This window comes from Lygodium microphyllum, chromosome 10 (assembly GCF_053477565.2).
Source record: "Lygodium microphyllum isolate KBCC chromosome 10, Lygodium_microphyllum_v1.1.10, whole genome shotgun sequence".
Classification (NCBI taxonomy): domain Eukaryota; kingdom Viridiplantae; phylum Streptophyta; class Polypodiopsida; order Schizaeales; family Lygodiaceae; genus Lygodium; species Lygodium microphyllum.
In genome coordinates, this window is record NC_141144.1 from 2,875,089 (window position 1) to 2,947,177 (window position 72,089).

General features: G+C 41.3%; 1 protein-coding gene across 3 annotated transcripts; it reads left to right on the forward strand.

Annotated features, from left to right (window-relative positions):
- The first annotated feature begins 7,693 nt into the window (after positions 1-7,693).
- POP1 (ribonuclease Ps) lies at positions 7,694-58,740 on the forward strand. Of its 3 annotated transcripts, none has more exons than XR_015692068.1 (11): positions 7,694-8,588; positions 8,977-9,073; positions 55,494-55,595; positions 55,708-55,896; positions 55,995-56,116; positions 56,215-56,772; positions 56,847-56,955; positions 57,136-57,674; positions 57,759-57,860; positions 57,945-58,301; positions 58,509-58,740. XR_015692068.1 is itself a non-coding variant. In XM_087685880.1 (11 exons), the coding sequence occupies exons 1-11, from the start codon at positions 7,969-7,971 to the stop codon at positions 58,123-58,125; spliced, it is 2,535 nt and encodes an 844-aa protein (XP_087542006.1). In that variant the 5' UTR covers positions 7,694-7,968; the 3' UTR covers positions 58,126-58,437. The 3 variants fall into 3 exon arrangements, 2 of the variants coding, with proteins under 2 accessions (XP_087542006.1, XP_087542005.1); XM_087685880.1 differs by lacking the exon at positions 58,509-58,740 and having other exon boundaries at positions 57,136-57,244; positions 57,329-57,674; positions 57,945-58,437; XM_087685879.1 differs by lacking the exon at positions 58,509-58,740 and having other exon boundaries at positions 57,945-58,437.
- Positions 58,741-72,089: the final 13,349 nt, after the last annotated feature.

The following is a 72,089-nucleotide window of genomic DNA, read 5'->3' on the forward strand; positions in this document are numbered from 1 at the left end:
TCAAACAAAAGGCAAAAGATGGAGGTGAGGGGCTAACAGAATGGTACCACCCTGTCAGACTAAGAATGATGGATATCAATGGTGATATAGGAGTAGGAAAGAATGACACCTCAAAGGGAGAGAAACCGTTGGCTATGATTGTCAAGGATCCCCAAGGAGGGAAGTACTTATTTGGACGATAGCCATTGATTAGGAAGGGATCTTCAAAGGCATCCACGGCATGTATCTGAACAGAACCGTTAGGGTTGACAGTAAGTACCTTGTAGGGGCCTATCAAGCGTTGTTGAAGCTTTCCTAGAAAATTGCCAAATCTCAAATCATAGACAAGGACTAGGTTGCCCTCCTTGAATTCTTTATGCTTGATGAAGCTATCGTGGTAACCCTTTCATCGAGCGTATGTAGCTTTCATACATTGCAAGGCCATTTAGCATATTTTGTTCAAACATTCCAAGTGTAGGAGACAGTGTTGCAATGATTCATTATCTCCCATGCACTCAGTGATAGCCACTCACAAGAAGGTAGCTCTAACTCGACAAGGAAGATCACCTCCGTGCCGTACACTAGGTGAAAAGGTGTCTATCCTATAGTAGTCTTATGAGAGGGTATGTATGCCCAAAGGTCTTCTGTAAGTCGATCGTCTCAATCATAGTGATGTGCAACAATCATCTTGTCTGGATCGAGTAGAGGATGTGATTGGTAACTTTAACTTAGCCGTTGGCTTTGGGATAGTAGAATGTGGACTTGCGATGGTGTATCTTGTAAAGCTTTGTCATTTCTTCTATAATCTTGTTGAGAAAGTGAGTACCTCTATCACTTACTAGCTCTAAAGGATGCTTTGGTAGCCGAATCTATTAGAACAATTGTATGTGCTTTGCTTAATCTAATTGTAGTTATGTTAGTTGTAGTGACATTTGTTAGTGTTTGTGATATTTATGATGGTTTGTAAAAAAAAATGTGCTTGTAAAATATTTGTTTATTTTTGTTATTCATCAAGCATTGTTTGCTAACAGGATCATAAGCTAATCAATATCGCTTTTAGGTTACAATGGCCAAAAATCAATTTTCCTTGTTATGTTGTTATCCTAGCCAAGCAAACCAAAGTGGGCGATGATATTCTCATATAGAAACATGGCGACATTGTTACCACATAGTCCATACAAACCAAAATGTATCTATTTAACTTTCTTCTAGTTGGTGGATTGATGGGGCTGACGAAGTTGGTGCCCCACTTCTCGAACAGCTTTAAGGGGAGGATGGGAATCTATGCTTTAAGGGGTGGATGACACTTTGCAAGAGAAGCAATAGCGAGAAAGGCTTTGCTCTCGTAGGATACTAGTGGCCTACACTACACAAAGATGCCTATGACTACTACAAACATATGATTTTGAATATACGGCCATTATCACTCTTTGAAAGGTAGCAAGGGTGTTATAAAGCCCAAAACAACATCACTTCATAAGCATAGGTCCCCCATTCTGTTGTGAAGTTTGTTTTGGATTGATCTTCTTTTGCTATCTGGACTTGATTGTACCCACTAAATCCATCCAAGAGGGAATAGAGCTCATGTCCAGCCATCACTGCATCCAATAGTTGGTCTGTGAAAAGAGATGGAAAAATGATCCTTCTTTATATTGGAATTCAGCTTTCAGAAGTCCACACATATTCGCAACTTTCCATTCTTATTGGGTACTACCACAATGGGTGAAACCCATTCACTATTGGCCACTAGATAAATAAAATCAGATTTAAGGAGATTCAACAATTTGGCTTTCACCAAGACTAAGTAATTTGGATTCATGCACCTTTGTTGTTGCCTTACAGGTTTGGCCTCAAGTTTGAGGTCGATGTAATGTTGATATACCATGGGATCAATCCCCTTTAGATCTTTATACAACCATGCAAGTACGTCTAAGTTTTCCTTCAATAAGTCATACAGGATTGATATCTCCTCTTCTATAAGACTGATACCCACCTTTAGGTGACGTTCAATACTATCGGTATCCATGAAAGTTAATTGCTTTTCACCTTCCACTTCATGGATGAATATCCCATTTCTTCTAGGTATAGATCCGACTCCTTCAAGGGAGTGGCCTCCTCGTCTGATGCTCCAGTGGAAGCAAATTTTTCGTTCCATGGAGACTCGACTGACTCTTTGGGATATTGAAATGGTATCATGGCTGTTTTTGATTTTATGGAAGGATTACTTATCTCTTGACTCGAGGACTCGTCTTTTGAGGATGCCTCCAAGAACATCACATAACACGAACCATTTGAGGTATGCTTAGGCTCTGTAGGACTAGTATATCGTAATCATCCTTTCTTGAGAAGGGGAGATTGGAACGACAAGAGCCACTACTAAAGAAAGTCTTATTCTGCTGAATCCATTTCTTATGGAGGTTTTGCATACGTTTTGACTCATTAACCAATCCAAAGGATACTAGAGTCATTCTATCTAATAGCATGGAATCTTCAGCTTCCACCACTTCTAGGACTTCATCCTCATTAGTATTCTCCTCTAGTTGTATACCCTTCTTCCATGTCGCTTCCATTATCTTCATCTTGACTTCCATCCTCGTCTTCTATAGATTTTGCTTCGGCCTTTGTAGGGGCTATGTATAAGGAAAATAGACTCTCTGTTATATCCTCTACTTCTGCTTCTGCCTCTAGCTCTACTCTTGTATTTAGCTTTGCTATGGCCATCTAACAAGGAGAACAATACATGCATGTCTCTATCTCACTGCCAAAGGTAATCAGAGTCTACCTCTGTTTTCTTAAGAAATATCTATTTGATAGCTTCTTTGTCTCTGTTGATGTACCATCCGTAACTTCATTGGAGGAGTTTGTTAAAACTTCAATGGAGGTGGATCCATTACCTTATACAACTTGACTACCACCTTATTGGGTCCTCTGCCTAGGGTTAGGATTCCATTGAACCAATCTATTCATGCTCTTGCTTCAAAAAGCCATGGTCTTTCCAAATGCAAAGAGTATGTGGTCCCGAAGGAATTTGGTTTTACCACCAAATAGGTCAACCAATAGTCTCGTCCTACAAGAGTTGCCTTCATATATGGGAGAATACGTAGAGGCTTAATTCTGCTTTGGTCTACGAGTCTAATAAGGCATTTAGGCTACATACCTTGCAAGCGTAGATCCTTCATTTTCCATTTATCATTATGTTCACTGATGAACCTCCATCAATCAATAAGTATCCTTCAATCGAAATGCCAATCTTGAGGGCACCAGGATCCAAAAGGCGTTAGCCACATCCACTTCTTGCACATGCTCTACAACTTTATTAGACTTAGTGGTAGCTGTAAGAGCAATCCTTAGTCCACATCTTCTTGTCAGTATGCTTTTAAATTTCTTTTGACATAGGAGATATCATCAACAACTATTAGAATTGTTAGGTTTGGTTTTAAGGTGTCTAGGTCTTTGACCAAGTCATACTCTTTAATGGAATCTATGATCTTCTCTAGTCAGCTTTAGGGAATGGGGCAACACCCACTTTTATCCTTCATTTTTCTTCTAGAAGCGATAACATCTGCACTTCTTCTATCACTAGGGATACTTCTACATCCTCTATCTCTTAGACCTCTAGTCTTGTCTCTATATCCTTCTGTGGTACTGGATTGCTATATACCGTACCATTCTGTTTCTCTTTTGGAATATGAAACTTCACCATTTTGGGAAAGAAAATGTTATCTTTTGGAAATGTGGGTTCTCTTTTCTTGGTAAGCATTATTGTGACAACTTCCAATTCCACCAAGTTGAAGGCATATTCTTGAGTCTTTTGTTGATTATTAGTGGTGTTAGTTTTCTAAAGAGCTAGATGAGTGGGATATCTTTTGCAGTGTGGCCTTCTCCTTTGCATTGACTACATAAAGATTTGTAGTCCATGGACTTTCAAGGGTTTGGACAATTTGGTGAGATATGTCCATTTTCTCCACATTTGTAATACTCCACTTCTAATATATAGACATCGCCATACTATCGTCCTCTGTAACTCTAAGAGGGAAACCTCCTTGGGCCGAAATTAGGACTGAACTCTCTAGGCTTTGGTTCTATATCCTGGGTGGTCATCTTGGATTCCAACAAGTTGAATCTTGCTTCCTTTGCTCATGCATCTCCTTTAGAGAGCAAATATATTTTCTATGGTTCTTCCTTGAACAATACGAACAAAAGGCTCCACAAATAATTAGTTTTTGTGTACATTCAGTAGCTAAATGTCCTATTTGATGGTACTTTTCGCACCATGTATTAAATCACATCACATCTCTTCCACCTCGTGTAGGACTTGATATGTTGGTGGTATTCATCTTCAACATTTGCAGCTATTTTGTAATCACATCCATCCACTCTTTCTTGATGCTTGTGACTGAATTGGACAAATAGTCCTTCAAATTTTCTCCTCATGGAGTACTTGCAATGGGGTTTTGTGAAGCCTCTGTAATCACTACATAGATCGGTTGGGTTGATCTAGAGGGCCCTTTGTTTTGATCCTGATTTAGAGTTCTTGTTGAGACTGGTGGGGTTGTTGGTTCGAGTTGGTAGGGTTCCACTATTGTTATTGAGTCGCCATTGGGGGAACTATTTGAGACCATTGTTGTTGTGGTTAAACCATACTTTGAGGTACTGTTGTCTGCGGCCACTATGGATTCAATGCACTATACTGCGACACTATTTGCATCTAAGGGTAGGGGTAGGGAACGATCCCTGAGACTGCATTTGGTGGGTATACCATTCCTAGCATGGAAGGAGGTAAGACTCCTCTTCCTCAAGCCATCGATAGTCTTGCTTCAACTTCATCATATAGTCTTGCACCTTCCACTGCAGCTTACAGGTTGACTGATCTTCTCAATTCCATAAACTTACGAACTTTTGAATGTAGGTCTTTAAGAAAAACTCTCTTCTGAATGCCTTCATCCAAGTGATGGTTGGTCCATCTCTTTAGTATGGATTCCATACTAGAGACATATGCTTCCACCTATTCACCTTAGGACTAACTTAAGTTCATGAACTCCTCTTGCATCTAGTTTTCAAACCCTTCGCGCTTGAATTTAGTGAGGAAGGCCAACTTCAGGTCATCCCATGTGCCAAAAGTTCTTGTTGCTTATCTCTCATACCATTGAAATGCCATACCTTTGAAAGTGGTAAGGAATATCGCCAATCAATGCTCGGGGGTTTTGGCATTATTGACTACATATGCTACCATGATAAGCACTCCCACACAATTAGCAAAGGCCTTGCCCCTTGGTAGGGATCGGTAGATCTTGAATACTATATTGATGTGTGTACCTATAGTTGATCATCTAGATTCCACTGCTTATAGTCATCATTGCTACATGTCCTTAACGTTTGCAACTACACGTATGCTAGAAGCAACAATAGGTGTGTGTGCCTATAGTTGATCGTCTAGCTTCCACTACTTATATAATCATAACCACTACATGTCCTTAAGGTTTGCAACTACATGTATGCTAGAAGCAACAACAGGTTACTATATAAATCATCAATAAATAATGTTCAATAATTGAGATCCCATGAATAGTATGGTGTATGAATCTAATGCTAGAGTCTAAGACCAAGTGCAGGGGTGTGTGGGCACCATATCCTCCTTAAGGAGGCTAGTGCGGGGGGAGGCAGGGTGGGTCCTCTTCACTAAAGCAATTGGGGAGCTACATGACCACAATAACATAGCTAATAATACACAAATCAGTGGTGAATTACACTGCATGGGCATTTGCAACCAATAAGATTGATGCTCGGGCGGTGGGCATTAGTAGCTCATGGGCAACCCTTCCTGCCTATTCATATTATTGATGCATTTAGCATCAACCAAAACAAGACCTGATAAGTTGGTTTGGGACGGTGCATCCATGGCATAGGTGTGGCCAACATAAGGATCTTCTTCTTCAGTAGTTGCTTACTCTCATGTTTGAGGTGACCTCCCTTATGCCATCTAGGTCATCACCTCCTATGACCTATGCATCCTCAACCACTTAGACTTTGATGATGATCCCTTCTCCAATGAGCTATTTCCCCTCAGCTATGGCATCCTGAAATAGCCCAATCAAACTAACAACACCACCATTGCTTCCTCCATGAGAACTAGTGCCTAGATTGTGCCACATGCACGGGCCTTTAGGGAGAAGTGCGTGGGGCCTTAGAGGCATACACCCACCTCTTTGTCTCTAAGATAAAGTTGCAAATTAGTAAACCATTGCATGAGTCTTTGGTCCCGCATTGTAGCTTTGAGTCCCACCATGGCATGCAACTTGACTTCTTAGCATACTATCATCTTTTGGTATCACTAATGAAGCATGGCAATGGCAAATCATTGTGTATAATTTTACTTATGTATGCCATTGATGTTTTGATGTTATGCTTGATACATTTTGTTTCTTATTTCCAAGATGTATCTTTCAATGAATCCAACTTATGATTAAGATTATAGATTTGAGGTCAACAACACAACATAAAGTAAAATGAAAATTGAGTATTTATGAAGGTCATTTACATACCTTTAATAGATTTAAAATCCATTGGTAGATGGATGTGGATGTGTGCATGAGGGTGTAGATATAAGCAATCCATGTGCACATGCATGTGTGGATGTATTATATGGCATGCTTACTTCATAATGAAAAATATTTTATACTTAAATGAGAACATGATTTTGGTTTCCATCTTTTTGCTATATCCACGAAGGCTCTTGCAATTGGGAGGCCACGTGTCTGCATTGCTAACAACCTAGCCACTCAAGCTCCAGCTCCTACTCTCGCAAATACTACGTAAGCACAAGGAGTTTTGCGATGTTGTTGGGGGGGGGGGGGGGGTGGAGGGGCAAGAGAAAAGTGTTAACCAATAATAACATTAGTGCTTCAAAGTTTGGTGCGAAGTGCTAACCTTGGCGCGGAATGCCAGGAGGAAACTAGGGGGGAAGCACCTAGTAATATACTAAAGAGGGTTTAGATTGGTTGCACATTGCCCTGGATGAATTGGGCGATGGCAAAAAAATAGGAGCATTATATGACGTGTCTAAGGTATGATTGGACTTGCTTTTTACCAATCACCGCTTAGATTTGATCCACACCAAAGTCATGAGCTCACAAATTTGCAATTGTAAAAGTGAGAATCTCAGGTGACAACATTTAAAACCCCCACTACTTGCCCACACCTTGAGCTCTAACTAGTAGGCCAACCGGCTATTGATGATGCAAGTGTAAAAGAAAGTGATTTTTAGGATGCTAAGACAGGGCCCATATAGACTATTGATCCATTTCTTTAGGATTCAAATAGAGTTAGAACATCCACACAAAGTACTGAAGTGTTCATAAATCATGTGTAATGCACGATGTCGACAATTTTGACACAGTCTCGACTGTTTGAGGCAATGTATAACCACCCTTAGTCATGGAAAGGAGTGAGAGGATGGACACCATACCGCATCATACGACCCTTACACATATAGTGGACCTTTGCAAAGCAGATGTCCACTAAACACATGTGCAAGAATCATCAGGGGAAGCAGGCCGCCCGGCGCCCCGCGGCGCCCAAAGTCAATTCCGATGGGCATGTGCCCTATATTTTTAACCCTCTAAGGGACACGTGTGTCACATCTTTTAAACATGCGCCACTGCGATGAATTTGAATTGCAAAAACATATCAGCATATAAGTGGCGATGAGAATGTATAGGAGCATACTAGTATGTGTGTAAAAGTATCAGACTTCTTCGTCCGAGTCCCAGGCCTGCCAGCCCAGTGAGTCAGTAAGGACCCTCAGCAGATGCTACTGTCTTTCCAAATCGTTTCTGCCAGCGAGATCTCTCATAGGGATCAGAATTGACGAGAAGGCATGATGGAGTCCGTCCTCTGATGACGACTAAAATCTATTACCAGGTATGGCACAGGTAAGAGGGGAAAATGAAAGACGCGCACACAGCTCGCTATTCTACCTAGCAAGGCTTCATGGAAGAAGGGGCTCTGGAGGCAGCTCCCCGGACCTTGGACGTGCAACAGTTTGCCAAGGCTAGGGCATCGGAGCTTCTCTCCTTGCATCAAGCCCTCAAAGCCGCCGCCGCCTCCTCATCAGCAGGCGTCGCCTCCTTGCCCCGCCACCTCCGACGGCGAACTTCTAGCTACACACGCCACCGTGCGCTTGCAGGCCTTTTCAAGAAGCAGCAGGAGAAGCAGAAGCAGAAGCAGACGCGGGCCCAGAAGAAGAACGGCAACAATAAGAGGAAAACTCCTGCTGCTGAACTCTCGGCTGGGAGCAGGAAGCAGGCTAAGGTTGATGATGACACGAGGTCTTCTTTCACTGTTGCTCGTCATCATGATGTCGCTGGTAAGGCTGATGATACAGGGCCATCCTCCACCGCTACTCATCAACATAAAGATGTTGCCGGTGCTCCTCACCAGGAGAAGAAGCGGCTCTGTCGGCGGCTGCGAAGGAGACTGGAGTTCAGGTCCGGTGGTCCTTTGATCTCAAGCGATGGCACCAGACGGCTTGCCACGCACCTTTGGCACGCTAAACGCTTCACCATGACTAAACTGTGGGATCATTATATTCCAGTTGGTCGGCCTGGAAGGTAAATGTGGTCAAGGAAATTTATTTTTTCACAGGAAAGATGCTTTATTGTCTTGAGCACCATAGACTTACACAAGAAGTTTTAGATGAATTCCCATGATAATTCCCACTCTCTGAATGATGACAAGATCGGGAGCTTCTGTGAGGGAGGCACTGCATACCTAGCTAGGTGTGGTTGGGGACAAGGTGTGGGTCAGCAGCCCCCTGCCCCCAGTGGTATGTAGCTAGGTATGCGGTGCCTCGTGAGGAGAAGCTCATGACATTGAACACTGTAGAGAAAACCAAGGGAAAAGAGCCCTTTTCCGACATGAAAAAATGCCAAAAGCTTCTTGTGTTAAGAAACTAAGAAAGTTTTTTTCCAAATGCTAGCTAACACATCCCTTGCACAGGGGTCATGGCTCAAGAGCTGTGCTAAACTGGGCAAAAGAAGCTGCTGTACTCCAAGATGCAAGCTTTTACGTTGTGTTACATCTCCATGGAAGTCAGGTGAGGTTCTAAATACAAGTCAACAGATTGAAAAAAGTTAAGATGCAACGCACATTATTGTCTTCATCCCAGCTGACCTTCTTATAAGTGTGGCTCCTTATGTGAGGGGCGTCACACTCCTGTTGCCTTTATACAGCTGGTCAGTCTCACAGAGATTGTAGGGAGTTGCTTGTGCATCACCAGCTTGAGCATATTATTCCATAGTTGAGAGAGAGAGAGAGAGAGAGAGAGAGAGAGAGAGAGAGAGAGAGAGAGAGGCTGGATGTAAATATACCAACATTAATACATTCTTATTCATGAAAAAAGAGAGAGAGAGCAAACTGATGCAGCTCAGTTGGTTAAGTTGAACATGTGGTGACTAGAAGGCTTGGTTTCAACTTCTACATTCCACATGGTCATTTAGTATAGGTGTAGAAAAAAGGAGATTTGAACTTGGGTCAATGGGTTAATAAAATAAGTGGCTTACCACTAGGGTAGCCACTTTAGAGAGAGAGAGAGAGAGAGAGAGGTTTTTTCACCTTTTACAAAAAAGAGAGAGGTTTTTTCACACAAGGACAATGAAGCAAAAATGGCAGGACATTGCTTTACTTGTGGAAATTGAAGATTTCTCACCAAGCTAAAGTCTTTGTTTGGAGGGTCTTGATTTTTGTTCTCTCTATCAAGCAATGAAATATCTGATCAAAATTGTTGCCAAATACTTATGTACTTGACTCTCGAAACTCATGGGACTTAGTGCAAGGGTTGGAACCCCAAATAGACCCTTACTATGCTCCTTCTAAGGTTGTCTACTCTTGGAAAGCTAGAAATGCTTCTATTATAGTTGAGTTGATGTAAGGGCTTCTACTAGAATTTCACTCATCATTATAACATTTTGACTTGACATTTGAGCATTGGGAGCACTTGATTGATCACTATGTGACTTGGGATAGGATCCGTTGTATCAATCTTGACCATGAACTCCCAGAGTTTAAATTTGCAGATAAGAATGATCTTAAGGTTAAGTTAGTGGAATATTGGCGTTTACTGATCGAGTTTGCTACAACGAAGCTTTTTAAGTCCCTTGATAACTAGGTCACATTGTTTTTGAATGAGCTACCACAGAAATATTTTAATTCTATTTAACAATTGATAGTGACTAGTATAGTAAATAAGGATCCCAATGCAGCAGAAATATTGTCAGCATATAGTGCCCTAGATGCCAACTAAGTACATCTGAGATCCACTATATGGCTAAGTTGTCCATCACTAGGGGAGCAGAGATGCAACCTACCCTCTTGAGCATTAAGCAATATTGTGGATCATCTATACTTTGTCGAGCTTAAAAAAGCTAGATCCAATATTGACTCTAGTTGAAATACATTAAGATAAAGTGCATCACTGAGGATGATTTGCCAGATGGCTTCCTCCATCCATTTGCTTGCTTCCATAGGTGAATCAATATTGAAACTTCACCAAGAAGCACACGAAAACTTTACCTCTAACTTCACTCGCCTCGAAACCTCCACTAGGTTCTAGGCATCTCTTTGGACCACATAGATCCTTGGAACTTTCACTTTGTTGCCAAAAAGGATCCATTGCTGCGTTTTCCCTAGCACTATATGGAGGATTTGCATGACCAACATTAACACCATGCGTCTCAAATATAGTGGGATGGATATATGCATTGCCAAACTTGCCACTTTGTGCCCTAGCATCATGCTAACATTGCAATACACAATACATTGGGTTTTTCATTCCACTTGCCATACCTAGATACATTGGGCCTTGTATACCATGCATAGGTGGTTGTATACCAGATACATTTAATCAACCATGGCTTGGAAAATTGAACCACCATCAAAGTATCCTGAGTGATCCACTTTAGCATGCATGCCTTTCTATCCAAAAACCATTGGATTGGCATTGCCAAGTTGGTCTTGCATTTGCATCAGTTGCTCCCATGGCATAATTTGCTTTTGCTCATTATTCACATTTGGAACATTATGCTATTGCATTGGCTCTTCCTTTGGTACATTGTGCTATAGCTAAGCTCTTAAAGACAATTTACTTGCTTTTGTTGCCCTTCTTTGGGGTGTTCAAAAAGCACATGAATCGAAGATCATTTGCCAATTGCACAAACATTTCAGCTACTATAAGCCAATTATTAAATTGGTCATTAAATTCCTCTTGCTTTTGTAGATCATCAGCTTCAAGAGGCCTAGAAGCATCCATCTCTTGTCCAATTTCTAAATTCTCAGCTTGCAACCTGTATTGATGTCAGAGTGCAGTGATGCGGAAGCGTAGGACAAAGACTGAGAGAGAGAGAGAACACAGAGAGGGGAGAGAGAAGGAGATAGTGTAAACGTAGAAAATCTGCGGTGTAGTATGCTGTATAAGAGTGCGGAAATACACAAGGGGGCAGAGGAAATAGCTGCGTATGTCTTTGACTTGATGACCTGGATCTCCGTCAGCCCGAGCACAGTCTGTCTCAGCCAACAGATCTTCAAGATCAGAATCTGAAATCACTGAAGAGCGAATGATAAAGTGTGCCACAAGAACCGGCTATTAAATAGCCAGGAAATAATAAAAAAACAGCATCAGGTTGGCTGCATTAAATGCAGCTGATAGCAGAAATCTGGCCGACTCTGCAGTCCGACTGCATTGCTGATGTGGCACTAATGATGTGGCACCTCCTCTGCCATACTGCACTGACTGTCCAGGAAATGACTGGCTAACATCCCCGCTCAGATCTTGGATGGGTGAAAAGACTGAGGGATCTTGAATGCTATCGAAGAAGAGCTTAGGGAAGCGCCTTCGTAAACAAATCTGCAAGGTTATCCTCCGACTTGCAATACTCCATATCAATGGTCCCATCTAGAAGCTTCTCCCGAATGAAGTGATACTGGATCTCAGTGTGCTTCGTTCGGGCATGGAATACGGGATTCTGTACCAAGGCAATGCAACTCTCATTGTCGCACCGCAGAAGAGTAGGACGAGTCTGGGGGCAGCCAAGCTCCTCCAACAATCTCTGAAGCCACACAACCTCACATGTGGTGGAAGACACAGCCCGATACTCCGCCTCAGTAGAAGAAAGGGCGACCGTGGTCTGCTTCTTGCTACTTTAAGAGATAACACCTGTACCCAAGTTAAAAGAGTAGCCTGTAGTAGACCGTTGGTGGTCCACATCTCGAGCCCAATCCAAGTCACTCCAACCTGCAAGAACCAGATCGGAAGCATCTGTACCGGCGGGATAAGAAATCCCTAAGTCAGAGGTCCCCCTCAAATACCGAAGAATCCTCAGGATAGCCTGCCAATGCACGTGTTTGGGTTCTGTTATGAACCCTGCCAAAAGACCCACAACAAAACAAAGATCAACATGAGTGTTGAGAAGCCAAATCAAGGATGCAATCAATTGACGGTAGCGTGTAGCATCCATCACGGGAGAATCGGAGTGTGAAGTGGCCTTTCGATTCGGATCCATAGGAGTAGTAATGGGCCGACAAGTCTCCATCTCAAAAGTCACCAATAGCTTCTGAATGTACCTTTGCTGAGAGATGAAAATCCCCCTTTGAGACTGATAAATCTCGTGACCCAAGAAGAAATGAAGAAGCCCTAAATCTGTCATCTCGAATGCCTGATGTAGAGCTGTCTTTGTCTCTCGGACCTTCTGTGCATGATCCCCTGTCAAAATCAAATCATCAACATATAACACGAACAACACACGACCAACCTTGGAAGTGTGCACATAAAGCTGCGGATCGGCCTTAGAGTGCTGATATCCCAACTTCGTCTGAAGAAATGAGTCAATCTTCTCGTTCCATGCACGCGGAGCTTGCTTGAGGCCATACAAGGCCTTCTTTAATCTGTAAACTTTACCATCCGAGGAGCCAAAGCCAGGAGGCTGCTCAACATAGATCTCCTCCTGCAAGTCACCATTCAGAAAGGCCGACTTCACATCCAACTGATAAACAGGCCATCTCCCATGGCCAGCCAAGGCAAGAATAGCTCGAATAGTCGCCATACGAGCAGTGGGGGAAAAAGTATCATGGAAATCAATGCCTAGGCGCTGAGCAAAACCTTTAGCAACAAGGTAAGCCTTGTGCTTGTCCAAAGAACCATCGCTAAGGTACTTGGTCTTGAAGACCCACTTGACACCAATCACCTTCTTGTGAGAGGGACGAGGCACAAGAGACCAAGTGCCATTCCTCTCAATAGCCTCCAACTCGGCTTCCATGGCTTTTCGCTAATGATCAGACTGCAAAGCCTCCTTCATTAAAGTAGGCTCTCGATCCTGCATAACACGGGTCAGCAAACAATAGTTGGAGCAAACAAGCTCCAAAGAATGTGCCTGGTGCCTCCATGACCTCTACGGTCCATCCTGCGGTTCCCACTCCTCAGGGACCCCCTCGGTCCCTGAATCTTGGAGGGTTTCACGGGCCCAACGAGGCTCTCCATCTGTTGAAGACTCAGGAACATCCACCGGCGCAAGCTCCTCGAGGGTGGCCGGTGGAAGAGAAGACTCTGAATCCGAAAAAGAATCTCTGTCAAGAGGCTCTGGCTCCAAAGAAACTGTCTCGGGAGCCCAACTCTCTCCTGGATCTCCAAGGACGGGGTGCTCCTCACTCCCCTCTGTGGCCGGTACTTCCACAAACCACACATCTCGACTTGTGTAGACATCCCGCTTAATGGGATCAAACGATAACCTTGGGATTGGGAGCTATAGCCAACAAAAACCTATCGTCGGGAAGTTGCCTGGAACTTATCAAGTTGCGTCTTAGGAATGTGCATATAAGCGTCACACCCAAAGATCCTGAAATAAGAGACATCATGCTTAGTCCCGAAGTAAGCATAAAAAGGTGTCATCCTATCAACAGCCGAAGTGGGAGATTGATTAAGGATGTGAACTGCGGTAGCCACTGCCTCGGCCCACAGAAATTGAGGTGTTTGTCGGTGCTCCATCATGGTGCATGCGATCTCGATCACACTTTGGTTCTTCCGCTCCAAAATGCCATTCTCTTGGGGAGTGTTGGTGTTAGCAAATTCGTGGTGAATGCCTCTATCTGCACAAAAACGAGCAAACTCATTAGACAGAAATTCACCTCCCTTGTCTGAATGCAAGGTCTTCAGTTGCCGGCCAGAACAGTTCTCCTAAAAAAGAAGCCAATCCTTGAAATGAGAGAAAGCCTCTGACTTCAAAGTCAAGAAATAGGCCCAAGTCATCCTGTTGTAGTCATCTACGATCAACATGAAGTACAAGCTCCCCTTCAGGGACTCGATCCTCATCGGGCCACAAGATCTGTGGATACAAGCTCCATGGGTGAAGTAGACTGCCTAGAAGCTTTGTTGGGAATCGCATCCCGATGTAGTTTCCCACGAATGCAGGAGACACATGGTTGATGGCTCAGCACTATGTCCGGCAAGCCTTGGACAAATGATCCTTGCGACGTCTTCCAAAGGTAGTCGTAGTTCAGGTGGCCAAACCGGGCATGCCATAGCTCGGACTGTGTCTGAGTATCAAGAAGAAGAAAAGTAAGAGCTGAAGAAGACTTCAATTTGTAGACTCCATTCTCCTCATACCCTGTAGAGAGAACCTTCCTCGATCCACGATCAAGGACTCAAACAATATCACTGTCAAACTCCACCAAGAGGCCAAGAGAACAAATCTTATGAACCGAAAGTAAATGATACCCAATCCTGGCACATGCAACACCTTAGAGGTATGGGTACCACCACGTCCGTCTGGAATAAGCTGCATCTCACCCCGCGCAGCAATAGACACAGAAGAGCTGTCTCCAATGAGAATCTACCCACGCGAAGGTCGCAAATGGGCAACACCAATGGAAGAAGGAGTCATGTGCCGTGAGGCACCGCTGTCCATAATCCACTCTTGAGTCTAGGGAGCTGTTATCGCAGCATCAGAAGTTGTCGATGTAGAGTCCTTAATGACTGCTAAGTGTAGATAAGCAGCTGATGAGGGTGCAGCCACTGCTCCAGAGTCCTTCGTGTCCTTCTTGGTATCCTTCTTGTCTTTGTCGGGCAATCTTTCTTCCAGTGACTGGTCTTGCCACAAATATGGCAAGTTGGTTCTTTCTCCTTGTCCTTCTTGGATTTGTTGTCCTCCTGCTTCTTTTGGTCCTTCCTCTTCTTCTGAGAGGCCTGACCAACCAATGCCTCCGATTTGGAAGCATTCTATCTCTTCAATTGTTCCTCCTGGTCCAAGACCATAGGAACCAACTCTTCCCACTGAAGAGTCGACTCCCACCCTGAAGCAATAGGAGCGGAATAAAAAGTACCGAATCGTGGTGGCAACTGGGATAGTAAAGTGATTGCCATGTCTTCGGAAGAAATAGGCTACCCTGCATTTTGAACCTGCATTTGAAGTTGCCGAAGCTTGTTGATGTATTCCCGAAGCAAAGAAGACTTATTCACCGAACAAAGTCCGCATCTGCACTTCAAAGAAACCCTCTTCATTAGGGTCATCCGGTTGTACATCTGGTCGAGCTCCAGCCATATCTCACGAGCCATCGTCAAGTGCTCGATGTGAGCTATCACGGCTGTGGTGCAAGACAGAAACATAAAAGATTGAATCCTGGCATTTTGTTTGTCCCAATGAGACTAGGCCTTGGTCAACTCCGCATGAGCATTAGAAGAGAGTTTGGACTCATCCCTCACGGAGGGCCTGTTAATCTCCTCCATCACCAGTTTTGCCAAATCATAAGACTCTAAAATGGCCAACATCATCACCCGCCAGATGTGGTAATTGTCACCATCAAGCTTTTGATCCGTGGGAAGAGCCGGTAGGACAGGCACCTTCCTGTCCATGATCGCCTGGAACTCCAAATTAGTCTCTGAAGACATGTTAACCTGCAATACCTGCACAAACGCAAAAGCAGCCCCCTCTGATTGTGAAAACGCAGCCTTCTAGGATTGATTCCTCCGCTGCCCAAACCTTCTTCACTTGTCGGAGGCGATGAAAAGGTAAAATCTGCAATGGAAGGCCTTAAACGCAGCCTTCCTCCTCTTCGAACAGCAATAACCTGTAGCAAATTCACCGATTAGACTCCTTTCCTGCACGTCCGCGCTTGCTTCAGCCTTGATCCGATGCGCAGCCCTCCCGCTTGCCCTCGAAACCTGAAAACACAGCCTTGTTTCGTGCTGAAATCTCCTCTTCAGATAGGTTCAGCCCTCAGTCAAACCATCTTCACCGCTCTGATACCATGTCAGAGTGCAGGGATGTGGAAGCATAGGACAAAGATTGAGAGAGAGAGAACACAGAGAAGAGAGAGAGAGAAAAGGAGATAGTGTAAACGCCGAAAATCTGCGGTGTAGTATGCTATATAAGAGTGCAGAAATACACAAGGGGGCAGAGGAAATATCTGCGTATGTCTTTGACTTGATGACCTGGATCTCCGTCAGCCCGAACACAGGCTGTCTCAGCCATCAGATCTTCAAGATCAGAATCTGAAATCATTGAAGGGTGAATGATAAAGTGTGCCACAAGAACCGGCTATTAAATAGCCAGGAAATAATAAAAAAACAGCATCAGGTCGGCTGCATTAAATGCAGCAAATCTGGCTGTGTGCAGTCCGACTGCACTGCTGACGCGGCACCTCCTCTGCCATACTGCACTGACTGTCCAGGAAATGACTGGCTAACAATTGAGTGTCTTGTCCAATATCATTGCATTTCCACCTAGCACTTTGTGAATTTTCAGATTGAGAGGCATCATCATTGCTTGATTCCATCTCATTGTATGAAGAGATTCTTGCTGTAATGCTCAGTTGATTACAATTTCAGCACGAGAACAATGCTTCTAACTTCCAATCAGGTGCCATGAGCCTACCAATTTAAGGGAGTTGATGGTATTTTGACAATGGAACCATGAAACCAGCCTTCCTTATTGTGGATAGGGTGGTAAATAACCTGATTTAACACTAATCACAGCTAGCATAAAATTCACATAAAATAAAAATGCAAATGTTACCATTTGATCTTGGACATTGGACATCTAGTTGGCCCCAAAACTGGTGTGAGATCTAGCTTGATCTCCTTCAATCTTCAGTATATCTTGTTGTTCATAGTAACCGATAAGTCTTCAAACCAATTTGCCCCTTGGATTGCTTGGGGATTGGCCTTCAATTTGCTCCTTGGACGACAAATTCTGACCCCAACTTAATGTTGGCTGGTTGGCCTCTTAAAATTCTTTGAAATCCCAAAATTTCAGCTACCGAGTTTCAAGGATTAGGCTTTGAATTCTAACCCCTCTTCCCACGGTGGCTGGGAAACCGTGATTTCTGCTGTAAGTTAGGATTTAGTAGCAGAAATTCTTCAATTTATCCTCTTGAGACTAAATTTGGCTGAGATCTCTTGTTGGAAGCTGTGAAATAGCGAAGAGAATAGAGAGGAAGCTAGAGAGAGAAATTTCAGATCTTCATCACCCAAAATGGCTGAAATTTAATGTTGCTCTATTGTGAATGGCTGATTGATTGCAACCCATCTTCAACAAAAGTCCCCATGCAGTTGCTTGTCCTTATGGGCCCCAAATTGTTGTTGCTTGTAGGCAATCTACAGGGGCTGTCACTTGCCTCCAATGGCTGGTGATTAGCTTGCAGTAGCTCTTTGAGAATCTCCTATGGTTGGGTTGATTATGAATGGTTGAAAAATTGCAACAACAGCCCTCCCTCGTTCTCCTAACCTCTACAGTGTCGGAATGAGGGTCCACTAGCCTCTAATAGCCTTTCCCTCACTTGCATGGGCCAGTTTTGCCAAAAGTAGTAGCCTTCTAATTGCATTTTTCAGTAAATTTCAGCCCAGTTAAACTACTTTTTAGAATATTAATTCTAACAATTGATTTAATGATTAATTCTTGCTTAGAAAAATAATTTTACTAGCCAACAATTAAATCACACATGCCAATTTGTCATCCAAGAATTTCCAAGCATACGTTAGTCCTTGAATTGGCATTAATGAATCAATTAGTACCTAGTTTCTAATGTCATATATTAATGGCTAATAAAATCCTCTAGGCCAAAATTTGATACCAGGTACCACCTCATACTTGTTAGGGATAACTTAATACAACTTTTGCCTTTGACACCCAACCATCGACTTCTTAGGATCCTTGGTCCATCATTGTGAAATAACTAACTTACACATTACATGTTCATCTCACATTTGCACATTTGATTAATACTTAATCAAATGCCAAGCAAAGCATCAAAATTTCATATCCTTGTGATAGTATATTCTTTAGTTAGTGGATTAGTATTGCACCAATCAGACATGGTTGATATCCACTTCTCTTGATCTTGTAGTAAAGCTTTCTATGGATCCTCATGGCCAGCCCTTCGATGAGCACATCTATCGATCCGTGGTGGGAAAACTCTTTTGTTAATTCACACCAAGGTAGTTTTAGCATACTTAGTGTCTTTGCTTAGTCAATATTTCAATGTACTAAAGATGTCACATTGGATTGCTTATTTGCGTGTATCATGATATGTAAGAGAGTTTCTTCTTATGGCTTACACTTAGGTAAAGGTTTGCTTTTGCAGGGTGCATTGACTCTCGTTGGGTAAGAGATCTTGACACTTGTTGTTCCCATAGTGGTTACATATCCTCCCCAAACATTGCTCCTATTGTTTAGTCAAGCTGTAAACAAGAGATGGTGGTTGCCTCCATTGCAAAGGCTACGTATTGGGTACTTTATGATGGTGCCATGGAGGCCATCTATTTGAGGAGCTTATTGGCAAAGTTATAGTTTCCATGTAGCATGTTGACTATGATCTTCTACGATGATCAGAGTGTGCTAGCACTAGCTGGTAATCTTATTATCTATCCAAAGTGTGTACTATTATTGTTTACTAGAGAGAAGGTGAAGCTAGATACCATTTACCTAGAGGTTATGCTTTTATCAATTAATTTGCATACGTCTCGGTCAAACCGGTCAACCGCTTTGATCCATCGGTATTTACTTCCATGGATCAGCGCGGGTACTCCCCTCGTTTGACATTACCATAATGGGAGGAGGGGTTTCCTATAGTTTTTACTTTCATTGTTTGGTGGTGAGAGGGGATGGCTTGTTCTCTAGATGCTTACAAGATTTGATCACCATTCTTTTAGTTATGTTTATACTTTGTCTCATCATCTGTTGGCATCTTGATAATAATGATTGTAAAGGGGCACTTGGGCAAATGAACAATTTCCCTATGAGAGCATTGTCCAAGTGGTGCTGTTGTATAGCATTTTGTGTGAGAACGAGACTTCGCACTATCCCTTGCGTTACCTCATGCATTGACATTGTGTTTTTGCGAATGGAGCGCTTTGGATGAGGGGAAAACATGTCTTTTGACAGTCTCCTTGTTGAGAAACCGCTTCTTCAGTTTACGCACTTCATTTAGGATTTTGCATTGACAACCCCAAAAAGGGTTGGTGTCCACATTTTGACTATTTTTTAGTGGGCCCCACATACTAGTGTGCCACCTTAGATAGCTTATGCCTATAAATAGGGAGTCGCTTAATTCATTCTTCACCACCCATTTCAGTCCATTTTCACTCCTCTTCCTTTGTCACTTCAACACTCTTCCCTCTTTTCTCCATTGCTACCCATACTCCTATTGGAGGACATCATAGTTTGTGATCATCCTTCCTCTTTTCCTTTAGGTGTCTTGTTTCATCACTCAAGTCCAGTGTTTGGCAGCTCCACCTTATTGGTCTCATCATGAAACTGTTGGTGACAATACTTCTACCTTGGCATTAGTCCTCCATAGTCAATGACCTCTTCCACTCCCTTCAGGTTTCACCAGATTTGCATTTGGCTACCTTGAGACCTCCTTCACATTTGGCATCACCTTCCCTAGCTTGGCGTTGGCATCTTCCTACTTGGCATCACCCCATATCTGGCGTCAATTTTTGCAGCCCCAGATGCTTGCTTTTTTGGATTGACAGGCTTGCACATGTTGCGTTTACCCTCCTGGTGGCTATCCCTTCATCTGGTGTTAGCAGTTGGGGATTGCTCTCCTTGCATTTGACTGCTTCGACACACTTTGGGATTTGCATTTTGTTGCCCATGCTATCTTCTTGGCATCTGAGGATTGCTCTTCACTCCCTCGAAAGATGGTGATCATCTTCTTCATCTTTGACGGCATCAGAGGAATGCGATTTGCTCCCTCGAGAGTTGTCCTTCACCTTCCAGTGATTACTTTGATAGCCCACTATTCAGAGGACCATGTTTCGCTTCCCTCATTGTGTAGATTCCCACAGGTGTTACCGCTTGATTCAGACATGACAATGTAGTTATCTTTTGAGCTTCGGCTTCGTTGTATCAACTTTTCTTCTCATAACATAATTTATTGTATCATCACCGTGTTCTTCTTGTGTTTTTGAGTTTCTCTTCTCTCTTAGTGTTTGCAATACACACTGTTTGTTCCCACAAACCTTATTGTCTCTTTGGTATCTTTGTCATTTTCTTGACATGGTATCAGAGCCAGAGGTACTTAGTGAGCCACGAAGATTCTCTACATTAGAGAATGCAAAGATAGGTTGTGGGCTCAGCATTATCCACTGATTTCCCTCTTCATTTCTGTTGCATCATGAGGAGATAGAGATACCCTTCTCTCTCTCCCCCACTCTCCCTTCCTTTTATAGATTGACACTCTGATGTTATGACTTCTCCAATTGCCAATGGACAGACCATTGGCTGCTCCTTTTTTGGCATCATTAGAATCCCCACAGATGCTTGTTGACATGGATGTTTTCTCTCTACCCCATCGGAATATATGCATCTACCCTCAGGCACTCGTGCCACTTCTCCCTTATGGGCCATGGAGTTTATTCTACACCGGCTTTCAGATTTTTATGCTCAAGGCAATAAGTTTCATCTGATGCTCTCTAAGCCCTTTCGAGCCACGGTAAGATCGACTGATGCCATGGCCTCCTCACGACCATTGCAATGTGCTATGGAGGTTGCTTCTACTTCTTCTAGGGTTTCAGGAATGCCATCTGAAAAACCTATGGTTTTGCAGTCTACTTCACCAAGAGACAGTGATTGTTGGAGATTGTCTCCTTGGCAGTCTGCTCCTTCGCGAGACACTGGATGTTCAACACCTTCCATTACTTCGGCTTTGCAGTCCGCTCCATTGAGAGACAATGATTGTTGCCCACTCTTGGCTTTGCATGAGCCTCACCTTTCCCCACCCTTGACTACTTAGGTTCGAGAGGCTACCTTTGGGAGTTCTTTGACATCTTCGATACCTTAGGTACTTTCTTTGGTGTGATCGATGGTCCTTACGTCGTCATTAGCTGATTCGGAGTTTGTGATCCATGAGTTTTTAGATTTCCTATCTCTTGTAGAGGGGGATATATCCTTTTTGCCCTTAGAGGGGGCTTCTACTTCTTCTTCAGCTTTTGAGGTGGCCCTTGCGTCTCCACCCTCTCAGGGGGGGGGGGGGGGCAGGGGGCGCACCCACTCATCATGAAGTTTGTCACCCGCTATTTACTCTTTGGGGATGGCTATCTTCGAGTAGTTAGTTTTCCTACTGATACCCAAGATCTTTAGGTATTGCCTAGATTAGGGTCTTGGAGGTTTAGTTGCGACTTGGTGATGAGGGCTTTGAATTCTTCTAGCATAGAGTTATAGAGCTAGTGGCTTCTCTCTCGAGGTGGAGTTAGGTTCTACAGTTCATCCCGTCTATTGTTTCTTACTACAGGTTACCTTTCAGGTGAAACTCTTGGATCTTCGGGATTCTCTACATCTTCATTGTATATCTCTTTGCTCCTCTTTCTTCATCATTTTTTGGGCCTAAGAGGGGGTGTTGAGAAACCACTTCTTCAATTTACACACTTCATTTAGGGTTTCATATTGATAGCCCCAAATAGAGTCGGTGTCCACATTTTGGCCATTTTTCAGTGGCCCCCAACATATTGGTGCGCCACCCTAGACAACTTATGCTTATAAGTAGGTAGTCACTTCATTCATTCTTCACTATCCACTTTAGTCATTCTTTATCCCTCTTCCTCCATCACTTTGACACTCTTCCCTCTTCTCTCCACTGCTGCCTATACCTCTATCAGAGGACATTGTAGTTCGTGATTGGCCACCCTTCCTCTTCTCCTTTAGGTGCCTTGTCCCATCACTCAGGTCCTGCATTTGGAGGTTCCACCCTATTGGCGTCATCATCAGATTGTTGGCGATAGCACTTTTATCTTAGCATTAGTCCTCCATAGCTGGTGACCTCTTTCACTCCCTTCAGGCTTCATCGGGTTTGCGTTTGGCTGCTTGGAGACCTCCTTCACATTTGGTGTCACCTTCCTCAGCTTGGCGTCATCATCTTTCTACTTGGCATCACGATTCACCCCACATGTGGCATGAGTTATTGCTGTCCCAGATACCCGCGTTTTTGGGTTGACAAGCTTGCACAAAGTGCGTTTGTGGTTGTCCCTTCATCTCTCGTCATTATCCATCCTCTGGTGTAAGTGTTTGGGCTACTCTCCCTGCATTCAACAACTCCGACACACTCTAGGATTTGCCTTTTGCTGTCCATGCCATCTTCTTGGTATCTGAGGATTGTGCTTCGCTCCCTCGATAGTCAGTGATCTTCTTTATCTTCGACAGCATTAGAGAATTGTGCTTTGCTTCTTTCATTGTGCAGATTCCCATAGGCGCTGCCGCTTGATTTAGACATGATAGTGTAGTTATCTTGTGAGCTTTGGCTCTGTTGTATCAACTTTTCTTCTCATAGCATGATTTCTTGTGTTTCTAAGTTTCTCTTCTCTCTCAGTGTTTGCTGTATACATTTTGTGTTTCTCCTCGCAAACCCTACTACTATCTTTGTGGTCTCTTTGTCATTTTCTTGACACTCCTATCTCAAGATTCCTTCATCATAGAGTGGTTGACTTGGATCCAATATATTGGTAGTAAGTCTCCATGGCAGGATATTGGCCGGATGGTGATGTTGGATCCGACTATTCCTTCTTTTTCCCTATGCGCATAAATACTTTTCCACAGAGAGAGAGAGAGAGAGAGAGAGAGAGAGAGAGAGAGAGAGAGAGAGGTCTACAAAAGGTCGATTTTGAGACTAAATGTTACATTTGAGAAGTCTAAGAATTTCTTGGGTTCAACAAAAGCTGTCATCTAATGCTATGACTAACTGAATGAAGAATAAACAATGAACAATACATAGTTGATGAGTATAAAATGACGTCTAAGCTAGATACAACGCGGAAATGCCTAAGAGACACTCTCATCCCTGGATATAAGTTATTGCTTAAGAGATTCTTATCTCATGATATCTCTCATGAGTTTATTAAGCATAGAGGTTAAAGCGGTGAGGTAGGGTCCCTCGGTGGCGATGTAGTATCCTTTGTATTTGCAAATGATGCCTCTTGTGAGGGCGTGGACTAGTTGGGCGTGGATGATGGACTCTGCATCTCTTTGTGGTTGTGTTTAGGCTCATTCCTTGTGGTGGAGGCGTCGGTTGGATCGATGAGCACTTTGTAGTGGAGGGAATAGTCGATGCTTTATAGAACTCCATGAGTGTATGTTGGTGTGTGGCTTTGTCCCTATTGTTGGGTCCATAAGAGAGGCTTTCCGTGGCATCGTAGCTCTAGTAAGATAAGCTTGAGACACCTTTGATTTGGGAAATCCATAGCTGTGGATAGTGACTCAAATCTCTCTTTGAATAAGCAATGGAAGCGCCCTTGGATCTCGTAGCACATTGGGTATTGCATAAGTAGTGCTTCTCCATCTCTGGTTGGAGTTGACAAAGCTAGCAAATCTTGTCTTGCAAACACATACGAAACCTTGGCCATCTCGGTTCTTTCATCATCTAACTGGGGACATTCTGCTTGATTAACCTTCACATGAGAAGGTAAAGGACATCTAACAAGCTTATCATCCTGTATATGGAATCGTTAAAGTACTTGGTGAATATACTCCTTCTGTAACAAGTAGAGGATTCCCTTAGAGCGATTGTGCGCAATGCACATACCAAATATGTGTGAGGCTTGCCTCATGTCCTTTATCTCAAAGCTCTTCTTGAGCTAAGTCTTTAAAGGATTCAACTTAGCAAGAGCACTCCTAGCAATAAGCATATCATCAACGTAAAGCACCAAGATAATAAGGATACCATCATGGGTTTTCTTCATGTATAGAAACAAATCCATATTACTACGGGAATACCCTTGTGAATGGATGAACATATCAAACTTATGGTACGCTCTCTCGGTGCTTGCTTAAGCTCAAAAAGACTCTTTTTTAATTTGCACACTAAGTGTTCCTTGCCTTTTTTCACATAGCCTTTAGGCTATTGTATATAAATGTCCTCATGCAGGTCCCCATGTAAAGAAGTTGTCTTAATATCCATATGATAAAGATTCAATTTCAATTGAGCAACCAGGGCCAAGACCAAGCGTAGGGTAGCATATTGACCACAGGAGAGAGGATCTCATCAAAATCAACTTCCTTTTCTTGCTTAAAACCCTTAGCAACTAATCTGGCCTTATATGCTGGCTTCAGGGTGACCAAGAATACTCTTCAACTTGTACACCTACTTGTATGGCAATTTATGCTTTCTATTAGGCAAAGAAACTAAGTTCTATGTATGGTTCTTTTGTAGCAAATTAAACCCAGAAAGCATAGCCCTCTGCCAAGAATGAGAATCACCTTTGCGTATAGCCTCCTTATAGATAAGTGGCTTAGCAAAGCCTATCATCATGACATAATCCATAGAGGGCTCATAGCGATTAAGAGGACGTGAAGCTTTAGTAGAGTGTCTTAAAATTGGTTGTGGGGTGTGTACAGCTTGTCTTATCTATCCAACATTATGATCTTGCATAATAGGTGGATCTTGGGCCATTATATCATCGATTGCAACGAATTGTCTCATTGGGGTTGGTTATATGGTAACGCGAGGCTTCTCCTGAAAGATCACCTTGTGCACCTCAATGACTTGCTATGATCTCATATGCATCTTTTCCTTAATGGAAAATAGCATCATGGTTATGGATAAGTTTTATTACTTTGCTTAGCATTTGATTAAAAGTTAATCAAATGTGCTAATGTGACTTGTACATGTGAGGTGCAAGTCAATTATTTCACAATATGGGAGTCAAGACCGTGAGATATTAGTTGGTATCAAAGGCAAAAGTTGTAATAAGTTATGCTAGACAAATACTAGGTGGTACCTGGTGTTAGATTTGGGCCTAGACCAATTTGTTGGCTACTAATGCAGTGGTGACATTAGAGACTAGGTAATTAATTAATACTAGTCTAAGGGTCAATAATGGCTTAGGAATATTTAGAAGACAAATTGGCCTAGCCAATTAAATTATTGATTAGTAGAATTAATTTTGTGAGCACTAGAATAATTAATATTCTAAAAATTAATTTAATAAGCTAGATAATGTTGAAAAATTGTATTAGAAGGCTGTCACTTGGCAAAACTTGCTCGTGCAAGTGGAAAAGACGTATTTAGGGGTTGGTGGAAGTCTATTTTAGCCATTGTGAGAGAGGAGGAGGCTATTAGAGAGCAAGGAGAGGTTGCTGATGTGATTTCCAACCACCAAGGATAGAGTCTTATAGCATGTGATAGTAGTTTGAAGCCCTCTAGGAGTAGGTGATAGTAGCCCAAGGTCCTTCTGGTGCAAGTGACAGTATATACAGGAGGGGGCAACTGTCTTTCTAGTGGTCCTAAGCTACAGATGACAGCTTCCATGGCTGTTTGAGCAGGGTAGTAGTAGTTTTTCAACATTTCTCGTGATGAAACTCTAAAACTTTTCTCTCTATAGCATTCTCTCTGGTTTCTCAGTCATCTCTCAAGTTATCTTAGCATTTTCTAGTAGTTTTAGCCATTAGAGGAAGAGATTCTAGTCAATCTTTGGTGTAAAACCTAATTTATAGTAGAAATTAGGGTTTGACAACCACCTCGAGATATGTGCTTAGAATTGAGTGACTAGGACTTGAATTTCAGGAGTTGAAATTGAGAAATTTTAGAAAGATTCAAGAGGCCAGCCAACCAATGTCAGATTTGGGGCTGAATTTGTCTTTGAAGAAGCAGGGTGAAGCTAATCCCTAAGCAAACCAAGGGGTAAAAAGGTTTGGAGGCTTGCTGGTTAGTTTTGACAGCAAGAGACACTTGGATTAGCGAAGGAGATTAGAGGATTTCAGTTGTACTCCATCCGTTTGCAATAAAAGTTAAAAGAAATACCACAAGGGGCGCCAGTTTTGGGGCCAACTGACTGCTCATTGTCCAATTTATTTATGAAACCAGCCTTCTTGAATATGGTGATACTAACTTGATTTAGCACTAATGATAGCGAGTAAACAATTCACATAGATTGAAATGCACACTTTACTACTTTAATCTTGGACAATGGACAGTTTGTTGGCCCCAAATTGACGTCTCTTGTGGTGTTTCTTTAACTTTTATTGCAAATGAATGGAGTACGACTGAGATCTTGTGATTTCCTCCGCTAATCTAAGTACCTTTTGCTGTTAAAACCGACCAACAAGTTTCCAAACCGATTTGCCACTTGGTTTACTTTGGGATTGGGCTTCACCTTGCTATTTGAAAGACAAATTTAGCCTCAACTTTGATATTGGCTGGTTGGCCTCTTGAATCTCCCTGAAATTCTTGCTGTTGGAATTTAAGTCCTAGGCCTTCAATTCTAAGCATGCATCTCGAGGTGCTTGCCAAACCCTAAATTTTGCTGTAAATTAGGGTTTATAGCAAAGATTGACTAAAATCTCTTCATCTAATGGCTCAAATTGTTGGAAAATGTTGAGATAACTTGAGAGATGACTGGGGAACAAGAGAGAATGTTGTAGAGAGAGAAATTTTAGAGTTTCATCGCGAGAAATGCTTAAAAACTGTTGCTGCCTTGCTCAAATAGCCATGGAAGCTGTTAGCTACAGCTATTTATTGGTGGGGAGGTTTCTAAAAAGGCATGGGCCTGGCCTCGCCATCTTCTAAATGAAAGAATTAGGACCATTAGAAAGATTGTTGATGTTGTTACTTGCACTAGAAGGACCTTGGGCTGCTGTTATCCACTCTTGAAGGGCTCCAAACTGCTGTCACATGCTGCAGGACTATATTCTTGGTGGTTGCATATTACATAAGCAGCCTCTCCTTGCTCTCTAAGAGCCTTCTTCTCTCTCACAATGGGTGGAATAGACTTCCCCTAGCTCCTAAAAACGTTTTTTCCACTTGTATGAGCAAGTTTTGCCAAGTGGTAGCTTCCTAATATCATTCTCAGCATCATCCAGCTTATTAAATTAATTTTCCAAAATATTAATTTTGAAAATGATTTTTATAATTATTCTAGTGCTTTGAAAATTAATTCGACTAGCCAATAATTAAATTGGCTAGGCCAATTTGTCTTTCAAGTATCCCTGAGTAGTTATTGAACCTTAGATTATCATTAATTAATTAATTAATTAATTAATGCCTAGTCTCTAATGTCGCCACTGATATTAGTAGGCAATAAATTGGTTTAGGCCCAAATTTGACACCAAGTACCATGTAGTATTTGTCAGACATAACTTATTACAACTTTTACCTTTGACACCAACTAATATCTTGGGGTCCTAGGCTCCATTTTGTGAAATAATTGACTTGCACCTCACATATACAAGCCATGTTAGCACATTTGATTAACTTTTAATCAAGTGCTAAGCAAAGTAAAAAAATTTCATGTCCTTGTGATAGACCACCCCCCCACCCCCTTGAAATTTCAGCAATCATCCTCGATTGCACCGCATTGTGCCAAAGAAAAAGCATATTGCACTGGAATGTCAATAAGGCATCATAGTCAAACATTGGCTAGTGCTGTCCAATCATGTCATGCCCCAAACTTGCTAAAAATTCCCAACCAGCATATAATTAACATAAAACTGAAAATTAGTCCAAAACTATTGCTAAAAACCCATTGGATGCATCCATAACTCATGTTGCTCAAGTGTTCTGACTTCACAACCATAGTAAAGCATATTCTCAGCATAAACCATGGCTGAAACTATCTATGGCGTTCACTAACATGTTGCTGTCCATGAAACCGATTGTAAACCATTGAAAATTGAGCATAAATTGGTCATAAATTGATCACTTGCTGATCTAAGAACTGATCACAAACTGTTGTAAATGTGACCCCAAATTGATTACCAATTGATTGCAAAAACTGATCATCAGTAAGTGATGCAAAACTGATCATAAACAGACCTCAAACTGATCAGAATTTGATCTAAGATTGAGGCAAAAGTTGATGTCCAATTGATCACGAACTTATCCCAAACTGATGTAAAAGTATAGTCTTAGAGCCGTAGTGACAACTGTATTCATTTGCATATATCTCATAGTGACTAGTACATTGAGTAGTGATCCCATGGTAGAGATACTGCCAGCACAGTACCTTGGATGCATGCTGAATATATCCGAGATCTAGTACATACGAGAGCTGTCCAAAACTGGTGGAGTGGAAGTGTTACCTCCCCCTTGAGTATCAGGCAATGCTCCTAACCCTTGGTCTATTGAACCTCAAACCAAAGTCAGCTCTATTTAAAAGGCATCTCAGTAAGGTTACAACAATTGAGGATGGTCTACTGAGTCATCCTCTTTTATTTCTAGTACATACGAGAGCTGTCCGAAATTGGTGGAGTGGAAGTGTTACCTCCCCCTTGAGTATCAGGCAATGCTCCTAACCCTTGGTCTATTGAACCTCAAACCAAAGTCAGCTCTATTTAAAAGGCATCTCAGTAAGGTTACAACAATTGAGGATGGTCTGCTAAGTCATCCTCTTTTATCCACTTTGCATCTATTGGTTGGTAAAACAATGCTGGAGCTCACCAAGGAGCATATGGAAACGTTACCTCTAACTTTACTTGCCTCAAATCTTCACTAGATTGTAGGCCTTTCTTCCCCTTGGGCATTGCGATGCTTTATATTTTCACATCGCTGCAATTCCAACTTAACTAATATGCAACATTGCATCTAGTTAACTAGCCCCTCATAGTTGCCTCCTCCCATATATTGTCACTTGCATTAGGACCTTGGGCAATTGTCACCTACTCGTGGAGGGCTCCAAACTGCTGTCACATGTTATACGATTGTATCCTTAGTGGCTGCAAATCAGATTAGCAGTCTTTCCTTGCTCTCTAACAATTTCCTTTCTTGTTATAATGGTTGGAATAAACTTTCATCAGCCCCTAATTTTTTTTTCCTAGTTGCACGAGCAAGTTTTGCCAAGTGATAGCCTTCTAATATCATTTTGCAACATTATCCAACTTATTGAATTAGTTTTTAAAATAGTAATTAAAAAATATTAATAATTATTCAAGTGTTTAGAAAATGAATTCCATAAGTTAATAATTAAATTAGCTAAGTTAATTTGTCTTCAAAGTATCCTTGAGTAGTTATTGACCCTTAGACTGGCATTAATTAATTAATTGATGCCTAGTCTCTAGTGTCACCATTGACATTAGTAGCCAATAAATTGTTCTAGATCCAAATTTGACACTGGGTACTGCCTAGTACTTGTTAGACATAACTTATTACAACTTTTGCCTTTGGCACTAAGTAATGGCTCAGAGTCTTGAGTTTCACATTGTGAAATAATTGAATTGCTCCTCACATGCGTAAGTCGCATTGGCACATTTGATTAATTTTTAATCAAATGCTAAGCAAAGCAATAAAATTTCACGTCCTTATGACATCTGCTTAATAGGATAGGTCTAAACTGTATGTGAATAATCATCTATGAATGTAATAAAATACTTCGTGTCACCCAAAGATTGACAAGGTATGGGGCTAGAAACATCTGAATGCATAAGAGCCAAAGACTAATGCACATGGGTAGAACCAGACTTCTTATGCGAATATGATCGAATAATCCAAGGGTTGGATATATTGCAAATAGGTCAATGTTTTCATTTCTTTCAAAGACGTGCCCAAGGCAAGGATGCCATAAGGATACATGTGGAAGATCAGTCATAGCCAAAACATGGTCAATAGACCCAGAAAGAAGTAGACGGTAGAGCTTACCAACCTTGGTAGCTCTAGCAAAAACAAGACTGCCATGGGTGATCTTCCATGAAGAATCATAAAAAAAAACATGGTACTTGTCATTATCTAATTGTCTGGTTAAAATAAGGCTTTTAGTAAATGCTGGGACATGGTGTATATCATGAAGCACAAAAAGAGCACCAATTTCAAACTGCAGTCTAACATCACCTATACCAATAATATCCAATGCAATGTCATCTTCTAGTCTAACAGAATCCATAACAGTACGATAGCTATAAAACCAATGGTGATACGAGGTAACATGGAATGAAACCTTTGAATCGAGAAGCTAACATTGAGAGGAATTGGATAGAGCATCGGTCAATTGAGTAGCATCAAGTGATGAAGCAACAAGAATGTAATCTTTAGAATTGTACTCTCAAGGCATTTGTTCCTCTATCTTCACACTAGACCTAGGTACAATCTTAGCAGACTTTGCATTTTCTTACACTTTCCCCTTGCCTTTCTCATTGTGCCTATCATTTCGCATTTTATGGCATTGTGGCCTAATGTGGCCTTGTTGGCTATAATAATGACATGTCAAAGAGGACTTATTGACTGTGGGATTTACTACATGATTGCCCATGAGACTAAGAGTGGCCCTTGTTGGGTTGTGAGTCTCTACCATGGTTGTTATTATCATTTTCACTATTTCTACTTGTAATAGGAAGTGCACAAGAAGTACGGCTTGCATTAATATTCTTCTTGTTTACTTTTTTTTTTTTGTAAGTAAAACACTCTCTCTATCATTGTATTTAAAATCATCCTTAGGAAGATTAGCATTCATAGGAGTACGAAATGTATCCCATGACTCTGGTAGTGTGACAAGCAAGAACAAAGACTTTATGTTATTCTCAAACTTGATGTTTTGTGAGATATGCAGGTTGAAAATAGAGTGGAGCTCATTCAAATGAGTAGACATAAGGGCGCCCTCCTTCATGTGAAGTTCCACAAGCTTCAACCAATACAACTAAAATGCAGGACTTTGCTTGTCATAAATATCAGATATCTTCTTCCATAAATCATATGTATCACCAATAGTAGAGGTAACATTGAAATACACCTGCGTAGACAAAGACATTATTATAGTGGAATTGCATAACTCATCAATCTCATCCCAATCATCTCTATTCCAACCTTTTGGCTTTATGCCCTCAGTCTTGAATGGCCTAATCTACTTCTTCTGCACCAATACGTGCTATAGTTGCGTCCTCCAATATTGAAATAGCACTATCATTTGAGCTAATAAATCCTTCAACTACTGAGCTAATCAATCTCAAATCAGTCCAAGATGGTTGCCCAAGCATCAAACCAACATAAGGGAGTATCAAACTTGCCCCATAAGCACTACATAGGCATAGGCATAGGCATCCAATTACATGCTTGTAGTGTATTATAGTAGACCCTTTTTGAAACGTAGTCAACGACTAAAGGTACTTAGCTTCAATGTGCGTGTAAATGCAAGTCCTCAATGCTGGGGAGGTTACCCAAGAAACTAGTCACTATCAAAGCAAGCCGGGAGCTGAAGATGATGAGAGAAGCTGAGTGAGGGGCAATTGGGACAGCAGGTGCAAATCACGTTGCCTGTCTTGGAGCTTCTATTGCTGTTGTTGATTGATTGAGGCTCAATGGAGCTCTTATCAAAGCCCAAACACTGCTTCAAAAGGGCTCAAACAAGTTTGGAACAAGCTGGTGTAAGCGGAAGATGAATGGGACTGATGCATACCTTGGTGGATGGTTGCCATGAAAGCTTGAAGTGAAGCTCTTTTCCTTGGAAAAAAGCAAGTGATGATGAAGCTCCTCAAATGTTTGCTCTAACACCAATTGAAAGGTGGAAACACGAGTGAAAGTAAGAAGAGAGCAAGAGCTATAGAGGTTCAAGCAAGAAGAGAGAGACAGATGTGTGGGAACTTCAATAGTCACAATGTATTACCTTCCTTTTCTTATTCTATTGCCACTAAAAGAATAATAGAATAAAGTGGCAGTGATGAATGCTTACCACTTGCAGCAGTGTACAAGTGTGCGGGTACCATATATAAGTAAATTTAGGTTGCTAGACATAAGTGGCCTTTAACCCCCAATACGGACAAAGGGTACATGTCAACTATCCAGTGGTGTATCAAGGCTATAGAGGCAACGGTTATCTTATCAAGGGAGTCGAAGTGATCATCTGAGAGAGGCCAAGGCATCAAACAAAGGGTGCTTGTCCATTGCTCAGTGGCATACGAGAACTAATAAAGGCGGATGGAACCATGTTGAACTTTTTTTCCTTTTGGGGAATGAAAAGTGATGGTTTTTGGCCTATTAAGTATCTTTGCCCCGTGGAGAGAATGAAAAGGGATTGTTAGACTTGACACATCACAAAACAAATAAGCTACCCCAACCACTTGAGGGTGTTGATGATGAGGGAAAATGTGATGAAGCTATGGTGACATGGTGGTAAGGTGTTGGAGAGGCCTTTGCATCTTGTGAGTTCTTGCCACTATTGCTTTTTCCTTGCGAAGAAGAGGCAACTAGACTCCTCTTTGAATAAGAGTATGCGGAGGATTTTTTAAATCGTAGATATTCGGCCAACTTAACTTCCAAATCATCCCCTTTCTTAATGGAAAACTCTTGAAGCTCAAAGTCAAGATTGATACGTCGATTGCAAACTTGAGCCACATAGCTATCAATGAGATGACTCCAAAGCTCAGATCTTAGGGAAAAATTGTTGCAACTGAGAGTGGAACTCACAAAGCAACCCTTGCATAAACTCAACATTGGTTGTGGCATTGCGGACTCTCCATTGACCGATGTGCTTAGGGTGAGCTAGTTGAAGTTCTAGTATAGGCTCAAGACCAATTGCTAGGTTCCAAAGTCGCAAAGATTTAAGAACTTGTTGCATAAAGTTTGACTTGCGAAGAAATTGCTAGGGTTTACGCTGAGGAAACACAAAGTGTATGACCACTACAGAAACAAAGATATAGACCATGATGTGCAAAACTCAAACCCTAAACGCAAAACGCAAAGCTCAAAACTCAAAATGCGAAAACACAAACACAAATAGAGAGAGAAGGCGAACTTTGAAATGAATGAATCAATGCAGTAAATGAATGTAAGAGTGTACAAAATGCTCAAGGGTGGAGTAGCAGAGTGTTGGAGTGTGATGTCCACTTAAGATAGATTCGGAGTGCTGTAACCATTAGTCGGAGATGAGATGTTGAGAAACCACTTTTTTAGTTCACACACTTCATTTAGCTTTTTCCACTGAAAGCCTCAAAAAGAGATGGTGTCTACATTTTGGCCACTTTTTCAGTGGGTATCTGCATAGTCGTGCGCTACCCTAGATAGCTTATGCCTATAAATAGGCAGTTACTTCATTCATTCTTTATCACCCCATTGATGTCTCCAGTCATTCTTCACTACCTTCTTCAGTCACCACCACCACTTCTCTTCTCTTATCAGCCCCTTCCACTGCCCTCACACCCCTTCAAGAGGACATTGCGGTTCATGGCTCGTGGCTGCCTTCACCCTTCCACTTCTGCTTCACGCTTTGTTCCAACATCAACTCTTGCGTTTGAAGCATCTTCCACTTGGCATCACCATCATCTGCTTGGCATTAGTACCCTTCTCCTTTAAGCTCCACCTTCACCTCCGTTTTTCAGTATGGAGGCATTTTTCTTGTGTGGCGTCAACATCTTTGTTGCCTAAGTCACTCCCCGGCATTCGAGGATTGTGGTTCGTTCCCTTGACAGCTGGTGATCATCTTCCACATCTTCGACAGCATAAGAGGACTGTAGTTTACTCCCTTGATAGCTATCCTTCACTTTCCAGTGATTACTTCGATAGCCCATTGCCCGAAGGATTGCTTTTTACTCCCTTCTTTGTGCAAATTTCCCATAGGTGTTGGCGCTCGATTCAAATAGGATGGTGTAGTTATCTTCCGAGCTTTGGCTCCGTTGTATTCGTTTTTCTTTTCATAGCATGATTCAGTCCATCATCACCGTGTTCTTCTTATGTTTTTGAGTTTTCTTTCTCTCTTAGTGTTTGCCGTACACATTGTGTGTTACTCCCCACAAACCCTACTCTCTGCCCTATCACATATTTTGACATGGTATCATAGTATACTTGTTATTTTTTGATATGGTATCAGAGTATACTTGTTATTTTTGACATGGTATTAGAGCGCAGGAGCTCAGAGAGTTAAAGATCGTGTTCATCAGAGAAGGCAAGGACATGTTGTGGGTTTGGCATCATCTACTAATTTTCCCCTTCATTTCAGTTGCACACCAAGAGATAGAGATACCTTTTTCTTTCTTTTCCATCCACCCATCCTTTTACAGGTTGACACTCTGGTGCTATGGCTTCTCCATAGGTAGATGGATAGACCACTGGGTGCTCCTCTTTTGGCATCATCGGACCCCCCACCGATGCTTGCCACCATGGATCTTTGCTCCCTACACTGCCGAAGTATATGCATCTTTCCCCGAGCATTCGTTGTGCTACCTCTCCCTTCTAGTCTATAGAGTTTTTTCTGTGCCAACTCTCAGATTTCTATGCTTAAGGCAATAAGACGCATCCGATGCACGTTAAGCTCTTTCAAGCCATAGGAGGATCGATTGGTACCACAGCTTCTTGAGTCCTCGCAACTGCTGCAGTGCACTATAGAGGTTGCGTTTACTTCACGACCGGTCGGTGGTGGCACTTCCTTTGTCATGAGATGATTTGGAGGCCGTGATCCATGAGTTTCTAAACTCCCTCTCTCTTGTTGAGGGGGTTTCAAAGAGGGATGTACTTCTTAGAGGGGGACATCTACTCATCCTGAAGTTCGGCACTCACCATTTACTCTTTTGGGATGGCTGTCCTCGAGCAATCATTTCTTCTATTGATGCCCAAGATCTTCAAAGACCTCCTAGATTGAAGCCTTGGAGGTTCAGCCACGACTTGGTAAAGAGGCCTTCGAATTCCTTCCAACTTGGAGTTACGGAGCTAGATGCTTCTCTCTCGAGGTGGAGTCAAGTTCTACAGTTCATCCCTTCTAGTGTTCCTTACTATAGATTACCTTTAGGTGGCAATCTTGGATCTTCGGGATTCTCTCCTTCATCGTATCTCTCTTTGCTCCTCTTTCTTCATTCCTTTTTGGGCCTTAGAGGGGATGTTGAGAAACTACTTCTTTAGCTCACACTTCATTTAGGGTTTCGCATTGACAATCTCAAAGAGGGTTGATGTGCACATTTTGGCCACTTTTTTAGTGGGTGTCCACATAGTGGTGCGCCACCCTAGATAGCTTATGCCTATAAATAGACAGCCACTTCATTCATTCTTTACCACCCCACCTCTCTTCAGTCATTCTTTACCACCTTCTTCAGTCACAACCACTTTCCTTCTCTCACTAGCCCCTTCCACTGCCCTCACACCCCTTTAGGAGGACATTGGGGTTTGTGGCTCATGGATGCCTTCGCCCTTTCTCTTTTGTTTCAGGCGCTCTGTTTCAGCATCAGCCCTTGCGTTTGGAGCATCTTCCACCTAGCGTCACCATCATTTGCTTGGTATTAGCACCCTTTTCCTTCAAGTTCCATCTTCACCTGCGTTTTTCAGCTTGGAGGCCTTCTCGTTGTGTGGCGTCAACATCTCTAGCTTGGCATCAGTATCCTAGCCTCTGGCAACAGTCTACACTAGCTAGCGTCAGTGATTTTACCACTCATCTATCAAAGGGACTGTTGGGACCTGCGTTTTTGCAGCTTGGCTTCTCTTGCATCACCTTTGGTGTCACTCGTCTCTCACAGAGCCCACTTGGATTTGCGTTTTTGCAGCCCAGCTCATCCTCCATCATCTTGCGTCATCATTATTCTCTTGGCGTTAGCATCTGGGCTACTCTCCTCGCGTTTGACAACTTCAATACTCTGGGATTTGCGTTTTACAACCCAGGTCACTCCTTGACATTAGAGGATTGTGGTTTTGCTCCCTCGACAGTTGATAATAATCTTCCACATCTCCGACAACATTAGAGGATTGTATTCGCTCCCTTGATAGCTGTCCTTCACCTTTCAGTGATTACTTTGATAGCCCATTTCTCGAAGGACTCAGTGTTTTGCTCCCTCCACTATGCAGATTTCCCACAAGTACTGCCGTTTGCTTCAGATAAGAAAGTGAAGTTATCTTTTGAGCTTCGGCTCCAGTGTATCAACTTTTCTACTCATAGCATGATTCAGTGCATTATCACCGCGTTCTTCTTGTGTTTTTGAGTTTCTCCTCTCTCTGTGTTTGCTGTACACACTTTGTGTCACTCCCCACAAACCCTACTGTCTCTCTGTACTGCCCATTTCAACATGGTATTGGGGTATACTTGTTATTTTTGGACATGGTATCAGAGCATACTTGACATGAAAAAGTGTTGAATGGCTGGTCAGGCAGCCAATGTGCACCCTTTCTTCGATGCCTTGGCCTCTCTAGGATAACTACTTTGACTTCGTCGGTAAGGTAACTACCCCTCTGTAGTCTTGGTAGGCCATGTATAGCCTTCATGAACCCTTTGCTCGATGCCCTAGCTACTTTGAAGTGGGACACCTTGGGATAAAACTGGATTGGCCTTCCTTTCTAGCCTTACTTTGGGGCTAAGAGGAAGTTTTGAGCTAAAAAATGAATTACATGCTGAGTAGCCTCTTAAACAGCCCAAAACATGCTTAATTAATGAAAAAGCCTAAAATGGAAAGCAATTCGAGAGACTTTTTGTGTAAACTCTAATTTGGGAGGATCCATCCATATCTATAAATAGACAAGCTACCCATTGTTCAGCCATCATTTTGTGCAGATTTTTTACTAGACCGTGTAGATTTCAGTCATTATCCACCTACCATTTGCTATCCAACCATCACCGACTGCAACCCATTACTGTCTAAGCAACCAGTTTCCAGCCATCCCCTTACTAATTGGAGATCCCCATCTATTGCGTCATCACAGCACAGAATCAACTCGTATTTTCAACAATTGGTGCTAGGTAACAAGCTACTGTCATCTCTCCCACAAGCGATTTCTGCAATACTTGTGCTCTTGCTATCCAACAAGCCACCTATATTAGCAGACATCTTTCCTGTTGTCACTCGATAGTTCTTTGCTTCAAGTGACCAGTTTTCAATTACCAGATTTTAGCCTCCAACCATTGTGTCTTGCAAGGGGGGATGGAATCACATTGACCCTTTCTTTTGGGGGGGAGAGGTGAAGAGGGTGTGATTAGAGATGGTTTGTAGTCGATTAAGTAACTGTGTCCATACGAGAGAATAAAATGGGATAGTTAGACCTAACACACCTTAAAATAAACAAGCATACCCAAACACTCGAGGGTGTCGATAATAAGGGAAAAGGTGATAGAGTGGTGGTGTGGTGTAAGAACCGTTGGTGGAGACAACTCAGGATCCCCTTAGGGGTGCTTTGCACAATGAGATGCATGGTATGCTTTGTGCTGAGAATGCTCATACAGTAGGTGGTAGTTAGATAGTGTCCCTTATGGAAAAATTGTTCACTTGTCTAAGTGCCCTTTACAAAGATGATGAAATTATGCAAAGCAAAGGAGAAGATACAACAGTGAAGGGAGGCGGATGTCAAAGACAAATATCGAACCTTGTAGAATACCATGAAAGGTAAGAAACCCCCCTCTCAACCTTGGATGTAGAGGTTGAAGGAGAAAGAGGAGCTTGATGTTGGTCTTCGTGTGGTGTTGAGAACCATGGTGGAGATGAGGATGAAGCACTCGATTGGAAGAGTAAGGTAGAAGCCATTGTTATGATAGTATGAAGAGAGATGTAAGGCTCACCTTGGGAGGGAAGCTTGCTGGTAGAAGAGCAAATCTTCTAGAAAGATGAAACCATGAAAGGAGTAGTTTGCATCGCATGTTTCTAGCCTAGGAAGGATTAGTGCAAACTTGTATGGTAGCCCTAAAATCAAGTACAAAACCTTGCAAAAGAGATTAAAATTTGTAAAATAAAGGTTAATAGTGAGATGCTTCAAAGCAAACCATAAAAGGCAATGCAATGATTGTGTATGAATGAGTGAATGCAGCGGAAGACTAAGAAAAAAACACTGAAGATGGGACCACCATTGCGTATGGCCCTTAGCAAGTCTTTGCCAATGAAATGGCTGACGATGTGAAGTGGTTCTAAATAAAGGTGGAGAGAATGATCTAGAAATGGATGCGAAGAGTGCAATGGATGGGAAGCTAGTAAACCAATCGGCAAATCCTTCAAGAGTATTGAAAGATATAGGCTTTTGAGGCTGTCCACATGCCACATATCCAGTGGCTTGGAGTAGATGGAGCAGATGGGGCAGTAGCGGGAGGTGTAGCCCCATTGGACTAGCACACAAGAGTGGATGTAGTTGCAGTGGTTTGCTTGGGTAAGGAAGACCTTGGGCATTGGTACGAATCTCCTCGTCCACATTGCTCGATCTTTAGTAGCATGTGCAAAATCTTATTTTCTTAAGGAGTTGTTGTCAAATGGGTTTTGTTTCTTTGTTTTCATTGGAGGAAGGGGTGTCACCCTTGTTTCGGCTTGCCTTTGTATCATGGGGGTTCTTGCCACCTCTGGTTTTTCCTTGTGAAGAAGAGGCAACCATACCCCTCTCTGAATACGAGTATGTGGAGGGTTTCTTTTGGACTTGATTGTGTAGCCTTGCATAACACAAGAACTGATACTTGAACTCATAGAAGATTGGCAATCAGGGCAATGAGATAATGTGCTGAATGAAATGGAAATATTTTCCAGGCAGTTCAAAAAGAAGGTAACTTGATTGTCGTTTGATTTCGGGGAGCCAATAGTGGCAAACTCAGTACGTAATCATCCATATTCGGCTAATTGGACTTTCAAATCATCTCCTTTCTTAATGGAAAATGCCCAAAGCTTAAAATTGAGATTGATACATTGAGTGCAATCTTGGACCATATAGCGGTCAGTGAGATGACTCCAACACTTAGATGCGAGGGGAAAATGTTGTAATTGAGGATGGAACTCAGGACGTAACCCTTGCATTAACTCAACATTTGCTGTGGCGTTGTGGGCTCTTCATTGAAATTTGTAAGATGTGATCATGGTAACCTAATCAAGGGTCTGACATAGGCTCTAGACCAACGATGAGGTCCCAAAGACCTTGAGATTCAAGCACTTGTTGCATGAAGTTCAAACAAGTGGTGAAATTCAACCCATTAAAACGAGTCTTATATGTGAAGGTGTTCTTGCCTGTTTCAACAAGAGTAGTAGTGCTAGGAGTTGGATAAGGTGTGTAATGGGGGTAGGGTGGATAGGAAGGGGAAGTAGAGTACACTTGGAAATGAACCCGAGAGTGCGCACGATGCATGTAGGAAGTGTGTATAGTGGATTCAAATGTGGGCATGGGCTGACTAGGCATGGATATGGTAATTGCATGAGGAGCACATGGAAGAGGGATGTTGAGCTAAAAGATACTTTATAGCTGATTAGCATCTTTAAACAACCCCAAAACATGCTTAATTAATGAAAAATACAAATTTGGTATGCAGAATAGCCATTCTGCTTCTAAGGTTCAATGGAATGATACTCTGCATTATGACATGGTACATCATATCTATAAGCATTAACATGATGTCCAGATGTGCTTGCATACTGCTTATGTTCATTTGCATGTTGTTGATGTCCATATTCATAAGATGCATGCAGGTCATAGTGTGTGCCATCAACGTATACATGTTGGCCATAAGCATAAGCATCTAGTGTATAATGCCCATGAGAATACTCATCATGACCATAATACTCATCATGCTGTTGATAATACTTAGGGTGATGGAAATCTATATTTGATTCAAGTCTTGTTGTATTTTCTCTATCACCCTTCATAAGAGCAATATACCGATCAATTAAAGCTCCAAGTTTGTCAATATTAGCTTGTGTGTGAAGCCAACCTTGTTTAATAGAGCTAGAGCTATTGATCTCATTTGTCATTGTAATCAAGATGCTACTACTATCTCTGCTTATGTTCTGTTGGCTGATCTAACAAGTCTTTGCTCAATGATTTGTACAACAAAAGCTGACTCGAGAGAGTTTCAATGGTCCCGCAAAACATTAATTTTTCGGGGTACCCTTCAACATCTATAAATAGATGGGCTGCCCACCATTCAGCCTTATTCTTTGGTCCAGGTTTCTCACTCTATTGTGCAGATTTTAGCCATCAGCCACCTACCGTCTGTTGTCCAGCCATCATTGATTGCAGCCCATCGTGCTTTTGCTATCTAGCAGGCCGCCTACATCAGTACACACCTCTTTTGTTGTCGCTTGACAGTTCTTTACCTCGGATGATCAATTCTCAGCCTTCTTTGGTGGCAACTGCTGTGTTTACCAAATTTCAGTCTCCAACTGCTATGTTTTGGTGACCAACGTGTTGCCTTTCATTATTCAGCACTCTCTCATCTCCAACCGGTCACAACACTTGGAATCCGTCTCCGATGGATGTCACTCTCCGACATTGCATTGTTCTTCTCTTGGGCATTTTGTATACTCTTACATTCATTTACAACATTCATTCACTTCAAAGTTTCTTCTCTTTGTGTTTGAGTTTTGAGTTTTGCGTTTTGCGTTTAGAGTTTGAGTTTTGCTTGTCTCTATTTGAGTTTTTGTGTTTCAATCTTGGTCGTACATGCTATATTTCCTCAATGCAAACCCTAGCATATATTTACAAGGGATAGGGACACATGGAGTAGAAGATGGAAATCCTTGTGTAGGAGTGATCCAAGGAATGTGTGATGATGCTCCATAAGTAGAGGATAGAAATCCTTGTGTCTGAAAGGTTGATCAATGGGGATGTGAGTGTCCAGGGTTAGTAAGGGGGATGCCCATCACAATCATCCCAGGATGAAAAAAAGTGCTTACTTGTGGATATGCTGAAGGCACAATGCTAAAGGGTGGCATTTTCCCTAACCTGTACCGATGGACAAAAGGATAGGGAAGTGAGGGTAGGTACAAGATAGTGTGGAGAAAGAGAAGGTGCTAGGAGCAAAGATGGAGGATCTAACTCCAAGTGTGTTGGATGCGGAAGTGGAGTGTAATCCGAGGTTTTGGAATGAAGAGAGAAAATCAAAGTGTGGATTAAAAGAGGGTGGGATGGAAGGGATTTGAGAAGAGTGGCTTACATGCTTAAATGAAAAAATAGATCTAGATATACTTGATGAAGGATGTTTGCTTTGTGAATCCTCTCTATTGAAGTTTGCATATGGAGAATCATCTAGATTCTACACACCAAGAGAAACAGGAGAGGGTTTTGATTTATACGGCTCAAAGGGGTTGTACGAACTTAATATTGGGCCTAGTTGAGATGAATAAGATGGGTTGCCAGTCGTTCCAAATGTCGTATGTTCTTCATGATCGGAGAGGTGGCAACCTTACCAATTGGTCCAGATGGTATAGCAAAGTTGGTAGGAGGGGTGTAAGCTCAACCATATGTGATGCGCAAGTACTCTATGTCCGTTGTGAGATTTAAATCTAGAATAGGGGTGTTGTGTTTCTTGCCGAGTCCATAATGCCTCCTTAGGGCTTCCAATGATAAAGAAGCCATGATAAGACATCATGGGGTCACGAGAAGAAAGTGTTTGAGATATTGTGATTTGGTTACAAGTCATTTGTGTCCCTTGCACAAAACCAAGTTTCCACAATATCCACAGGCTACTCTTTATAAGAGTATCGGTTTTGATACCATACGAAGAAATTGCTATGGTTTGCATTGTGGAACACAGTGTATGACCACAATAGAAACACAAAGACATAGACAATGATGCGCAAAACTCAAATCCTAAATGCAAAACACAAAACTCAATACTCAAAACACAAAATGCAAACACAAACAGAGAGACGAGGTGAAGTTTGAAATGAATGAATCAATGCAGCAAATGAATGTAAGAGTGTATAAAATGCTCAAGGGGAGAGCAGTAGAGTGTTGGAGTGTGACATCCACCGGAGACGGATCTTAAGTGTTGTATCCACAAGTCGGAGATTAGACAATGCTGAAACAGACTAGTCACCAAAACACAACATTTGGAGGTTGAAATTTGGTAAACGTAGTAGTGTACCATTAGAGATAACCGAGAATTGATTATGCGAGGTAGAGAATTGTCAAGCGACAATAGGAGAGATATGTGCTGATGTAACAAACCTTTTGTATATCAATTGTTACCAAGACATATAGACTCAACGATTCCAAATTAATTTGATTTTCATGTACTTTGAAAGGGCATTTGCATTATTTAAGTGTTTCAAAATATGATTAAATGTTCATTTTTCTATCTAATGGTGGCCAATGGCGAGAACACCCTATAATTATATTTGGGTCGTCATTAACGAGATGCCCAAGAGAAATTAAAAGTTTAGTGAGACTGCTAGATTGACAAAAAAAGCTCAGATGACTAAGACTTTTACACTCAAATAGTCACATTGACTAGAAGCCTATATAATGAGTGGTTTTAAAAAGTAAAACCAGATGCTCATGATTGAAGGAACAAACCATGAACTGGTGAACCCATATAATGAAGCTCTCTAGAAGCTGAAATTGGCGACTTCTAAAATTTAGAAGGTTACTATTTTCGGAAGTTGCCCAAATGAAAATTTTGTCAGTGTCAAAGGCTCTGGAATTTCACAAGAAACAAAACAATTTTGTCTTCAGTAGCTATCTTAAATTCTTAACCATTTGAGAGATTTTTAGAGTAGAAGGTTTGGAAGCTTTTTTCTCTAGAGAAGTGACATGTGGCATCTAGAAAAGGATATGTGTAATTTTGAAGAGACAAGTGTCTCTGCACTTATCATTTTCAGCAAACACTTGTCATTTGTAACCTTTACTTTTCACTTCTGAGCACCCAAATCCCACACACCTATATATTGGAGATCTCTCTCTTCATGTGAAAAAAAGCTCTCATACTGAAATTTTAGCTGCATGCTTTGTACTCTCCTATCTATCTCTCATCTAAGAAACACTTTTTACTTAGCTTGATCTATTCGAAGCACTAAAGAAGAAAGTCAACTTGCTATTCGGAGTTTGTAGAAATTAGGGTTTTAAGACCCTTATTTTCAGAATTGCAGTAAATCAACCTTTTTGTATGTGGTTTAGGTATTTGATACTGGTGGTTTTGTTTCAATAAATCTTGAAAAGCGGGAGGGACCAGTTTTCCTCTCAATGTGGCGTTGACTCTTTTCTCTCTCTCTCTCTCTTTTTCTCTCTTTCTCTTCTAACTTTCATGGTGATAATTGATCAAGTTGGTTAAGTTCAAAGTATTGTCATTTTCACGTTTTTTCCCGTGCTTACACTTGATGTAGATGGCTTACTAGATAGCAAAAGAATAGATATTGTAGCAATCACCTAGTGGCATAGTAGCTAAGAAACGTGTTTCTTTGAATTCAAAACTTACGAAACGTTTCTTAAAGTACGAAACATTTCTGAGAGTAAAAAACATGGACCTTTTTTTTTTGTGAGTTGGAACTCAAACAATAGTTTTTTGACAAAAACTATCGGGCAATGATGATGATGAAGTGTAATGACTCGTGAGGGCTCAATATTTTGAACAAGAGACTGATTTTTTTGTGATTTTGTTCAGTTATTGGACTTTGTCATTCTCGTATCTATTTTTGTTTTGAGAGTTGAATATTATACGACTTTAGTCTCATTTATGAGTTATTTATGATATATTATGATTCATTCTCGATTTTGATATTTTGTCAGTTTGTTTTGAAATGAGAATCATGATGTTGTAACTTGACTCAGTCCATATTATAGATAGGCTATTTATATGTTAATTTCAATTTTCTTTGTATGATATGTATAATCATAATTTTTGAGTTCTAAACCATAGTATAGCTTGTCCAAAGACTAACTTTGACATAAGTGACGAGTTAATAATGGATCATGGATATGTAACACATTATTCTCAATTGACTCTATTATCACTTAAGCTCAATTGGCCATTCTTTGTTTAAGAGAGAGTTCAATAGAGGTTTAAAACCTCTTTCCCTAGTCAAAACTATTAAAAATCCCTATATAAAAAAACCTACGTTTCATATTTTACCCCCTCTCGAAAGAAACTTATGAAACACGTTTCAGATGTTTTGTTTCTAAACGTTTCTGGCTGCTATGCTTGGTGGGAGAGATGACAACAACCTATCAATTATTTATTGGTCCCTCCACTTGAATAAGCTAAAAACAACTTCAGCCCTGTTCAATCCAAGTCTTGGAGCTTTCAATTTCTGGCATGATTCTCGAGGTTGTTGCTAAACCCTAATTTCTGTTGCATAGTAGGGTTTACATCAGAGAAATTTGCTGAGATATTCAGGGCAAGGCAGTGAAATGACTGGGAGATGAGAGAGAAAGCTGTAGAGAGAGAAAATTCAGAGTTTTGTCGCAAAGAATGACTGAAAATCAGTCAAGTGCAACTGCTGCTGCCTTGCCACAACAGCATGTAGATGCAAAGAACTGAAGAAAATCAGTCATTTACTGCTGTTGACTTGCCTCAACAGCCTGTAGATGCTGTCTCCTATTGTTGACTGGACTTCTTTTGCCCTTGGTTGCCTCAGAGATCCTCTAATGGTTGCAAATCAGACCAACGGCCTTCACTCTCTTTCCCTTGCAGGCTGAATTTATAGAAATGCTTCTCTTTAGCCTCTAAAGACGTTTTTCAGTCTTGCATGGGCATTTTTGAAAAGTGGCAACTTTCCCAAAGGGTTTTTTCAGCATTTTTTATAATTAAATATTAATTTTCAGTCTTTAAATACTGAAAATTAATCTAATAATTATTTTGGTGCTTTGAAAAATAATTAGACTGACCAATAATTAAATTGGCTAGGAAACTTTTATTCCCAAGTGGAAGGGTCCATAGTATCTCATACTCAACTTCGGATACAATCTTCTCTTTTTTTCATCTTTTTTAGCCTTACCTTTTCAAAACGCAGCAATACATAATCACCCTCTGCAAACTGCAAAGCACGTTTGTGGCGATCAGTTGCTCTCTTTTGCTTTTCTTGCGATCTCTGAAGTGCATATTTTATCTTTGCATAGGCTACATCTAAGTTTTCTACATAACAATCAGCCTCAAAGATCTTATCCTTAGTTTGTTCTCGGATAGGGTGGTTTAACCTGATTAAGCACTTAATTATAACAATAAATAAATGCACATAAAATGAAATACACACTTTACCATAACATTCTTGGATAGTAGATACCTTGTTGGCCCCAAAATTGGCGCCCCTTGTGGTATTTCTTTAGCTTTCATTCAATTGGAAGGAGTACAACTCGAGATTCTTCAATCTCCTCTTGCTAACCAATTGCTCTTGCTGTTATAAATGACTAGCAAGCCTTTTGGGTCATTTGCCCCTTGATTCACCTAGGACTTCTTTTCCCATTTGACCCTTGACTGGCCAAATGGTGCCCCAAATCAAATCGGGATGGGCTGGCTCCTAAAATCCCTTGATAATATTTAATTATCAGCTGCTGATTTCAGTCCTTTGAGCCTTCAATCTCTGGCACGGATCCCAAGGTGGCTGCTAAACCCTAAATTTTACTGTAAATTAGGGTTTACTGCAGAAATTACATATCAGCCCATCAAAAATGGCTGAAATCTCCTCCAAATGGCTAAGAATTGCTGAGAATGGCTGAGCACAGGCTGAAGGAGATGAGAGAATGCTGTAGAGAGAGAAAATTCTGAGATTTGTCGTGAAGAACTGATCAAAATCAGTTTCTGCCCTGCTGTACCAGCCCCAAACGGATGCATGAACAACAATAGAAGCATTAGAGACTGTGATCTTCAGGAAAAAGTGCATCAGCAGCAGGTCAAGAATATGCAATCTTCATCACCAAAATGGTCTCCAATGGCTGGCAAATGGCCCCAAAACTTGGCAGTAACAATCCAACATCTCTTCCCAACAGCTCCAAAATGAAAAAACGAGATTTTCCTCTCCCTTCAGCCCTATTTAGCCTTTCCCCCACTTGTTAGAGATCAGATCAGGGCAGCAGGGCAGGCCTGGTGCAGTCGGACTGCCACGTGGCAGTCCGACCTGCAGCAGCCAGTCGGCTGCATTTAATGCAGCCGCCTGGCTATTTCTGGCGCCCTCTTTTGCCCCGTTTCTCGGCTATTTATACCCGACATTCTCAGCAGTCTGGCACACTTCTCTGCTCGCAGATTACAGACCGGTGACGCACAGATTCCGTCTCTGTTCGCAGATTTCAGACTGCAGATAGTGCAGACTGCAGCGGACTTCGAGGTGAACAGCAGGTTGCATCGTCGAGGTGGAGACACGCAGTCCAGCGCACTGCGCCTGTGTATATATCTGCATATCTTTGTATTCAGCATTCTTTATACAGCAGATCTTCATCATACACTGTCTCTTTCTCTCTCTTCTCTCTCTGCGTTCTCTCTCTCTCAGTCCTACGCTTCCGCACCGCTGCACTCTGACATGGTATCAGAGCAGTGTTTGAGGGCTGACTGAGCGCAGAATCAACCTGAAGAGGAGTTTCCATCGCGACACAAATTTGCGTTTTTTGCGTTTAAGGGCAGACAGGAGGGCTGCGCCTTGAAACAAGGCTGAGACGAGTGTGGGCGCACAGGAAAGGAGTACAGGTGGAGGATTTGCTGCTGTTTACTGCTGTTTGACGTGGAGGAAGTTTGAGTTTTCAGCCTACAAGTGCAGGTTTTGCTTTTTCATCGCCTCCGGCGGGTGAAGAAGGTTCAGGACGCGGAAGAGCCTTAGCAAGCTGAGTTTTCCCAGTCAGAGGGGGCTGCTTTTGCGTTTGTGAAGGCATTGCAGGTGAAGATGTCTACAGAGATTGACTTGGAGTTCCAGGCGATTATGGACCGGAAGGTGCCTGTCTTACTGGCTCTTCCTACAGATCAAAAGCTCGACGGCGACAACTACCGCATTTGGCGCGTCATGATGTTGGCCATTCTTGAGTCCTATGATTTGGCGGAGTTGGTACAGGAGGAGATTGACCGGCCCTCGGTAAGAGATGAGTCCAAACTCTCTTCCGATGCTCGTCCGGAGTTGGCCAAGGCCCAGTCTCATTGGGACAAACTGAATGCCAGGATTTGATCCTTTCTCTTTCTATCATGCACTACAACCGTGATCGCTCACATCGAGCACTTGACGGTGGCTCGGGAGATATGGCTGGAGCTTGATCAGATGTACAATCGGATGACCCTAATGAAGTGGGTTTCTTTGGAGGTACAGATGCGGACCTTGTCCGTCAATAAGTCTTCTTCACTACGGGAGCACATTAACAAGCTAAGGCAGCTACAGATGCAGGTTCAGAATGCGGGGAAGCCGATTTCCTCCGAAGACATGGCGATCACACTATTGTCCCAGTTGCCGCCACGATTCGGTACATTTTACTCTACCCTTATTGCTTCGGGGCGAGAGTCTACTCTTCGGTGGGAAGAGTTGGTTCCTATGGTCTTGGACCAAGAGGAACAGTTAAAGAGACAAAATGCTTCCAAGTCGGAGGCGCTGACAGGTCAAGCCTCTCAGAAGAAGGGGAAGGACCAAAAGAAGAAGAAGGGGGATAACAAGTCCAAGAAGGACAAGGACAAAGACTCCACATGCCATATTTGTGGAAAGACTGGCCATTGGAAGAAGGATTGCCCTGACAAAGACACGAAGGACAGCAAGGATTCTGGAGCGGTGGCTGCACCCTCATTAGCTTCATTTCTTCATCTAGCTGTCATTGAGGACGCTTCACCGAATGCTTCTGATGCTGCGATGACGGCTCCCCAGGCTCGAGAGTGGATTGTTGATAGTGGTGCCTCACGGCACATGACTCCTTCATCAGATGGTGTTGCCCAGTTGCGACCCTCGCGTGGGCAGATTCTCATTGGAGACAGCTCTTTAGTTTCTGTTGCAGGTCGGGGTAAGATGCAGCTTATTCCGGATGGACGAGGTGGTACCCATACCTCAGAGGTTTTGCATGTACCAGGATTAGGGTACCATCTCCTTTCAATTCATAAGATTTGCTCCCTTGGTCTTCTGGTGGAGTTTGACAGTACGACGGTGCGAGTCCTTGATCGTGGATCGAGGAAGGTTCTCTCATCCGGATATGAGGAGAATGGCATTTACAAACTAAAGTCTTTCACCACCCTCTCTACTCTTCTTCTTACCTCTCAGTCACAGTCAGAGTTATGGCATGCTCGGTTTGGTCACCTGAACTATGACTATCTTCGGAGGGCGTCACGTGGACAGCTTGTTCGAGGGTTGCCAGATATAGTGGTGAGCCAGCAGCCATGTGTCTCCTGTATACGGGGGAAGCAGCATAGGGATGCCATTCCCCACACAGCTTTGCGGCGGTCTACTTCACCGATGGAGCTAGTATCTACGGATCTATGTGGCCCTATGAGGAATGAGTCCCTGCGTGGGAGCTTGTACTTCATGCTGATCGTGGATGACTACAGCAGGATGACATGGGCCTATTTTTTGGCACTAAAGTCATAAGCTTTCTCGCACTTCAAGGATTGGCTTCTCTTTGAGGAGAACCGATCGGGCCGGAAGTTGAAGACCTTGCGATCCGACAAGGGAGGTGAATTTGTGTCTAATGAGTTTACTCGGTTTTGTGCAGATAGAGGAATTCACCAGGAGTTTGCCAATACCAACACTCCTCAAGAAAATGGTATTCTTGAACGGAAGAACCGCAGTGTGATCGAGATGGCGCGCACCATGATGGAGCACCGACAGACCCCTCAAGTTCTGTGGGCCGAGGCTATGACTACTGTAGTCCACATCCTTAATCGATCCCCTACTTCGGCCGTGGAAGGGATGACCCCATTTGAGGCTTATTTTGGGACGAAGCCAGATGTTTCTTACTTTCAGGTCTTTGGGTGTGATGCCTATGTTCACATCCCCAAGGCTCACCGTGATAAATTTGAAGCAGCTTCCCGAAAACAGGTATTTGTTGGCTACAGCTCCCAGTCCCAAGGCTACCGACTGTATGATCCCGTAAAGCGGGATGTGTACACTAGCCGTGATGTGCGGTTTGTGGAGGTTCCGGCTACTTCAACGGGTGAGGAGCATCCCGTTCTTGGAGATCCAGGGGAGAGTTGGGCTCCTTCTACAGTTCCTCTGGAGCTCGTGCCTTTTGATTATGATTCTGTTTCTGACACAGAGTCTACTGTTCCACCGGACACCTCTGTGGAGTTACCGCCGGTGGATATTCCAGAGTCTTCTGCTGATGGAGAACGACGAGGGGAGGTTCGGCCTCCTCCTCGCTGGGCCCGTGACACACTCCGTGATTCAGGGATCGAGGGGGTTCCTGAGGAGTGGGGACCGCAGGATGGTCCGCGGCGGTCACGGAGGCACCAGGCACATTCTACGGAGCTCGTTTGCTTCAACTGTTGTTTGATGACCCGCGTTATGCAGGATCGAGAGCCCACCTCCGTGAAGGAGGCTTTACAGTCTGCACCATGGAAGAAAGCTATGGAAGCTGAGTTGGAGGCTATTGAGAGGAATGGCACTTGGTCACTCGTGCCTCGCCCCCCGAATAAGAAGGTGATTGGAGTCAAGTGGGTCTTCAAGACCAAATACCTTAGCGATGGTACTTTGGATAAGCACAAGGCTTGCCTTGTTGCTAAAGGTTTTGCACAGCGCCCAGGGATTGATTGTCATGACACTTTTGCCCCCATAGCTCGTATGGCGACCATTAGAGCTGTTCTTGCTTTGGCTGGTCATAGGAGATGGCCTGTTTATCAGTTGGATGTGAAGTCGGCCTTCCTCAATGGTGATTTGAATGCATGGGAAAGTTTTGCCAAGTGGCAGTTTTCTTAATCCATTTTCAGTAATTTCCAGCCATTTAATTAATTTTCAGAATTAATTAATTCTGAAAATTAATTCAGCCCTTAATCCATGCCCAAAAAATTGACCTTGCCCATCCAAAAATTAATTGGCTAGGCCATTTGCAACCCAAAGTGATCCCATGCATTAATTGATCCTTGGACAAGCATTAATCCATTAATTAATGCCTAGTACCTAGTGTCACCACTGACACTTAATGGCCAATTAATGGTCCTAGGGGCAAATTGACACCAAAACTCACCTAGAATCTAACAAGTGTAACTTGTTACAACTTTTGCCTTTGACACCCATCTTTTTCATAGGGTCCTTCGGCCTTCAACTGTGAAAAAGTAGCTTGTACCTCACATGTGCATCTTTTAATTGCACATTTGATTAATCCTTTAATCAAATGTCAATTAAAAATAATCAAAGCATCAAAGTTTCACGTCCTCGTGACAGGTATCATCTTGCCACCCTCAACCACCTCAAATGGAGCTTTGCGCGTAGAACTATGCACTATGTTTTTGTAAGCAAACTCAACAAATACTGCTCCCACCGTGTCTTGTGGTTTGAAACATAGCGCCTTAAAAGATCTAACATTGTGGAATTTGCTTCCTTAGACTGACTATTTGTGTGCGGATGGAAGAATGATGAGAATTTCAGCATGGTACCTATATTCTTAAACAAGCCCTTCCAAAATAAATTGGTCATCCGGGGGTCTCGGTCACTAATGATCGACTCTGGTATACCATGATATTAAAGATGTGCTGTAAAAACAATCGTGCCATATGATCAACCTTTATTTTCTTCCTTATGAGAATGAAATAGGCTTGTTTGCTAAACCTGCAAATGATAGTAAATATTCCATCATTCCCTGTAGGTGTCTTAGGAAGCTTAAAAATAAAGTCCATTGCAATGCTCTGCCAAGGCCTATCTGGAATAGGCAAAGGCTGCAATAAACCCGGTATCTTTTGCCTATCGTACTTTACCTTTTGGCATACGATGCATGTCTTAACAAATTGTTCTACATCATGCCTCAAAACTGGCCAATAAAAAAAATGCTTCACTGCCTTGATCGTGGCATCAATAACTCTGTGTCGTACATACAGAGGAATATGACTTTCAGTGATAACTCTAGGCCTTAGCTCCTTTGTGACATATAGTCGTCCATGCATCATCAGAAATCCATCTCTTAGCACAAAGTGTTCATGGCTTTGGCCATTGCAAAGCTAATCATAAACATTAGCAAAGTCTGAATCAACAATATATTGCTCTTTTATGGCATCCAACTCAGTGTGATAAACCATGTTGATAGTTGAAATTTCCGGCTTACGTGACACCGCATCAGCCACAACATTCTTTTTACCATCAATATGTACTATTTGAAAATGAAACATAGAGAGAAAATTCAGAGTTTTGTCTTGAAGAATGACTGAAAATCAGTCAAGTGCAGCTGTTGCCTTGTCACAACAGCATGTAGATGCAAAGAACTGAAGAAAATCAGTCATTTATTGTTGTTGCCTCGCCTCAACAACTTGTAGATGCTGTCTCTTGTTGTTGATTGGTCTTCTTTTGCCCCTGACTGCCTCAGAAGGTCCTCCAATGGCTACAAATCAGACTGGCAGTCCCCCCTCCCTCTCTCTTGCAGGTTGAATTTATAGAAATGCCTCTCTCCAGTCTCTAAAGACGTTTTTTAGTCTTGCATGGGTATTTTTGATAAGTGGCAGACTTTCCAAAGGGTTTTTCAGTATTTTTTATAATTAAATATTAATTTTAAATCTTTAAATACTGAAAATTAATCTAATAATTATTTCGATGCCCTAAAAATAATCTGATTGGCCAATAATTAAATTGACTAGGCAACTTCCATTCCCGAGTGTCTCAATCCTATATTTAAGCATTAGATTGGTGTTAGGTACCATTAAACGCCATTTCTCTAGTGTCACCAACTGACACTTATGGCCAAATGGATGACCTAGGCCAACAATTGGTACCAGTTACCACCAAGTACTTGTGTAGCATAACTTATAGCAACTTTTGCCTTTGACATCCCGTGATTTCTTAAAGTCTCGAGCTCGTAAATTTACTTTGATCCCAGTTGCATCTCACATGTGCAACATTTACTTAATCATGTGATTACGAATTAATCCACATGTTAAGTGAGGTTTCAAAAATACATTTCCTCATGACAGAAACTCTCTCGAACTGCTTTCCATTTTAGGGTTTTTCATCAATTAAGCATGTTTTGCGATTGTTTAAGAGGCTAATCAGCATGTTGTGTATTTTTTAGCTCAACATGACTAAGTGGTAAAATGCAACTCGTTGAAATGAGTCTTATCTATAAAGGCAATCTTGGATGTAGTAATAGGATTGGTAGTGTTGTAAGAAGGATAAAAGGGGTAGGGTGGATAGTGTGGGGGAGTGGAGTACACTTAGGAATTAAATCTAGAGTCTTCACCATGCGCGCATGAAGTGTGTACAGTGGATCTAAAAGTGGGAATGGATTGACTAGGCATGGGCATGGTGACCACATGAATAGCCCATGGAGGAGAGGGAGGGACACGTGGAGTAGAAGATGAAAATCCTTGTATAGGAGTGACTTGAGGAGTGTATAATGACACACCATAAGTAGAGGATGGGAATCCCTGTGTTTGGAAGGTCGATGAATGGGGGGGTGAGTGACCAGGGTAGTAAGGGGCATGCCATCACAACAGTCCCCATGGTGAAAAGAAGCGCTCATGTGTAGGTATGTGGAAGATACAATTTTAAAGGGTGTAATTCCTCTTACTAATGTACTCTGGTGCAAAGAGGTGGTGAAGTGAGGGTAGGTAGAATATGGTGTGGAGAAAGAGAGAGCGCTGCGATCATCCACTACAAAAAAGTACAACATGCCATTAAAGATGGTAGCAATGTCTGCCCACAAAGATCAACATGAATCAATTATGCAGGGATGTCATAGTTCTACGTATGGTCTGTTGAGGGAATGGGGTGCGATGTTATTCTCCAAGCTGATGGGTTGAATAGACATTTTTGGATAGTTTTAGGTGAGGAAGAGCCTTAACCATTTGATGATGTGATAATTCATAAAGAGAATCATGTTCGAGAGATATGCTTAGTTGAGTAGAGTGGGCCTTTGAGTAGCATCATCAAGAGGTAACTCACGAATGTGGACTAAGCTTGCAACCTTTGATGTCTCAAGGGAGATGAGGCAAGCCTCGTGTCTTATAGACCAGAGTCAAACATGCCCTTTGGAGTTGAGAATGAAATTGGATGTGATTGCGGATCAATGGCAGTGTGGGTCTAGCCTCGCCATTGCCCTTGATTTTGTTTGCAAACTTTCCACCACTGTATCTTCCTTGGTGGGGGCTACTCGACTAAGAGGCAGGGGTTTGAGTTTTAGATTTGGGTTGGGTGCCTCTTACCTTGGACGATACCCATCGTCAAAGTGGTTAGCCTTTTGACAGTGTTGGCAATATTTTGCCACTGGAGTTTTTAAGGATGACTAGGGGTTCCCTTGTGACTCACTAGCTTGGTTTCAAGTTTGACTTTGAGTTTGATTTTGGTTTCAATTTTTCACACTGTGAAATTAACTGAACAATCAAACATAATTAATTAATGCTAGTCCAATCAAACTTGGAGTGAATTAACTTGGAGTGAAATTAATTAATGAAATTAACAGAGGTTGGGAACCACTCCAAGTTGCAAATGGCCTAGCCAATTTCATTCCAGATGGGCATGTTTAATTTTGGGCAAGGTCGAAAGGGCTAAAATCAATTTTCAGAATTAATTAATTTTGAAAAATTAATTTAATGGCTGAAAATGCATTAGGAAGGCTGCCACTTGGCAAAACTTTCCCATGCAACTAGGGAGAAGGTTGTTGGAGGGTGGTGGAAGTTGAATGGCAGCCATTCGGAGCTTGGTGGAGGGAGAGGAGGTGATCATATTTGGCTCTGAGAGGCGACGACGACTGATCGTGCGCCGCGATAGGACAGGGGGCAGTAGGTTTTCTCTTCTGCCTCAAGAGAGGCGGCGGTAGGAGAGGACGACTCGCTAGCTGAGCTGATGTTTTACCCCCCTTTTGAAGCTGTTGGTGCCATCAGATTTGTCATCAGAGCTACGAATCAGAAGATACATTTCAGCTGATTTTCTCTCTTTCTACAGCATTCTCTCATCTCCTCTAGTCTATGCTCAAGTATTCTCAGCAATTCTCAGCCATGGGTAGCAGAGTACAACCAAATTTGGTGGACAGCAGAGAGTTTACTGCTGTAAACCCTAAATTGCAGTAGTAATTAGGGTTTAACAGCCACCTTGGGACTCGTGCCATCATTCAAAGGCATTGTACACTGAAATCAGCACCGGAAATTTGTGGAATTGTGAGGATTTCAGATGCCAGCCCATCTATTGTGAATTTGGGGCAGCATTTGACCAGTTGGGGTTCCATAAGAGCAAGTCTTGGGTGAAAATCAAGGGGCAATTTGCCCGAATGCTTTGCTGATTATTGGAACAGCAAGGGGCTTTTGAATCAGCCAAGGAGATTGCGAAATCTTGGCTTGTAATTTATCCATCAGCAATTGAAATTAAAGAAATACCGAAAGGGGCACCAGTTTTGGGGCCAACAAGATGTCCACTGTCCAAGTTTATGAAGGTAAAGTGAGCATTTCAGTTTATGCTCATTTGCTAATTGCTGTAATTAAGTGCTTAATCAGGTTAAACCACCCTATCCGAGAAGGAAGGCTGGTTTCAGTGGGTAGGTAGGAGTAGGTTGAGAGGGACCCACACGTACTCGTGGCGAAGGTAGGAGTCGTCAAAAACCTTGCACAACTATTGGTTGACACAAGTGGAATAACCAGACGGTCCACTAGGTATTGCCATGCTAGCAAATTGTGGTATCAAATGGTCCACAAGTGGGTAAGCTTAGATAGGTACCTAATGATGTGAATATCCCAAAGGTGCGTAAGGTGGAGGAGGACGAACTTCCCTCGTAGTTGCATGAGCACCAACCTGAAGTGAAGGTGCAGAGGTCCTTTGTAGTATACCCTTCAGCGATCTACTATTAATCCTACCTCAAATAGGATGAATTTTTTTCTACAGGCGATCCTACTCAGCAATCTCATTGCTAGCAGGTATGTAATGAGTGCAATATGTTGCGCGATTTCATCATCTGGAGGTGATGTGCTCTTGTACATTATGCTCTAGTACTTGTTCACCTATAGATGTTGAGCCTTTACGACCTCCATTGACCTTGCATCTGGTGCCAGTTGGGGTATTTGTAAAGTGGATGCCCTCCAGTGTGACATGCAACTTGTCATGTCCCTTGTGTTCGTTGTTTCTGTGGATTAGGTGTTATATTCAATTTAGAGCTCTAGTTCAGAGTAATCTGCAGGTATAACTGATTGCAAACAAGACTGTATTTGTTCAATGTTGACATAATGGTTTCTGTGTGGCTTTTAGAAACTGGCCTGGAAGAAAATGAAATTGTGTTTCTAAAGCTCCATCATTTGTGTGAATTGTGAACATTCTGTTGTTAAGCAACTAAAAGTTGCGTTTCCTGTATTTCGAGGTGTTGGAGGATAAACATTCCTTTGATGTACTACTCTTTTGGTTTTACAGGAAGGTATCTTGCAACTTTTCAAACTTGTTCTCGAATTTCGATATAATACAAATTCTCCTTATGAATCAGAAATATCTGGAAGCTGCTATGCTACAGCCATTGTGGGGTTTGATTCTTTTGAACTTTTGGTGATGCAGTTGCTTCCTTCTATAAAGTCTGAGTGTTAACACAAGCTAAGGAGGAACTAATCTACATCTACAATGTGTTTGACAGCTGCATCATGTTGGACAACCTTCCAGGGTTATTGCTCCAGTAGTTTTGTCATGGAAGCCGGTTGTTCCAAAACCCAGCAGCTCATTGTTTACTGCTGAACAAAGCATAGAAAGGGAGGTTTGGATGTGGGTTCATCCTGCAGCATTTAATGAATCATTCCAGTGCTTGCAAATGGTTTCCGGCAAACTGGTATAAGGACTTTGATGTTGGTCATGTTGATGCACTTGAGGAGATCGGTTCTGTTGAAATTTAGAAATCCTGATCTCTCAATGTTGAAAACTGCACAGAATGAAGGGATCAGGCAAAATTATGTTCGTTGCTTTTCCAGGAGAGGAGATTTGGCATGCCTAGACATTTTTGGCACCAAGTCTTTTGAGGTGCTACAGAAAGTTTTCTTCCCTGTTGACAGGTGATTGTGTAGTGGTACCATTTTCTTTCAAATATCTGTGATCTTTTTGGCATCTCTATCTTTGTATAAGCATTCAAAATAAGCAATCCTTGTTTCAGGAATGAAAATGGTGACCTGGTTAAGGTACATAAATTTTCAGAGTTGGTTCAGCCAGATAAACTGGCAGAACAAGATGTCATTTATCTGGAGGTTTTTGATCCTCGACTAGATACAAAGGAAAGACGTCTTTTGATGGCCTCTTCTTCTCCAAGTTTTAATGAGCATTTAGTTTTGAATCTGGAAGAGGAAAGCACACATCAGGAGTGTGAGGGAGGGTTTGAAATTTGTCTGAATGATTCTGCTGGACTTGACCATGAAAACTTGACAGCAGATTTGCAGTCTAAAAATGAAAGGCAAAGCTGGAAGTCTACATACAGTTTGCGTGCTCTAAACAATCTCTGGGCAGTGGATATCAACTCTCATCGTTGGGAACATGGGCCACCTGTTAGTGAGAAGTTTCTCAGTGAATTGCGACATTTAGATCGATTATCTACTTTTGGACTGCTGGATGACGTCAAGGCGAGCAGAATACTAGGCAAAAGGAAAGCTCTTACTAAAAATTGTATATGCCCTATCATGCTGCTAAGGCACAGAAGTCAGAAACCATCTGTTTGTGGGTGAGTGCTAGTAAGGCTGAAATTGTTTCAGAAACTCACCTTCTTTTACATTATTTATGTGAAGGGATTTGCAGGTGGTCTATTATTTTACCTATGAGCTGGGTTTCAGCATTCTGGGTGCCCATTATCTTTGCAGGAGGTCATGTGATTGGTCTTCGAGAAAGGCATTGGCTGTGTACTGATGTAAGTGGATGATCTTCAATCTGCTCCTGTACATAAATGGCACATACCTATTCATGTCGATATCTCAAGATTTGCACACGTATGCACATGTATGCACATTTTCATATATATCGTATGTACCATTGCCCTTGAACCAGATTATTTGTGAAAATATCTCAGAAGTTCTGATTTTGTGTGCAGGCCGGGTTACCATTTTTCCCTAGTGATTTCCCTGACAGTCCTGCTTATAGTGCCCTTAAGGCTGCCGAGTTGCTTGAAGCTGAAGTAGTGGATAAGACATCAACAAACAGTACATTGCACACATCTTCACCCATTGTTGACAGTTATGTCGGGCTTCCATTTTCAAGGATCCCAGTTTCTGATACTTTTGCAGGGTGTGGGTGTGACTTGCAGATCAATATTGGGAAGTGTGAAGGCAGCATGTGTGTAGTTCGGTCTACAACAAGGTTACTTAAGTTCCTTGAAACGTCTGAGAAAACAGGCCTTCTTCTTTTTCCAGAACAGATGAAGAGTGGGAAAGGGTGCCAAAACCTATCATTTTGGCTACAAGAAGGGAAGATTGCTTGGCGTGTTAAGAAAAAAACAGAGATATTGGAGAGCATGAAAGGTGATAATTGTTTATTGCGATGCCTAGTGCGACCACATCAGAAAGGTGTTATTGAAGTAGGAGCAATACTTTATGCTCCAATCGCTGAAGATTATGTCAATTGGTGTACCAGGTTTGTGGTTATTCCTTCTCATGTTCATGGTATTAGTGTTAAATGTTGTTTAAAGCTAATATTGGCCTTCTACATGTGGAATAGGGATGACTATAAGAATCTACTCGTAGCTTTGGCGTCTGCAAATGGGCAGGCAATCTTGCGTAAGCCCCTTGGCTTTGTGACATCACAAGCCCCGCGTGGGAGGTGAGTTGAGCTTGTGTTACTTGGTAAATAGTGGCAGGTTTTTTTTGTTTGGTTTGAATCTCTTCTTTTCCTTGTGTATTACAGTCGGAAATCTGCTGCTGTTGCCTTCTGCAATGCTGTGTTACTGGCGCAAATCCGAGCAAGGCAATGGGTAGAGACCAAATGGCAGAATGATGAAGTCTTTTTGATGTTTCACAACAGTGGCTCCACTAAATTTCGGCCTGCATTGGCCTCTATTGTTCTCGAAAAAGGGTCAGATATATGACCTCATTATTGACCTTGTTTCCAGAAAACAGAAGTGTTTTGCTGGATAATTTGCTTTGAAAGGATCACTCAATTGCACAAGAGAGGAAGAGCTCCAAAATGGATAAAAAGCTAACTGCATGCTGAATCTAATCACAATTTGTGAATGATCAAGTCAAGCTACATTTGTGTTTCCAGGTTGTGGGTTTTGCTTGACCACTTTCCAAACTCCAAGTAAAAGAATTTTCTTTAATACAAGTTCGTGTAAATGTCATGATTTGCAGATTCATACACTGCAGAATGAATGCAAATTTCCACTAAACATGAGCCTTGTGTTTGTAGCTGGCTGTGTTCAGGCCAAGTATATAGACTTAATATCTCAATTTTTTGCTGTTGCATGTACAGGCATGTGGAAATCAGAATGGAAGTTGGGCACATTTCTTGTGGGAGCATCTGGGTCCAAGATGTTGTTCACGCAAGCTCCAATAGTAGCTTTACTTGTTCACTGAAAGCCAAGTCCAAGGAACATTTAATTTTTGGACTGGTTTGAGTTAATCTTGGGGGAGGAACGATCACCCAAGTGTGAATGGAAGTGTTTTTGAAGTTATTGTCAATATCGAGAATCACCTTGTACCTAATCTCAATGACCGCGGAATGAGTGGATAATGGATGACCAAAGCTTTGCCAAAGTAGTGTACATCGGGAGGCTCTCATTGTTAAAGGTTATTGGTAGGGTGCCTTCAAGATGTGCCACGCTATGAGGTTCCTAGTGATCTCCCAAACATTTGATTGTGACACCGCATGATCCAAGCTTGGTGGCTGGTCAAAGCATCTAGGCCTACCATTGCACACGAGCTTGCCTCAATGATGATCCTGTCGTGCATCTTTGCCTCATAGTAAGTGGTGGCCTTGACTAAATGATCGGCAGTACAAGGTCCCCATGAAATGCAATCCAATTGAGGTGCAACTTGGTGGGGGTAGTTGGTAGTAGACTCCACACGAGTTGTATTTGGCCCACTTGACCGAAGGCAATGCTTTGGAGTGTCCAAGCATTGTTGTGGGCAATGGTTATAGACTCTTATCTTGTTGCATTTGGGCAAACCTACTCCCTATTGCTAGTCCTTAAATATGCAAGATGTAGGAAACTTTCCTCGGTTGTAGCATTGTCAAGGGCGCCACTAGAAGGTCCAAGGAAAAACATCTATGATGCTTTGCTTTGCCCAATGTTTGCTATGAGATAGGGCCCAATCCATGCAAGCTTGCATTAGCAAGTGTTTGCCAATCCAGCTTGTGTAAGCATAGAAACTTAATGGCTTTTGGAAAACTGTCGAGGTTGGTCAAAGCCACTCTTGGGTTCCAATCTAACTCATCCAAAGATTGATTCTAACCAAGCTATGAATGGGTCCAACTACCATGTCTTCCCTTGGGTATGTAATCCTCCATAGAGAGAAGAAAGCGTCATGGGGGCATCATTGACTTTGCATGCCACTTGTAATTCTGTAGCTTCAAATCCCTTTTCACCTATATCTAAGCCTCGTCTTGCAAAATGTTTTGAAAGGAGCACAAAGGAGCTATAAACAAGGCCTTGATTAAGTTTTCATGCAATATATATGGGTAGAGCAACAAGAACCCTCACTTCTTACCATTGAGTGGATTGGAGTAATGAACAACGGAGAGTCCAAGCATCTTCATAAAATAAATTTGAACAAGTAGTGTGGGGGAACAAGCATAAGTTTGGGGTTTTCAACCTCTAGTCATTAATGCAAACAAGAAGGTGCAAGAGTAAGTATAGATCTAATGCTCCCTCTTTAGTTCATGGTGCAAGACCTTACTCTCTTAAGGTCTCCATATTTTTAAAACAAGTTTTGACTTGAGTAAGGTTCCCTTTGGGGTCTTCTTTTGTATAGGTCACATGTTTCAAGATTAGATTTCTTGTATATGTAATCATGTTTAGGGTTAAACGTGATACCCCATGTTATGTGCAAAGCTAAATTGTCCCATTTGGTGCTCAACATTTGGCGTAGGAGGGATTTAGAGTTGTGGCCATGCATGAAAAACAAAATGCATCAATGATGTAAATGGGAGCATATAATGGCAATAGGCAAAGCCCATACAAGGCTCGATCCTTGATCAGTCTAGATGATGGTCAATGATTGGAATTTGGGATGCAATGAAGATACATGAAATTCTAGAGCTTGAAGATGCATTGCCAAAGCTCTTGGATTAGCATGAGCTTGAGCCATGGCAATTCATGAGGCCTACTCTATGTGATCGCCCCTTTCCTTCTCAGGGTAGGAAAATACTTAGAGATTCAATGTTTCATGTATTTTGGATACATAACTTGTAGTCATTGAGATGGAGCTAACATACCAATGGAAATTCTTTGATGCCAATTGCAATGGAGCAAACGTAAAGATAAAAAACAACTTTGAAACTAGAGAATACAAGCATGAAGGAAAGGTGAAAAATCTATGAATGCTATAAAGAAACATGCTAGAATGGCACTAGGGTGGTCACATCACCAATGGTACTAGGTGGCCAACACATTAGCACTAGGGTAGTCCACATTAATGGCACTCATTGGGGCCAATGTCTGTCAATATGGAAACTAATCTCTATATCCAAGGTGTATTGGAAACTCACCTTCAAGGCACAAGGGATTACTAGGAGTAGATGTATCTCAAAATGGTCAAATGGTCATGACTAAGGAGAGAGTAGGCTTTATATAGGAGGCTAAGGTATGGTGCAAAAAAAGGGAATAGAAATCCATGGGACTAGTTAGAACCATCTAGAAATATATTAAAAGCTTAGTTTAGGTAACTAACCTTAGTAATTTTTGATGAAGGGGAAAATTCTTCATCACAAACAAGCCCAACTTGAATGATTTTGTCCCCAAAATGAGGACAAATCATCCAAGCTTATGTAAAAGTCAAGACAATTCAAAACACCACTTGGGATAAATTGGAGATGTTGACAAAGAGGATGAATCCAAGTTGTTGACAATGTTAGAACCATAGAGTAAGTCTCTTGGGTTGAATGGAAATGACCATATGAGTAGATGTTCCATAATAACATATGACAAGCTAGTGTCATCAAATACAAAGCACGATCTTGTAATATCTAGACCTTAAACCTATCTTTTAAAAGACATTTACTCTATGTAGTTGGTCTAGCAGTTCATCTACCTTGGGTATCGAATACTTGTTCTTGATTGTTAATTAATTTATTCCTTTGAAGTCAATGCAAAGTTTGAGAGATTTAACATTCTTCTTCTAAAAAAGAATAGGTGTGCTTGAAGATGAATTACTTGGGTGGATAAATCATTGCTCCGATTGTGCTTTAAGCTTAATGGCTTCGAGTACGGATATTTTGTATAATCCATTGGACACTTATCTTGTGGTGAACATCCTAGTTCAGGGGTAGTTGAGTTGGCTCTTTTGGAAAGACATATTTGAAGTCATGATCCAAGATGGTAGAGTGCCTTCTTTGGTCTTCTCAACCTTGTTTAATGAGCTAATTTAGATTAGTTATCCCTTCTTTAAATTTTTATGGAGTTGGCTTGCTTTGGCTAGTTGGACTTTGGTTCTCCCAGCTTTCCCATATGTTTTTATGATGTTTCCTTCCAAAACTTGAAAGATGGCCTCCTCTTCGGCATAGAGAATTTGAGAGCTTTACTTTTCTTAAGCTAGTCCATTTCCAAGATACAGTCATAGCATCTCGAAGGTAGAATCCGTGATTTGATTTGAGTTACTTGCATGTCTAGTTAGAATGTTGTTTTCCCTATAGTTCAATAGACGTAACTTCTTTCCCACTAGCCAATTCTACATCAAATTTCTTTGTTTCCTTGGATTCTAGATGTAATCTTTTGTCTTTGGTGTGGGAAAAGAATGAGTACCTTGATAGTCAATCAAAATTTTAAATGACTTACCCTTATAAGTAGCTAGATTTTGAATGACAAAGCATTGGCAGTTTACTCCTTTATTCTTGACAGTTGCATGCATGGATCCTCTTTCAATTTCTTTACCTAGGGTGCATTCTTTGGGTTGTCCTATCATTGTGTTTACTCAAGCTTTGGTCGCTCTTTCACATCCATGATCTTGATTCTTGTTGCCATTCTCATCGTCTCTTTCGGTTATTAGATTGGGATATTGGGGAAGATTCGAGTAGTTTGTTTTTGAGTGCCCAATCCTTTGGCATTGGTAACATTGTCTATTGTGTATCCTAGTTGGTCCTTGAGTAATGGCATTAGCTTGACCATTTCCATTAGCATTGTTGATATTAGCAGTGGCAAAGTTTTCTATGAAAGGAATTTCTTCTCTTGCAGCTCCTTAGATGTGTCATCAATCTTCATTACTTGATGATTCTATTTTGCAGTAAAATATTATTGCAATATTTATTATCAAAAAGACATTGGATACATTAGGTTCTCAATCATGGACTTCATGCAATGGTTGAGCTACAAAAACATGGGATCTCTGTGTTAGTTCTAAGGGTCTATACACGGTAGGTAAAGGAGGATATTCTTTGATATCATATCCATTCCAAGCAAGTCTCATCTATATCACTATAATCAAGAGGTATAACTTGGGTGGCTCAATCATATACCCAACTATGTAAGGTTGCCATTTCTCCATTTATTGTAACAATATTAGTAGTCATTTGTCCTTCAAACAATAAACAATGAACTAACCATATCTTCATACTCTTAAAATCGACTTAGCCATTCCCATATCTTCATACAACCTCGCATCTAGATAAAATTATAGATTAGCTTGTCCCCATGTTGGACTCCAATTGAATCCTCTTCGCAAACTCACACAAGTCCAAAAACATGTCTTTTTCGAGATATCCATAACATTCTTACGAAACTCCAATACATATGATTGACATGTAGCTAGACATGTGATTTAAAAAATCCATCTTATAAGGTGTATTCTATCACTCACCTATCAAAACAACTCAACTAATAAGCTTGGATACCATACTTAGATTTTCCACAATAATAAAGCTTCTTATTACATATGCAATAGTAAATACCAAATATATCAATTGTAGTCGATCTATCAAAACACCATTTCATGAATTCTGTTTTTATGAAAGTCATCAAGATCTACATCCTCATATCTTGGTGATTTCTCTTTAGCATGATAGATAACATACTCCAGTAGGATCTTGGGGGTATCCCCAACATCCAATTCCAAATGTGGGCCTTCTTGGCACTACAACTACTCTTTCACATGGTACTATCTGCAATACTTGTTGCTAGATCCATAATATTTCAGATATCGATTCATTGCCAACTAGCAACCATGCATCAAAAAGCAGTTAACAAAATATACATATTGACTAAGTTTAGTTGCTTAACCCAACAATTCATGTCAGAGCAAGAAGTTTTTGCATGTGTATATCCCCCATATGTGCCCTATTTCATGGCCAAAAGATACTCATGTACCAATCACCTTGGTAAGATTGCAATACACTTGGAGGAATGAATATTTTCTTTAATATTTTGAATATGGATTCCCAATAGGAGAAATCTATTGAATCTAAGGCCACCTAACATATCAACAAAAAAAGCTCCCTCAATTGTGTAGCCTCTTCTTCTTCAATTTCTTGTGGGTTATAGTGACTTACTATAATCAATGGCAAATAAACAACCAAGATTCCTTCAAAAATGTATTTCTTAATTCCTTCTATTTGTTTATCACCTATGTTTTAAAAACCTTGGCTTTGGTAACTATCATACTAAAAGTAGAGGATCATGTACCAAACGACCTTATAGTGCTAGAAATGCTACTTGATCTATCGGATCCACCTAGCCATAAGCAATTGGTCGTTGGGACCAAGGCCTTCTACTTTTCTTGATGGGGTTTGTTTAGTTATGTAATTAGCAAAGCATACCACCATCACACTATTGAAATATATGAAAACAGCTTTATTTTATTATCTAGTTTAATAGGGCTCTTTAACAAAGCCTATAGCACATGATAGCCACTTTGAAAAACAATATTTTATTTCATTAAAAAATAGAAAACCATCACTCAACGAAGTGGTATAGAATCTATCTCTCCATAGAGAAGACAATTATCTAGCCTAGGACAACATAAGACAATTGTCCCAGCCTAGGATAGGGCCTTCCAATCTTGCAAGGTTGGGCTATATGTGATTGCAAATCTTGAGAGAATTTATTGGCTCAAAGTCTCTCTAAGCTTCTATGAGCCTTCAGAGCAGTCTTACATAACAAGTGTAGTTACCGCTTAGCCCTTTGTTGCCTTAGTTGCTTGAGTGATCCATAAGAAAAAAAATGCCTACATTCCACATCAGCATTGGATCCCCACCTAGGGGTGAGTTTTTCAGCATTCTCTGCGGAATATTAAGGAGCATTGGGATGGGGATTCCAATTTCATAAACCATCATAATCCATATTTTTTTAAAATTTTATAAGCATGGAACCATAAGATAATATATTTCACCACATATCCAAATTTAAAAGTAGCCATAATCATAAGATAATGTTTTCAACATACTTTTACACATGCTATCCATAAAAACTAACCCTTTTTAAATACCGTAATCATTCTTTAAAAAACGAAGAGTTCTAAGTTGGTTTCAACATTTCCTAACTTCTTTTCAAGCTATATACAACCGCTTATAATTTTATGTAGCAAATTAGAATAATTATACATTCTTTCTTCACTATCTAGGTTTTATTCTCTTATTTTTCATCAAATATGTATGATCAACTACATTAAAGAAATGAAAATAATTGAGAAAAGTTAAGTCATATTTCAGAATATCAAATTTAACGTATAATTGTTGCTCCAATCTGGTTATCATCACTTGGCCATCAATCGTTATGTAGAATCACCACATTTTCAGGTTAGTGTGTAGCTACCATAACTTTGGGTTGCACAGGTCTTGCGGCTTCCTTAGGTTATGCTTTAGCCTCGGTTGAGCCTTAGCTCAAGTGACCACTTTGTTGTTGATGGGAGCTTGTACAGTCTCTTTGTGTCTCTTTGGGGTCATCAAGATTGCATTTGCCTTGTACAGTCTCTTTGTGTCTCTTTGGGGTCATCAAGATTGCATTTGCGACATGATCTTTATGAGCACTTTTAAACCTAGGTTTGCTATTGCACAGGTACACAATAGAGTTACAACAACCACCATGCATTTTTATGAGTGGCTTCCCAAGCTTGTTGCACAGAAAAAGGGCTTATAGTAAGTGAGTTTGGGGTAGGAGATAGTGTAAATGGATTCAAAGTAATGTTACAATTGATGTTTTGTGATGAAAATAGGGGAAGAAAATAGAAAATAGGCGCCAAATGAGATTTTAATAGAGACTGCATGCAACATTGATTACGAAGCTTTGAATGGAGGACATGATTGGAATTGTCACAAAGAATAGGTTAAGGTGCTGAAGGGGTTTGGGCTAACTTAAAGGGAAGAGAATCCATGGTTTCTTGCTCAATATGAAAGGTTTATATAGATGATAGAGAGGGAAGAGCGCAGCATGCTGATCTCTCCTTCTTGCTTTTTTTGGAACTCTATTTTTAAAATATGCCTAGTTGAGCATGCCTTTCTTAAAAGTATGCCTCTTCTCTATTTTTGCACAAAAGGTAGTTCAAAATTTCTCTTTTCCATTCTAATTTATTTCTTCCATTGTCCCATTTTTTATTGACTCTCAAAAGTGATTTTTCCTTGTTTCTTATGTATAAGGTATAATATACTCTTGATGTCAAATTAACATACTATAAAATTGTACAATGACTAATTTTTTGAGAGGAACACACTTATGCTATTAATTTTTTCTATCTTCAATGTTAGATGGTTCGATTTAAAATGTGTGGGTGTTTTTGCCTTTTAAACGTTACCAGCTAATTTTAACTAACTACACTTGGATTAATTAGGATAAAGAATCCAGAACTTCTCCTCTAAGAAAGAGTATAACATTTCACCATATAATTTTAATTCCTTATCATAATAGAACTCATAGACATTCAAGGGTTGCCTTCTTTCTTATGTCATTCTAGGGCCACCAATTCCCTTGTGGTCTCATTCCATATGTTGGGTCTTAACTTGATGACTTAAAAATCCATGTTTGCCTCTTATCCTATTGGTTCCTAGTATCAAAGACAACATACGATAATTGTACTTTGGTACCAAAGAGTGTAGTTCACATTAAGTATAAGTATCAATATCCAACCTTGAATCAATATTGTATATCAACAAGGAATCAAAACATGGTCTCCTAGATAATGATCATTTGTATTTCATCTACCATCACCAAAGTAATCATTTACATAATATTCTCAATATATGGAAATGTCATGCACAAAAGCATATAGTGCTACAAGCCATGCATGTAATAGAGGATACAAAAGCAATGGTGACTATATACATGTCTAAAATTAATAGCTGTCCAAAGCTATAATCAACTTGCACCTAATATACTTCTATAGCTTGCCCTTTATATGGATGCTACAAGCCATATGTGCATTATAACAAACAAGAACCAATGGTAATTGCATGCATGTATGAAAGTAAAAGATGATGAGAGATATAATGAAGTGAACCAAATATGGCAAGATTGAACAAACTTGTCATTAAGTAAGTGATTGTTTGACAAATGATGAATACTAGGTAACAATATATCCCAACTAGATGCATGGACGCTAAAAAACATAACCCCTATTGAATCATGTGGTAAAATATTGTAAAGTCTCTTTAACCAAGATGCATATTGAGATGCAAGTGAAACAAAACGTATAGATCCATCGGGTCAAAAATCATGGCATTCTCTTGGTACACCAAGAATCTCATGAAAAGATGGATAATATATGTGATCAAGCTAATACACATGGGACTCTAGCAATTATGCTTCATTCCCTTCTAAAATACAACACGAGGCACTAAAATATAGGAAGTCGATGTGTGAGAAGGATCAATGGAAGAAAACTAGAGTAGGAGAATCCATGTGAAAGGCCTAAGCATGTACATGAGCAATTCATTATGTGTGAATTATGGATGGTAGTTGGTCAAAGCATAAATCCAATGTCAATCTCTTGCATATTGAAAACACAAATGTTATATCTTAGCAAGGTATGAAATCAGGAGGGGTTGGCCTATTGAGGTGTGGAGTCCATGGGATGCCAAGGATTGAACCTTTGATGATTCGATTACTTTTCCACCTACCTTAGCTACTAGATCAATTTCATGTAAGAGAAAGCCATTGAAAAAGATCACGGGAGATAAAGATCATGAGAATGTTGATAGAGATCAAAATGAAGATCACATGCATGGGAATGCCCTAGTTTATCACGTGCATACTAGGTAGGGGTATGGTATGACCAGAATAATCTCCTCTAATGATTTCTAGGATAAGAATGAAAATCAAGTACATTGGATACAAAGAAAGAATCATGCTAGCTTTGATGTACTAAAGAGTGATGAAGGATCATGTTAGGATTAATATGGCTGTGTGGGATTTTGAAGGCTTCAACATGATGCTTAGACTAGAGTGAATACAAGACGATGTCCTTTCTATTATTACAGAAGAGCTCTAGGGTGTAGAGGAGTAGGTGGGGCATGAAGATCATGATGCTGATCCCAATGATATTGTCGAGGCTCTTTGAGACTATACCTTTAGGGTTAGATTCCAGTGTAGATATTAGCGTCCCTTAGTTATATGCAATGATAGGGATTGATCTAGTTAGTAGACCTGATATGATGTAGAGGGACTCATGGATTGCTTGGAAACTAGAAAATAGGGGCATTGTCCCACTACATTACATGGGTCTACAAAGTTTGATCCTGGTGAGTCTCATTGAGAAAACACAATAACATGAACTTTTGCATGTGAGCTGAGGGATAGGAGATATATTGAGTATGATGCACATAGTGTTTGATCTTGGGGACACAACTTGATTCATGCAAGTTTATTCTTGGTTCACTTGGGACCCAAGAGATATGTGCAGTGCCACCACTGTTGATACATTGATGGCACTACCACTTTATGGAGTCCCAATTGTTGGTTCGCTATTTGTCTTTTGTATTTTTGTTTCGAGATATCCTATTATATTTGGAACATTTTGAGGATGGTAGGGGTGGTTTTATAATGAATGAATTTTAGGGCCTAGGGCATTTTTAGAAGATGAGTACATAGGTCAAGTGCCACCTTATAGATTCCTACTACATACATGGATCCTAGATTACACACACACACACACACACACACACACACACACACACACACACACACACACACACACACACACACACACACACACACACACACACACACACACACACACACACACACACACACACACACACACACACACACACACACACACACACACACACACACACACACACACACACACACACACACACACACACACACACACACACACACACACACACACACACACACACACACACACACACACACACACACACACACACACACACACACACACACACACACACACACACACACACACACACACACACACACACACACACACACACACACACACACACACACACACACATCTCGATTGCTCTCAGAAAGCTCTTCTAGCTTAGCTAGATGTAAGGCTTTGGACTTGTGTTGGAGCTAGCCTACATCCCTTGTACAATGAGTTATTTGTGACTCTTAGTTAGAATTTGCTTAGGGCTTAATTCATTACACATATAGTGATTGAAGGGGTCCATTACCATTTGGCCAAAGAGACTAGTTTAGCTAAGTCTACTGTTATGGGGATAGGATGGGTGGTGTAATGTCTATTAGTAAAGTGGGAGATGTTTCTAAATTGGAGTCTTACTCTTGCCCATAGCTGGTGGTCTTGGCATAGGTCTTGTTGCACTACTGCCTACTTCTGAAGAGCCTCCCACGTTAAGGCTCATCAATGCCAACTCGTTTGCACTTGAGGGTTACTCCAACGATCTTTTAATTGCAAGGGCTATGTCTTCCTTCTCTTATTTCCTAAGGTGCTCCTCCTCCTCATAATAGTTATGAAACTAATTGAAAAAGCCAATATTCAAGGTACTTAATGATTGAGTTAATGATTAGGCTAATATGTTTAGAGTAGAGATTTAATGTCAACATGCTCGCACTGAGTAGCACATCAACCATAGCAGCGGTAGGTTAGTAGTATTACTAGCTTAGTAACGGTTAGTTGCACAATAGGTTACTAGTTTAAAGGTCCTTGAAGTTAATATGTTTAGAGGTCATCATATTAGGATTATTAGTAACTAGATTATTAGGTTAGGAAATTAGTAGGTTAACCTATTATGAGGTTACTAGGAGTAGATTAATAGGTTGGTTAGTTACTAGGGTTAACAAACTAGTTAGTTACTAGGGCTAGTAGAATTGTTAGTAGATTAGGGCTGATAGATTAGTTAGTTCATGAGATATATCATTTATGGATTATTAGGATTGCCAATTAGTATATTAATAGGACAATGAGTACATTAGGTATGTTCTTTAGTAGGTTAGTAGTATGGTTAGCACATTGGGTATATTATTTAGTAGATTAGTGGAGTAAGATCGTTATTTGGCATAGAGTAGTAGTTAGTAGTTATGATTATCAAGTAATAGAATAGTAGGTTGGTTAGTTAGTAGATTGGTAGTAGCGGCAGTGATTAGTAGATTCATGAATATTAGTAGCTAGGAGATTAATCATATTAGTAGATTAATAGTTAATAAGTAGACTAGTATGTTAGTAGCAATAGCTTTAGGGTTTAGGGTGTTAGTAGTACTTCATTAGTACTACTAGTGGGTCATCTTAATAGGTTCGTGAGTAGGTTAGTCTGTAATAATAGGTTTATAGTTATAGTTCTTACTTGTAATTTCCCCACCTCCTCCATGCAAGAACAGATGCTTGGGGAGGGGGGATTTATAGAGAGAGAGAGAGAGAGAGAGAGAGAGAGAGAGAGAGAGAGAGAGAGAGAGAGAGAGAGAGAGAGAGAGAGAGAGAGAGAGAGAGAGAGAGAGAGAGAGAGAGAGAGAGAGAGAGAGAGAGAGAGAGAGAGAGAGAGAGAGAGAGAGAGAGAGAGAGAGAGAGAGAGAGAGAGAGAGAGAGAGAGAGAGAGAGAGAGAGAGAGAGAGAGAGAGAGAGAGAGAGAGAGAGAGAGGGGACTCCAAGGGACTTCATCTTCCGCTCTTCACTTGTACTCATCACTATAACCATAATCCTCATTATCTATCACTACAAATCCTTCCCCCAAGTTCCTATCTTCCTACCAAAGTCGGAATTGCCCTACCCTCCCTACTCAAATTCATAACCCATGTGTTAGAAATCCTATACCACCTACATCCCCTCTCCCATATCTTTCAAGAAGATCTACCCTTTAAAGCTTGGAGAAACCATCTTGCACAAAGGCCACACTCTAGCCAAGCATAAATTAATGTAGCCATACTATCTATCAAACCTTTTCCTCATATCCTTGCAAGGCTCAAATTTGAAGGATGCATGATTTCAAGGCTATCAAATAGCATAAGGAGAGAAATGCGTAATGAAGTAGTAGAGCTCATGTATGATGGCCCCAAAGCAAAGAAACACAAGAGCCGGACAAGAGGCAACATGTGTGGAGAATGTCACATTGAGCCAAATTTAGGTTTTCTTCACTGTGCTCACAACATATTTTAATATCTTAGTGAGAAATACATTATTATTCTTGATAAATTAGTTATGCATGCCATGCAAACTCTAGGGTTTCAAACACCTTATGGTGCTTCATAGCTTGGTAGGTAGATTCTTATGATAATGCATGAGGGGGGAATGTCCATTGTAAGGACCATTCCCTTTTGTGATGAAGAAAATACAATCATAACATGATAAGTTATAGAAATTTATGTGAAATTTAGTATCTATGAATGATAGTATAAAAAAGAAATTGAACATTAGATAATGGGAAGGAGGTATAGTCCATTAAAGAACTAGTAGAACCCCTACTTCAAGAGTACTAGGTTCATAGCATTAAAGTTATGTGGATATTGAATTACTTTTAAAGGTAGGGACTTGAGTTAACTCTATCAAGTTTTTGCCTAAAGAAAATAGGGTATACTTAATCCCATCTAGGCTAGATAGAGCCCCAATGTGGCCTATAAGATTTTCTATTTAGTTGTTGAAAGTGCTAGTATTTTTCCTTCAATCATCCAAGAGTTAGGGTTAAGTAACTAGAACAATACAATGGAAATATAAAGGAGCAGCACATGCATAAGGGACGTCCTTCCCTAAACCTGCATAGTAGAAAGGGTCTTTGTAGGCTTACAAATTGTGAGGGATAAACACTAAGGTTCTTAAAGAAGAATTACAACCAAAATGGACTTTGATGATCTTTAAATCCCAAGTATTTGAGTCAAGGAACCTTTGGTCCCTAAGAAAAGAAGCCAAAAGAGATGTAAGGATACTAGAATAACCAAAGGACCACAATCCCTTCAAGGGCTAGGATAACACCTCCCCCTAAGTTCATGTCAACTCCATAAGACAATGGATCCTCAAGCTAGAAGGTTGATACCTAGAACAAGTTCCAAGTTGCATAAATTGTATCTCAAGGATTGTTTGATGTATTAGAAAATATTGTTGTGCTTTTGTATTCTAATTAGGATTTATGTTAAATTAGGTTGAGGTTGGATACATAATAGGACTCCCCCGAGGCTAATCATAGGAGTTCTTCACCAAGGGGCTATTGTTGTCTACTTTGGATGCTAGAACTAGCTCCAAACATGAGAGGTCCCTTTGTAGGGATTGCATATTAACTAGGAGATGATAGGGTGCTTGGGCACTTTGGCCATGAATCCCTTGGCCAACTAGGACTAGTCTAAAGTCTTGCAAGCTTGGGATGGTTCTCACAAAAGGCCTTAATGCTAGCTGTAGGCGGATTGATGGTATCACCTTTGGGCATACTCCTATATGGATGATTAGTTTGATGCAATAAAACAAGCTATTCAATTCAAAATAAAGAATCACTTTTCTAGAA

Excerpts from the sequence above, each read along its gene's own strand:
- POP1 (XM_087685879.1), top strand. The coding sequence starts at position 7,969 with ATGGAAGAAGGGGCTCTGGAGGCAGCTCCCCGGACCTTGGACGTGCAA. Across the intron at positions 55,596-55,707 it reads GCTGCTATGCTACAGCCATT|CTGCATCATGTTGGACAACC; the intron begins GTGGGGTTTGAT and ends TGTGTTTGACAG. Across the intron at positions 56,956-57,135 it reads GGCATTGGCTGTGTACTGAT|GCCGGGTTACCATTTTTCCC; the intron begins GTAAGTGGATGA and ends TTTTGTGTGCAG.